At 37.4% G+C, this 72089-nt stretch overlaps 2 protein-coding genes across 7 annotated transcripts; one reads left to right on the forward strand and one right to left on the reverse strand.

The window, feature by feature from the left end:
• The first annotated feature begins 4567 nt into the window (after positions 1 to 4567).
• Positions 4568 to 20791, forward strand: Nox1 (NADPH oxidase 1). Of its 4 annotated transcripts, none has more exons than XM_077107172.1 (13): positions 4568 to 4639; positions 6784 to 6879; positions 11821 to 11931; positions 12348 to 12432; positions 12741 to 12889; positions 12993 to 13174; positions 13259 to 13391; positions 15892 to 15984; positions 16967 to 17202; positions 17416 to 17578; positions 18007 to 18153; positions 18333 to 18457; positions 20665 to 20791. In XM_077107172.1, exons 1-13 carry the CDS (start codon positions 4595 to 4597, stop codon positions 20789 to 20791), a joined length of 1692 nt encoding a protein of 563 aa, XP_076963287.1. In that variant the 5' UTR covers positions 4568 to 4594. The 4 variants fall into 4 exon arrangements, with proteins under 4 accessions (XP_076963287.1, XP_076963284.1, XP_076963286.1 ...); XM_077107169.1 differs by having other exon boundaries at positions 4595 to 4639; positions 6784 to 6883; positions 11825 to 11931; XM_077107171.1 differs by lacking the exon at positions 18007 to 18153 and having other exon boundaries at positions 4595 to 4639; positions 6784 to 6883; positions 11825 to 11931.
• A 484-nt stretch (positions 20792 to 21275) lies between these two features.
• Positions 21276 to 47672, reverse strand: Cstf2 (cleavage stimulation factor subunit 2). Of its 3 annotated transcripts, XM_077106288.1 has the most exons (16): positions 47581 to 47672; positions 46329 to 46407; positions 45812 to 45981; positions 45119 to 45255; positions 44528 to 44647; positions 44095 to 44232; positions 41337 to 41460; positions 36481 to 36540; positions 33827 to 33886; positions 33557 to 33643; positions 33038 to 33179; positions 31516 to 31691; positions 30954 to 31246; positions 27079 to 27174; positions 26160 to 26285; positions 21276 to 23940 (listed from the first exon to the last, which is right to left on the reverse strand). In XM_077106288.1, exons 1-15 carry the CDS (start codon positions 47636 to 47638, stop codon positions 26163 to 26165), a joined length of 1863 nt encoding a protein of 620 aa, XP_076962403.1. In that variant the 5' UTR covers positions 47639 to 47672; the 3' UTR covers positions 21276 to 23940; positions 26160 to 26162. The 3 variants fall into 3 exon arrangements, with proteins under 3 accessions (XP_076962403.1, XP_076962401.1, XP_076962402.1); XM_077106286.1 differs by lacking the exon at positions 33557 to 33643; XM_077106287.1 differs by lacking the exons at positions 33557 to 33643; positions 33827 to 33886.
• Between the last annotated feature and the right edge of the window lie 24417 nt (positions 47673 to 72089).

Below are 72089 nucleotides of genomic sequence, written 5' to 3' on the forward strand. Positions count from 1 at the left end.
AAATCACTATACCATCCTGGTCACCCTCCCACAGAAAAACTTTAGTTTCTTTTAAAAGGTATGGTCTTTGCCATAACATGTGTTTTAATAAAATTTTCAAAAGTAAGATGTTTTCATGACAAGTGGTTAAAATGACTGCCTCTTTCCACTCTAAATTCCCTGTTACACTTCCCTTCACATCTAGTGATCCTGGAATGGTCACAAGCATTTCAGAAGACAGCTGAAGGAAGTTGCGTTGGTGGTACATTTAGTTTGGGTTTAGGAGAATATACCCTGTGTGGTTCTCTGACACTTCTTTGTATAGTTAACTGATTTCTAGCTACTTTAGTGTAAGAATGGCTTCCAGAAATGCTCCTATCACTTGCTGTGTCAATTTCATTCAGGATTGTGTGACACTATGCTGTAGGTGTGTTAGGTAGCTAATGAAATGTTATTTTATAGGGTTTGTGATATTAAAGGGATTTTTCAGCTTTTAAAAATAAATCCAAAATGTGTTGTACATTGAGCTGTACTTTTACAATGAAAGAAATTTATGGAATATAAATTGTACTGTAATAAAATTGTTAAAAATATGCTATGATTTATTTTATTTTTTTGATATTCTCTTTTGTGATTAACACAAAGTAAAGTAAGAATTTGTAGTTGGGTATCTACACAAACCCACACAGTAACATTCTACTTAAAGGTAGAAGAAAGAATCCTCTTTGAGACTGAGAATTAGATAAGGGATCACTATTACTGTCTTTGTTCAACATTGTACTAGACTTTATACTGAATCCAGCAACCCAGTAACCCAAGAAAAACAAATAAAAAGTGGAAGAATAGGGAAGGAAGAAAACCGTGATTAGAGCCAAAACTATGACTGTGGTTATAGAAAATCCTAAAGTTTAAATATAGAAATATTGTTAGAATTGACAAATGAGTTAGAAATGTTGCTGGAAACAAAAATCAATATATAAAAACCAGTTGCATCTTTATATAACAGCCCAATTAAAGTAAAAATATAGGATTTAAAATTGCATAAAAATATACACAGTATTTAGGAATTAAAATTACAGGAAAGAACAAAAAGCCAAGAATATCCAAGGAACTCTCAAAGAGCAAGATGGGAAAATATGTTGATTCAGATGTTAAGACTTTTTTTAAAACCATAGTAATTAATATGAACAAAGGCAGTGGCACGAGAGAACTGAAAAGAGAGCTCAAAAATAAGATTACATGTATGTGGACATTGGATATGTGATAGAAATGACATTTTACATTAATGAAGAAAGTGTACTTTTCAAAAATAGTGCTGAGATGATTAGTTTTTCCATGTGAAAAATAGTACATTGAAACTTTCACATCATACATAAAAAACCCAGGTGAATTCAAAACATAAATGTGAAAAATCAAAAATAAAAAAATTAGAATAAAATATAAGACACTATCTTGATCTCTGGATAGTAATGAATTTCTGAAACAAGACACAAAGTATATGTCATAGATAAAGAAAAATATTGGTAATCAGAGTATATTAAAACTAAGAACTTCCATTTATTACAATAGTATTAAAAGTGAAAAGAAAAGTCATAAAAATAACCACTAAAGGTTATGTTGTCTCTTTTTAAATAAATTTTTTAGTTGTAGATAGACACAATACTTTTATTTATTTTTATGTAGTGCTGAGGATCGAACCCAGTGCCTCACATGTGCTAGGCAAGCGCTCTGCCACTGAGCCATAAACCCAGCCCATGTTTTCTCTTTTAATAAGTCCCTTTTCTAGTTTATGGACTAGACCAATAGAAATAAAGGTCATAAACTAGAAAGGCATTTATTAAAAGAAAAAATTTAAATGGCCAGTAGTTGAAATGAAAGATACCCATTCGTAATCAGGGAAATGCAATTTAAAATAATAATAAAATAGTATTTAGGCTTGCTATAAAACTAATAAGATCTTGGGCTGGGCTTGTAGCTTGGTGGTAGAGCTCTTGCTTAGCATGTGTGAGGCACTGGGTTCTGTCCTCAGCACCAGAGAAAAATAAATAAATAAATAAAGGTATTGTGTATATCTACAACAAAAAAGTAAAAAGTAAATAAAACTAATACAATCTAGAAAATACCAAGTGTTGGTAAACATGTGCAGGAAGTGCAACTCTCATCCAAAACTCATTGTTCATTTATGTGAACACTTTGGAACAGACTTTGGCATTATGTGATAAAGTTGCACATGTGCAAATCTCAGGACCTGAGAATTCCACCCCTAGGTATATACCTTAGACAAACTATATCACAAATGTGTCATTCAATCAACATTATTCCATCGTCATACCTTTCAGTAGTAGAATGAATAAATAAATTAAGGTATATTCATTCAGTGACATTTTAAATAGCATGTAAATGAACTGCAACTGCATGTGCCAACATGTATGAATCTCAAAAAAGGAACGGTGAAAGAAACAAATCACAAACATACAAACATTTTTGTTAAGTGGAATTCCACTTACAAAAAGTTCAAAACAGGAAAAATTAAACAGTATTGTCTAAAGATGTGTTTATAGCTAGTAAAACTATAAAGAAAAGCAAGGGAATGATTAACTCAAAGTTTAGGTTGCTTCTGATGGGGGAGGGAGAGGCAAAGAAGAGGAACACATTGATCTATCTTTCTCTCTCTCTCTCTCATTTTTTCTTTCACAAAGGATTGAACCCAGGGGTGCTTAACCACTGAGAAAACCCCCAGCCCTCTTTATTTTTCTGAGGCAGGGTCTCTCCAAGTTGCTTAGGGCATTGCTAAGTTACTGAGGCTGGCTCCTCCTGCCTCAGCCTTCCTAGTAGCTGGGATAACAGGTGTGCACCACTACACCGAGCTCACACTGGGATCTTTAAAACCCTGGAAAACCTGGTGGTGAGAACATAAATATTCATTCTTTAAAATTATTTTTAAAAATTAATTAATTAATTTTAATTAGGTATATATGACAGCAGAATGCATTTTGATTCATTGTATACAATTGCAGTAAAATTTTCATTTCTCTGGTTGTACACAACGTAGCATCACACCATGTGTGCAGTCATACATGTACCTAGGGTAATAAAAGCATATTCACACCAATTCGTGTCTTCACACATGTACTTTGGATAATAATGACCAAATCATTCCACCATCTTTCCTGACCCCATACTCCTCCCCTCCCCTCCCTCCCCTTTACCAAAGTTCCTCAATTTTCCCATGCCCCCCCCCCATTATGGATCAGCATCCACTTATCAGAGAGAACATTCAGCCTTTGGTGTTTTGGGATTGACTTACTTTGCTTAGCATGATATTCTCCAACTCCATCCATATACCTTCAAATGTCATAATTTTATTCTCTTTTCATGCTGAATAATATTCCAGTGTGTATGTACACCACAGTTTCTTTATCCATTCATATATTGAAAGACATCTAGGTTGGTTCCACAGTTTAGCTATTGTGAATTGAGCTGCTATAAACACTGATGAGGCTGTGTTACTATAGCATGATGATTTTAAGTCCTTTGGGTATGGACCAAGGAGTGGGATAGCTGGGTCAAATGGTGGTTCCATTCCAAGTTTTCTAAGTTCATTCCTTAAAATTATTTTTAAAGTGCATATATATGCTTTATATACACTTCCATGTGTATTTCTTTTTTTTTTTTGAGAGAGAGAGAGAGAGAGAGAATTTTAATATTTATTTTATTTTTTTTTAGTTTTCGGCGGACACAACATCTTAGTTTGTATGTGGTGCTGAGGATCGAACCTGGGCTGCACGCATGCCAGGCGAGCGTGTTACCGCTTGAGCCACATCCCCAGCCCATCATGTGTATTTCACCATTTAAAAAAAAGAAAAAATAAATGCCCAGAGCTGAAAACACAACTCTAGCTAGTCTATCACACTAGAAGACAAATATCTCCCTTGTTTTGAATGCCCTGTCCCTGTTTTGAACCAAGGTGTATATTTATACTGTTATTTTTCTTTTATTCTGTTTGCCCTTTCAGCCAGTCAAGTTTTCCTCAGAGCTATTATCATATCCATCAATCATGGATCATCCTCCATAGAAACTAGTATACTGAAATTTCTAAGCTAGCCAAGCTGAGGCCCAACTGACAGCTGGCAAATAGGAGAATTCTACCAAAAGCTCAACTCAAAGCAGCTTCTTTGAAACACACACTTCCTTCCCTGCTTCTCCTGAGGTAATCTGAGTATAATCCCAGCCTAATTATTTTTTCTCATGAGAAACCATAGCAAATCTCTTATCAAGGAAAGTAATGCTTCACATTAGGTCATGTTGATAAGATGATGAGCAAGAATATTTTCACCCAAGAAGACTGCTATTTCCTGAAGGTGTAAAATCCCTAACAGGGAAAACCCCTGTGGTTCTCCTATGTAGGGCTGGTCTACCTAAGCTGATAACAGTTCCTTCCAAAGGAGGAAGGCAAAATACATTTAGTCATTTCTGGGTAGGTGTGCACTATTCACATCTTAAAGGCTCAAGAGACTCAGAACCGGACAGAGGTCCCAACCCTGAAGAACCTCTTCAGAATCCAGATTTCTGAATCTGCTCTGCACCTAGAGAGACTCCAAACCACTTCTTGACTATGGGGAACTGGGTGGTTAACCACTGGTTGACAGTTTTGTTACTGGTAAGTGATGTTTAACTTCCTATTAGTTCAGAATGTTAGTTAACACAGGAGACATCTAGTTTGTTAATATTTGTAAAATTACTCAAAAGTGAAAGCGTCTATGGCAATTATTTGGCTCATCAAGGCCAGTTATCATTTAGAAACTTGAACTCTAGGCCAGATGAGAGAACAGAGACAAAAAAATATAGGCAATTGTTCATGTTGCCATACTTGGAATTTCAATTTGTTTTCATTCTCTGACTTATTTTTCGCTACCATCCCACTTCTATCTGTTGCCATGGAGCATTTGGTTTCTCTCCTTTTCATATTACTGTCATCAAGATTTCATAAAATAATTAAATGTTTGAGAGGGAAGTTATCTAAGAGATCATCTTGACCCAGAAGTTCCCACTAAAACTATATCGCGACCCCCCACTCATGTAATTGCTAATTTTTCTAATAACTACATATAAAAAAGGTAAATGAGGTGAATTTTTTTTTGATACTGGGGATTGAGCCCAGGTATGCTTTACCACTGAGCTACATCCCCAGCAATTTTTATTTTTTATTTTGAGACAGAATCTCACTAAATTGCTGAGGCTGGCTTTGAACTTGCAATCTTCCTGCTTTGGCCTCCCCAGCTGTTGGGCTTACTGCTGTGCTCCACCATGCCCAGCCCTGTTTTCCTCATTATTTTTTGTACCAGGGATTGAACTCAGGGGCACTCAACCACTGAGCCACATCCCCAGTCCTATTTTGTATTTTATTTAGAGACAGGGTCTCACAGAGTTGCTTAGCGCCTTGTCGTTGCTGAGGCTGGCTTTGAACTTGAGATCTTCCTGTCTCAGTATCCCCAGCTGCTGGGATTACACAGGCATGTGCCACTGTGCCTGACTTATCCTCATTTTTATGGGTGAAGAAATTGATGTTCAGAGAACTTAAATCGCAGAGCTTAAATCATAGAGCTAGTAAGTGGTGGTGTTAGAAATTGGAGTATGATACCAATATCACACTTGGAATCACTATGCTTTTCTGCTAGAGGTCTGCAAGTGGTCCAGATCCAGTGAATCTGAAATAACTATGCTCTAGGCTAAAGGCCTTTTACCTGTAGGCTGAGATGGTTCTTATCCATCCTGATGCCAAGAATATATTCTAGAGGCATCCCAGTACCATAGAGACCTGTTGAATTACAGACCAGCACTTCCAAACCTGGGCTAGAGCTCAATTGGTGGTGTCTAAGGCAATGAGCAGTGGGTTCCAAATTGCCCTCTTAGCCAATGAAGTCAGAGCTTTGGACAGGCAAAAGCAGTATTAAGGGCTAAAATGAGTAGAAGTAACAATAGGTTAATTTTAAAAAAGACTCACAATCTAAAAACAGGAAAATGTGTGTCAGGGTGTAATTAAAGAGGCAGGGCCATCTGGGAATGGATTAGCCCTTTTCAAATGGGTATTCTTATAGATGCTAAATTTATTCTTTGTTTCTTCAGAAATTCACTTATTCACTTATTGCCATTTTTTAGGTTCAATAGTTTGAAAGTTCTAGTCCAAGAATTGGCAAATGTTTCAGTAAAATCTAGATAGTATATATTTTAGGCTTTGTGAGCCATATGGCTTCTGTCCCAGCTACTCAACTTTGCCATCCTATCACAAAAACAGCCATAAACATTACAGAAATGAATAGATGTGGCTTAGTGCCAATGCCACTTTATTTATGGTCACTAAAATTTGAATTTCATAAAATTTTCATGTCATGAAATATTCTTCTTCTTTTTCTATTTTTAACTGTTTAGAACTGTCAAAACAGTCAATGGTAGAGCATTTGCCTGGCATGCACATGGACCTGGATTCAATCCTTAGCAATGCAAAAAATTTAAAAAAAGTAAAAAATGAAAACAAAAAATTTGAGCTTGCAGGTTGTGAAAAACAGGTAACAAACGAGATTTAGTTCATGGACCTTAGATTGCTGACCCTGATCATTAGTGTCTAATGCATGTCTCAAAGTGTTAGCTTACTCTGAAAAGTAGATTAGATACTGGCAGGATTTTATACATTTAAAACAAAAACAGATAAACACAAAGTAATCAAAATGGTGACACTGCTTCCTATACCTTATCTACTTCTTTCCAAATCCCACTGTTTTCCTTGCTTCTTTTTTCTTCCTGTAGGTTGCTTGGTTGGGACTGAATGTTTTCCTGTTTGTACATACCTTCCTGAAATATGAGAAGGACGACAAATACTACTACACAAGAGAAATTCTTGGGGTGAGTATCACAGTTGTGATGTGATAAATCATTATTAGTTTTAGATGGGGGTTTCATAACTTGCCCAGGCTGGCCTTGAACTTGAAATCCTTCTGCCTCAGCCTAAGTAGATGGGATTACAGGCATGTGCCACTACACCTGAAATATGTAGATACAGATGTAAATATACATGGTATATGATTCTGGCTCCTTTGTGACCCAATGCTCTGATTTCTTCTAGGGCTAGGATTGCCAGAAAAAATATAGGATGCCCACCTAAATATGAATTTCAGAAAATCAAGGAATCATTTTTTATATAAGCATGTTCCAAATATCACATGGAGTATAGGTATACAAAAATATTTATTTTTATTTCTGAAATTCAAATTTAGCTGGATAGCCTATAATTTATTTATTTATTTATTTATTTATTTATTTATTTATTTATTGGTGCCAGGTATTGAACCAGGGGCAATTAATCCCTGAGCCACATCTCCAGCTCTTTTTAATATTTTATGTAGAGACAGAGTATTTCTGAGGTGCTTAGGGCCTCACTAAGTTGCTGGGGCTCGCTTATGAACTTGCAATCCTCCTGCCTCAGCCTCCTGAGCTGCTGAGATTATAGGCATGTGTCATCATACCTGGCCTCTAATTTTTATTAGTAAATCTGAAAACCCTATCTAGGGCACACTCCATAGGATGTATAAAGAAAACATGCAATAGAGAAAACTATTAGGCAGTGGTTTTCAACCTGGTTCCAGAAACTCAGGTGCTCCTATAAGGTGTGAGAGGAAGTGTAACTGGGCAATGTTCCTGACTCTTGCCTTTACTTCAGTCAGAGCAGCCTTTACCTGTCTTACAAATGCCTGATTATTATTTTAAGAAAGAGTTTGGAAACAAAAGAAGAAGGTAGAGAAGGAGAGAGAGAGAGAGAGAGAGAGAGAGAGAGAGAGAGAGAGAGAGAGAGAGAGAGAGGGGGAGGGAGGGAGGGAGGGAGGGAGGGGGAGAGGGAGAGAGAGAGGGAGAGAGAGAGAAGAAAGAAAGAAAGAAAGAAAGAAAGAAAGAAAGAAAGAAAGAAAGAAAGAAAGAAAGAAAGAAAGAAAGAAAGAAAGACATTTGAAAACCACTCCTGTGGATTAATGTCACCTTGCTATCCCCAGGATATGGGGCCCGGGAGATGGGTGGTGCAGAACCCTAGGCTTGCAGAAAGGTGGGTCAGGTTAAGGTACCAAATGGAGCAGACTGGGAAAGTAGCATATTAAGTATGGAAGAGGGAGGAGGTAGGTTGGCACTTAGTGTGGAGGTAATATGGAGGTGAGGCTGTTTTTTTCCCAAGCTAATGCACCTGGACCCTACCAGTTTAGAACAACAAATTAGATTGCCATCTCTATTATGCAGTAACAGTTTAGGGATTTGGTTAAATCACTTTCATCCTGACAGTGCTTTTTTTCAATAGCTTTACACAAAGGTCCACTCAATGTACATATTTAAAGACAGCTTGTCCTTTTAAAAAATCCTTTTCTCTCCATAATCAAAGGATCCATGTTGAGATCACAACGGATTTGAATGTTCTGTTCATGGCTTATTTCACCCTGCTGTTTTTAATTTTAAATGTTCATCCCTCATCCCTGTTTAGAAACTAAAACTCCAAAGGAAGTGTTAATTTGTTTTAAAAATAGCTTTTTACTAAGAGAATGATGCAATAAATGTGACTAGTTATTAAGAACTTGATTACTTCATGACAAAAAATCAGCAGCATAAAAATGAATCATACTGATATCCTGTGGACATTTTATTTTGAAAGCCTTTTTAAAAAATAAATTAATTATAAATAATACTACTTTCAATGAGACCAAGCCACACAGAAGTATAAGTAAAATGTGAAAATTCCCCTCCAATCCCTCTCCCCAGAGATAACCACCATTAATAGTTTGGTGTGTGTATAGATATGCTGACATACACTCACAAACGCATCGCATAGGTATTGTTTTTGTTTTTAAGGTAGGTACTATTGCTTTTAATTTCCACAGAATGAAATTCGCTTTTTTGCTGTGCTATAATTTTTTTTCTTTTTTTAAGAGACAGGGTCTCTCTAAGTTATTTAGGGCCTCACTAAATTGCTGAGGCTGGCTTTGACTTTGCAATCCTCCTGCCTCAGCCTCCTAAGCTGCTGGGATTTCAGGCATGTGCCACCACCCCTGGCCATGTTATGAGGTTTTTTTTTTTTTTTTTTTTTTTTTTGGTACCGGGGAATGAACACAGGGGCACTTGACTACGGAGCCACATCCCTAGCCCTATTTTGTATTTTATTTAGAGACAGGATCTCACTGAGTTGCTTAGTTCCTTGCTTTTGCTGAGGCTGGTTTTGAACTCACGATCCTCCTGCCTCAGCCTCCTGAGCCACTGGGATTACAGGTGTGTACCACTGCACTTGACCATGCTATGAGTTTTGAGAAACAAAGATAGGATATTTTTTAAAATCAAAAAAGGGATCATATTGTAGATCTTAACTCAAAATGCTTCCCATGCTTAATGTGTCTCAGATATCTTTCCATGTGAGACTTGGAATCAGCTCATACTAACTTGCAATATTGAGTTGTGTGAATCTCTTCCCAACTCTGCATGCAGTGATATCAAGTTGGTGTCTTGAAATCTGCTCTAGTGGGAGTAGTTACATCATCACAAAAGGCAAATGCTGGAAATTGGGAATCTCCCTGCTACCCTCCAAAAAAGCTGGTTGTTAAAACATTTACTGCCACTATACTACTGAAGGTAGTTCTCAGCCTTTGAAGAGGGTAACAGTTCATCACATTAATGTGTCATAATTGATTTATTCATTCCATAGGGTATTTCTTAAATTCATGCTCACCTTGGGATAACACAGAAAGCAATTTAATTCACTATGAACCAGAGAAAATAAGTAGCAGAGGAAGGAGTCTAAATACACAGTCAATGAGGCATTAATGATAGCAGAATTTCAATTATAACATCAGTGAGAGTTGATATAGAGAAATGAATATACATTGGGATATTTCAATGTGCTGCAATGAAGGGAAAAAACATTTTCTCTAAAAAGAATTCATTCCATATAGATAGCTGCCCCAGAATATGGAGCTGTGAAATTATAGTCCTACATTTTCAATTTACTTGCCAATTTTAGCTGTAAGAAACCTCTGTGACTCAAATAAGCAAGCTACGGGAACCAATGTGGAAATGCAGGATATCTGAGATGAACAGAGAAAATTTACTCTGAAATGGAACAGGCTGTCTCCACCTAAAACAGTCAGAGTGTGACTCAGCAGAGAGAGAAAACACAGGTCATATGGAAGAGCCAGAAGTGGAAAACAGTAGGGCAGCTCTTGTTCATTGCACTGCCTACATTATAAGCCATTATGGACCCTCCTAGGCAAATCTTGACCTCACTTATCAAACTGATGTCACATTGTTCTGGGTTTAGGTTGTATGGAAAGATCGTTTGTACCTTAAATATAATTAGGAAATGACTGAGAAATTTTTAACTCTAACCCATACTTGTATTTTTAGCAAGTCTTTGACAGACATACATGTAAGGCTGGCCAGTCAACTGATGTGCAACAAGAATTGCCTGGCTGCTGCCACCACCTCCACTACTACTACAAGATTGTCACACTCTATAGCCTACAGTCTCAAGTAAACGACACAGACTTAGAAACCAGTGGCACAGAGTTGAGTAGTGAAGCTTAGCTGCCATGAAGTTGAGCATATTCTGTCCAGTCTATATCTAATTAGGCCTGTTGCTGGGCTAAAAACTTCTGTACATCACTGACTTCTTGTCTCCTTTTCCAGAAGCTCCTACTGTTATATCAGGTTGTTCTTGATTTATGACACCTGGCCACCTTAGGAATTCAGCTTGAAATTCTGCTTTTAGAAGTTCTCCCTTCTCAGAATTGAGGTTATAGCTCAGTAGTAGAGTGCTTGCCTAATATGTGCAAGGCCCTGGGTTTAATCCCCAGCACTCTCCCCACCCCCAAAAAGAAAGTTATCCATTCTTAAATCTCTACCTAAGTTTAAGAATTTTACTCCAAGGAGTTTGCTAATCTTGCTTAAGCTTTAATCAATTGTTAAATATATCTTAAATATGTGGTTAAATTTTTAATTATTATTATCAATTATATGCTTATAATGTCAACATTAGAAAATATAGAAAAGAGAATAGTCACCATCTGTAATTATACCTTTAAATATGGGCTTTATTTAAAATGCATATAAAATTATATATGAGCCAGGAGTGGTGGTGTACAGCTATAATCCCAGCAACTTGGGAGGCTGAGGCTGGGAAGATCACAAGTTTGAGGCCAGCCTCAGCAAATTAGTGAGGCCCTAAGCAATTAGTGAGATCCTGACTCAAAATAAAAAAATAAAAGAGGCTCAGTAGTTAAGTACCCCTGGATTCCATCCCAGTACGAAAAATAGTATATATGATCCTCAAGACTCTCTTATGAATGAAAAATAATAAAATCATAATTAAGTGTATTAAACAGAAATACTTATTAAATATTATATCCATGGAATGCATTTGCTAACATGGAATCATTAAATCCTGTTCTCTTTCATGTTAATTCACGTATAGTTAAATATTTCTGGGCTGGGGTTGTGGCTCTGCGGTAGAGTGCTCGCTTAGCATGCGTGAGGCACCACATAAAAATGAAATAATAATTGTTTCCACCTACAACTAACAAAATAAATATTTAAAAATATATTTCTAAACCACTTTCATGGGAATTTCTCAATTCAGTGTTAAGTTCAGCACATTTTCTGCCTTTTACAAATAGAGACTGGCCTGATGGTGCTAGTTACTGAGAGAGAGGGGAAGCAGCTGCACCTCTGTCCATTTGCAGATCTCAGACAAGTGAATTGGGTCATTGCTCACCTGTTAGATGGTAACATGAAGCAGCAGTCTGACTCTTTTCTTCTCTACTCTAGACAGCGTTGGCTGTGGCCCGAGCCTCTGCTTTCTGCTTGAATTTTAACAGCATGCTGATCCTGATTCCTGTGTGTCGCAATTTGCTGTCCTTCTTGAGAGGATCCTGCTCCGTGAGTCCTAGCTACAACTAGGTCAACTTTCACATTAAAGAAAGAGACCCTGGGGCTGGGGATGTGGCTCAAGTGGTAGCGCACTCGCCTGGCATGCGTGCAGCCTGGGTTCGATCCTCAGCACCACATACAAACAAAGATGCTGTGTCTGCCAAAAACTAAAAAAATAAATATTAAAATTCTCTCTCTCTCTTTCTTAAAAAAAAAAGAAAGAAAGAGACCCTGATATACTTGATGTTAGTCCAATACTAAGTCCCTAGGAATGGGAGCTAGTGGTCTCTTTTGGTGACTAAGGGTGTAGGTAAGGATGGGTGGGTATTGATTGGCATGCTATATCTAAGACAAGTTGGCTATAGGTTAGTGAATTTCATAAGGCAGGATAGCGACACCTGACCATGATCACTTTATATTTGTAGTTTTGCAGTCGCACACTGAGAAAGTCATTGGATCACAACCTCACCTTCCATAAGCTGGTGGCATATATGATCTGCATATTCACAGGTAACTCAGTAAAACCATGAAACTGAAAATTCAAGGGTATTCGGAATCTAGTTTCATTTACCCATGCATATAAACATTCAAAAAATATTGAGCACCTGGAACTATTTTTCATGCAGTGTTCTAGGCTTGTATCCCAGGAGCATATATTCTATTCCTTTGAGAAATGTCTAGGTATAAGATCTTTGATCTCCCTGCATTACAGGGCACCTTCTATGGACTCAAAATTCTACTAGCATTATATGTAGGATTCTCCTATTTTAGTGAGTTGTGCCTGCCATAATGTTCCTGAGACATTTCTTTCTTTTTAGCTATCCACATCATTGCACACCTGTTTAACTTTGAACGCTACAGCAGAAGCCAACATGTCACAACTATAACCCTTGCCTCTGTTCTCTCCAGCCTACATCATGACAAAGAGGGGGGTTTTTGGCTAAATCCCATACAGTCACCAGACATGGTGAGTTGACTCAATGGCAAAGCCTCTGGGATCTGGTCATGAGCAGGAAGGCCAAAATATCCTTGTTGGACATCATGTCAGACTGACATTTCTCCGTTCACAGACAGTCTTGTATGTGACATTCACCACTATTGCTGGTCTCTCTGGAGTGATCATCACCATAGCCTTGATTCTCATGGTAACTTCATCTATGGAGTTTATTCGGAGGAACTATTTTGAGCTCTTCTGGTATACACACCACCTATTTATCATCTATATCATCTGTTTATGGATTCATGGCATGGGGTAAGGTCTTCAAACCCTCATTCTCAGGTTCCAGCTCTCAACCTTGCATAATTCTTTACCTTAAACTGTCTTTCTTTGTTTCAGTGGAATTGTCCGGGGTCAAACAGAGAAGAGCATGAATGAGAGTCATCCCCATAAGTGTGCACAGTCTTTTGAAAAGTGGGATGATCGTGACCCTGACTGCAAGGAGCCACAATTTGAGGGACATCCCCCTGAGGTAAGAACCCTTATGGACAAGGACAACCTCTTGTTATGTGTTGTTACTATTATCATTGTTAATATTACTCCTATTATTGTTATTATCATCATCATTAGCTCAGTCATGTGCTGGGTCCTATAAAGGATACCTACAAGATTTCTATCTTCAAGGAACTTCCAGCATCACTGGTAAAATGACAATTAATAGGGAATATTGAAAAAGAAGGACTAAAAATCATTGCATATTGTATGACCCCCTGTAAAGGTAATAATGTTGGTCCACATTATTGATACTTTTTACCATGTCTCAGCCTTGCAGCATAATATTGATTAATCTCATTTATATATAGCAATAATCTCTGGGGTAGGTACTTCTTTTGTCTCCATTTGGGGACAAAAGGACTAGAATTCCAAAAGATTAAATTCAAGACCAGGCTTTACGAGTTTTGACAGTTGTACCATCCAAAAACTCAGCTATGAAATCCCAATCAAATTTTCTTGTGAGGGCTGGGGATGTGGCTCAAGTGGTAGCGCGCTCGCCTGGCATGCATGCAGCCCGGGTTCAATCCTCAGCACCACATACAAACAAAGATGTTGTGTCTGCCGAGAACTAAAAAAATAAATATTAAAATTCTCTCTTCCTCTCTCTCTCTCTCTCTTCTCTCTCTTAAAAAATTTATTGTGAAAAATAAAAGCATTATTGAAGTAGGTTTTCTTTGGTGTTATGCTTGGAAACTGTTAGACAGTGGATGACTAAGAAACTGAGTTCTTGACCAGGGATATAGCTTGGTGGAAGAGTGTTTGCCTAACATGTACAAGGCCCTGAGTTTGATCCCTAGCACAACAAAGGAAGGAAGGAAGGAAGGAAGGAAGGAAGGAAGGAAGGAAGGAAGGAAGGAAGGAAGGAAGGAAAGAAAAAGGAAGGTAGTAAATATTGGGGCCATAAGTGTGCCATGTACTCTGTGCATACCTTAATTATTTCTTTATCTCCATTTCCTAGAAGTGAAATTCCTAGGTCCAAAGAGAAGGAATGCTTCTGAAACTGTTGAGATGTACTGCCATATTGCTTTCTGGGAAGATGCTGCTAATTTGTATCCCCATTAGCTATATGTGGGAGCACGCCCATTTCCCTGAATCCTAGTTAATTCTGGGAATTATTGCTCAAAGTTTGAGAGACTAAAATGCTATCTTGTTAATATTCATTTCTCTATTTCTTTTTTTAAGAGAGAGAGAGAGAGAATTTTTTTAATATTTATTTTTTAGTTTTCGGTGGATACAACATCTTTATTTTATTTTTATGTGGTGCTGAGGATCGAACCCAGCGCCCTGCACATGCTAGGTGAGCACGCTACCACTTGAGCCACATCCCCAGCCTATCATTTCTCTATTTCTGAGGCCAATAGTTTTATCACATTGTTATTACCCATTCCTTAAGTATGTTTTTTTCATGTATTCTGAATACAGCTGGGGATTTTTCTCAAATAACAAATAACACTAAATTGCATAATGTCTACTCTAACACTAGCCAGATCTCTGTTACTTCCTTTCCCAGAGATATCCAAGGAAGTTATTGACCTGCAACAGCATTCTACATAGCTTCGATATATCATACTTGACCAATTGTGCAAGAAGGGACATGACTTAGTATTACTAGGAAATATATTTCTAGTAGATCCTGTGCATATTGAAGTTATCTGCTATCTTGAGAAGACCTTGGGGGATAGAAAGTCTGCTTTAAAAAAATATATATGTAGACAAGATAAAAACAAACTACCAAAAGATGACATGAAAGTAGAAGGGGGATCTTAGGGAAGGGAAAGAGGAAGGGTGGGCATGGGTAAGGCAGGATGATAAGGAAGGTGGATACAAATTACATAATATGTATTATAAAATGTCACAAAGAAAAATATTATTTTAAACAAGTAATATGTGCTAATAATTATAATTTAATTATTAAATTAAATTTATAATTTATAATTTAAATAATTTTAAAAATCATGATTATGCTAAATGTTTTGAACACCTGAGAAAAGAGTGAATTAATATCAAGCTTTATATATTGTTACCAAAACATCAGTCAATATTTTCCCTTTTTTGTTTGTTTTGTTTTAAATCATTTGCTTCTATTTCATATTTACCATTTCTATTGGTTTTTCAGATTGGATAAGTTGTCCTGGAAGATAGTTTTAGATTTTCGAAATCAAATTTTATATTATTTAAGAATATAAATATATATACATATAGTATCATGTATTTTATTATTGTTGCTTTTGCTTCCTATCAGAAATGCAAATTTTCAAAGAATGGACTATTTTATAAGTAAGAGATTAGCAAACAAAACTATTGCAGTATATTCATTTCTACTTCTGTCTTCAGGATTTGGTAAAATTAGTGGCTTAGTAAAGATACACATCAATAGCTTGACAAATATTTACTGAATGAAGCAATGAACTGCTACACAAAGAAAGTTCTAAATGAGAGATTAAAAGGGAATCTCATTCTTTAATCTCCCTGTGCAGTCTTGGAAGTGGACCCTTGCACCAGTTGTTCTATATATCTTTGAAAGGTCTCTCCGATTTTATCGCTCCCAGCAGAAGGTTGTGATCACCAAGGTAAATAAATAAATAAATATGCACATTCATCTTGCTGTGATAAATGTGTATTCTGAGCATAGAACTAAATGGTCATCTCACACTGAAAGGAATAATAAAGAACACATGGAGGCAATATGTGTTTTTCTAGTGCTGCACAGAACTATGGGAAAGAGGGGAAGAGGAATTTGACAGGGGCTGGGGATGTGGCTCAAGCGGTAGCATGCTCGCCTGGCATGCGTGTGGCCCGGGTTCGATCCTCAACACCACATACAAACAAAGATGTTGTGTCTGCTGAAAACTAAAAAATAAATATTAAAAAAATTCTCTCTTTCTCTCTCCCCCTCTCTCACTCTCTCTTAAAAAAAAAAAAAGAGGAATTTGACAGAAACCATCAGGATGGGTCTATGTCAGAGGATGCAAACAGGTGGCCTGGGAGATCTAGTCAGTGGAGATGTGTGTGTGTGTGTGTGTGTGTGTGTGTGTGTGTGTGTCTACTCCTGGGGATTGAAGCCAGGACCTTGAACATGCTAGGCAAGCATTTTACCACTGAGCTACACTCCCTCTCCCATTCAGATATATATTGTTTGGCCTAAAAATGTTTGTTTAAAAATTAACTTGGAGCTAGAGGTGTAGCTCAGAGGTGCACCTCCCTAGCATGTGCACGGCCCTGGGTTTGATCCCTAGCATTGTGAAAAAAGAATCATTGAACTGGTTGCTGTTATTTAAAACTCTGGATGGAGGCTTTAACATTTTAAAAGAGGGGCATTTTTTTTTTTTTTTTTTACTTCTCTTGTGGAATCAGAAAACCCAGTAACACTGAGTCACAGTTCCATGGTGCAAGCATTCTCTGGAGCTAAGTAGCTGCTGCTGCCCCCTTTAGAAAAGACTTGGTCTCAGTTTACCATTGTCATCAGTCCTCCAGCTTTGCTCATCTACTTTAAATGCCTGCCTTTGTCACCATTTGAGTTTGTCTCCTTTGGTCTATGTGCTTCCTTCACAGGTTGTTATGCACCCATCCAAAGTTTTGGAATTGCAGATGAAGAAGCGTGGCTTTAGCATGGAAGTGGGACAGTACATCTTTGTTAATTGCCCCTCAGTCTCTTTCCTGGAGTGGCATCCCTTTACTCTGACTTCTGCTCCAGAAGAAGATTTCTTCTCCATTCATATCCGAGCAGCAGGGGATTGGACAGAAAATCTCATAAGGGCATTTGAACAACAGAATTCACTAATTCCCAGGTAGGTCTGTGAAATCAGCAGGGACTCAGACTAGGATATAGACTGGCAGAAGAGAGGAAACAATTCCTTACTGAAGCTCTGCTCTGGTAAGATGAATTGTGATTGAAACAAATAGGCAGAAGTCAGCTGTGGGAGCTGTTGTTGTGGGAGGATGTTTGAGGTTGGGAGAGGAGGTGAAACTTCACTTGAATTTTGTATTCTCCCTTCTGCTAGGATTGAGGTGGATGGTCCCTTTGGCACAGCCAGTGAGGATGTTTTTCAGTATGAAGTGGCTGTGCTGGTTGGGGCAGGAATTGGGGTCACCCCCTTTGCTTCCATCTTGAAATCCATCTGGTTCAAATTGCAGCATTCGGACCACAAACTCAAAACACAAAAGGTACCCTCCAGCATATCACTTTTTATATAGCCTGTGCCTGACAGTTCTAGTGCCCTCATAGGCTAAGGTCTTCACAGATGATAAGGGAGTAAACTTTCTTTAGAGAGTTTATAAATAGAGTGAGCAATCACTTCTCTCTGCCAAGGCATCTACTTCCAGTTTCAATAGAAAAGCATGGTCTTCTTTTCAATCTGGCGTTTAAAATCATCCCAAATGAAAGATGACCTTGGAGGGCTATTTCCATTAGGGAAATTGTCAGGAGTTTTGACATTCATGATGCCTAAGGTCTTCCACTTTGTATACATGATTTGTCAGATCACCCTTAGACTTAATCAACAAACATAGTGTGTGCATGTGTATAATCCCATCACACAGAATACATTGTAAAGGGCACTTAATAATGCTGTGGTCTCTTTTGCTGATTCCAGATTTATTTCTACTGGATCTGCAGGGAAACAGGTGCTTTTGCCTGGTTCAAGGACCTACTGACTTCCCTGGAACAGGAGATGGAAGAATCAGGCAAAGTGGGTTTTTTAAACTACCGTCTTTTCCTCACTGGATGGAACAGCAACATTGTGAGTTCAAACAATACACTAATTCCCATGTTAAGTGTAGATGAATGTCAGACAAAAGATAGAAATACTGCTGATTAGAAATAATTATTTCCTACCTGCCTTCACCCTCACATTCAAGCTTAAAAGTGACTGAAGGCAGTTATGAGGATTTTTTTTTAACTTCTTATTTCTGACTTTAGGCTGGTCATGCAGCATTAAACTTCGACAAGGCTACTGACATCCTGACAGGATTGAAACAGAAAACCTCCTTTGGGAGACCAATGTGGGACAATGAGTTTTCTACAATAGCTACCACCCACCCCAAGTAGGTATATTTTCCTCTAGTTAATTGAGTTTGTGGAGTTAGAATTTAGGAAAGGTACTACAGCATGTTGAACACTCTTGGGAAAAGATTTCTGGGGTAGAAACTATTTGAACTATCCTAGACTCTTGTTTAAAACTGAGGAAATTTTATCTGGGGTTTTAGCAAAATAAGAGTCGTGATCTTGTAATTGATGAGAAGATGCTGCTGCCCCAGCAAGCCTCCATTCAAACAGTGAGGCAAAGAGGCTCAGTTCTGAGCTATACTACCAAATAAAACAGAAAACTGGAGCAATTTAAATGTATGTTTTTTTTTTTTTTTTTTTTGGTGGTGTTTCTACAGAAACAAGGGTTTGGAATGTATTATCTAGTTCAACTGATCTCAGTCTTTTTGGAGGGTTTTGAATCATGTTAGAACATACAGGAAAATCTAGTGCTATGAAACCAGCCATTTCAATGGGAAGGAGATGAAGTTGGTCATGGTAGGTAAACTCCCTGAACAAGTTGGCAGGTGAGATCAATTCAATTGCACAAACATTATTGGTTACTTTCTATAAACTCAACATTCACTATTACAGGAACTTTGGAAGTTGAAAGAGAAATAGGGTACAGTTCTTGCTCTCAAGGAGCACACATTTGAATAAGAGATGCATACAATCAATTCAAAGTAGAATGATGTATTCCTTGAAACAAGTGCATGGACACCTATGGTTTAAAAACACGAAGTGCTTGGGAAAGACTTTATGAAGGGAGTGGCAAGAGCCCTTAGTTATTTGGATTTGGATGATCCTGGTTCCTAATGTTGGTTTTGATACTTTCCAGCTCTGGGACCTGGAGGTAGAAAACCCTCTGATCTTCAGATTCCTTATCTGTAATATGGGGGTTATATTAATAAATACCTACTGTACTCACTTGCAGGATTGTTGTGAAGATTAAATGAGACAATATATGAAAATTGCTCTGTAAATTGTAAAACAGTAGCATACAAGCAAATGAGATTATGCTAATTATCATGTTGTTTGCGTTGAACATAGTTAAAGCTGTGAGAATGAATAAGATTGTAAGCACTTGGGAAAAACTCTTTGGCAAATCCTCAGAGTGTTAACAGTTTCAATATGACCCAGTAATTCCATTCCTCGGTATATATATCCAAGAGAAATGAAAATGTATGCACACACAAAAACCTATGCATGAGTATACATAGCAACATTATTCACAATAACCTAAAAGTGGAAACTACCTGTGTCCATTAACAAATGTACATCCACATAATGGAAATATAATTTAGCTATAAAAATGAAAGACATATTGACACATGCTACCACATGGATGAAGCTTGAAAACCTTATATTGAATGAAAGAAGACATAAAAAGCCACTTATTATATGATTCTACTTATAGGAAATGTTTAGAATAGGCAGATCTAAATAGAGACTGTAGATTAGGGCAGAGAGGTTGTGATTGGGAAGAAATGGAGAGTGACTAGCTAATGTGGATGGGGTTTCCTTTGGGGATAATGAAAATGTTTTGGAATTAGTTGGTGATGGTTTCACAACTTTGTGGCTATACTAAAAAGCACTAAATGCACACTTCAAAAGGGTGAATTTTATGGTATGTGAATTGCACCATGATTAGATTTAAAAAGAGAGAAGGCAGGTGAGACCCAGAGCACAATTGGAAAAGTTAGCTTTGGCAAGAACATCTCCTCTTTAGTGTGAGAAATTTTGAGGTGGGGATAAGTTCACAGTGGATGGCTTTAATGTCAGCTAACACATATGCACTTGCTGTGTGCTAGGCATTTTTTAAATTTTATGTTTTCATTTAATTCTCAAAACAAACCTATGGGGTATGTATTATTTTTATTCCCATTTTACAGAAGGGAAGCTAAAACAGAGAGAGATGTTAAGGAACTTGCCTTAAGTTATGCAGGTGGGTTAAATGTCAGAGGTGGGATTTGAACTCAGATAGATTGGCTCCAGAGTCTTACTGATGTGTTGTATATTTCCTGGGTGTTGTGTTCTCAATAAAATGGCTCAGTGCTGAGAGTGATCTGGATTGAGAGCACATGAGGGACTTGCAAATTGAAAAGGTTAAAAACACTTACCATGAAGAATGTGGGAGTCAATGATGGAATTTTTGTTCAGTGTTGATGGGAGTAGTAGAGGGCCATTTCTCCATTTTATATCAACAGCCTTTGTTCTATTTGTATAGGTCTGTGGTGGGGGTTTTTCTATGTGGTCCTCTGACTTTGGCAAAGAGCCTGCGCAAATGTTGTCACCGATACTCCAGTCTGGATCCTCGGAAGGTTCAATTCTACTTCAACCAAGAAAATTTCTGAACTATAGGAGTAAACTCAGTAGTTTGCATTTTGTCCCTCTTTTGGATTTTCAGCAACTTACTTCATCGGGTCAGGTTTGTTCAGCCACTTCATGATAATACTGTACCTCTCAAGCTTTGACTTGACTCGCTGTCTTATTAAAAGAAATGCATTTAACTTTGTTAATACTTGAGCTTCACCAATCTAAGAACTTGAGAAGTCAGTAATTGCAAAGCACATGGATCCTTTCATGGGAAATTGTCAATCCTAGAAAGCCAAGACCATGGCAAAGCTTGATGGCAGAGCTTTGGTGGTTGTCAGTTACACTATTTAACTCCAGGTGACTTTGATTCCAAGTATTTCCATCTCCTGGACTTTAGTTCATAATCCCCCCTCCCTCCTACCCTTACAGAAGATTTCTAAGTAGGGTGACTTTTTAAATAAAAATTTATTGAATTAATGACAAAACATAATAACCATAAATAACAATGAACATAAAATTACCAAGAACCCCATCCCCATATAATGCCGACTAGGTACATTGTTACTTTAAATATGATCTTATCCAGTGTGAACAACAACTTACACTTTTATTTTTGCTGGTCAAAAATGAAGGATTTTCTTTTTTGCTTAATGAATGTGTCTGTTACTTTTTCTGGGCTTTCCATTTGGGAAAGAAAATTTTGAAAATGTGAATCATCATTGAAACATAATAGTTGAATTATAATAAATTCATTTAGCTATATTATTATTTTGTATTGTTGTATTTAGGAAATAATTGGGAAAACTTGATCACCATCATGGGATGACTTAGTCAGCAGAAGCTCTTTATCCCCATTTTTATTAAGGGATGTTTATTAACATCTAATGTAAAAATAAAGAATTTATAATTTTGATAAAAATATTTCGGCTCCTACTTACTTTTCACTAAAGAATCATTCACCTAATGACACAAGCAAAATGCCTTTCTTTCTCCTACCAAAATGTTACTTCTCCCATCTACCCAACTTAGTGTACAATGACCACAACTGGCTATGGGATGTTAGTTGTCACAGTGAATAACCAGGAAGAAAGGAGCCCCAGGCTCTCAAAGAGGGGAAAAATACACACTTCATTGTGCTCAAAGACAATTCAACTCATTATAGATTTATAAGAATGTTTCTACTAAATTAGCACTACAGCACCTATTTTTCTACCATTAACTGATCAAGAATGAACAAAAGGTTGTTTTTAACTACCAGGAATCTCCATGGCTTGAATTAATGATTGTTTTTTTCAATCACTAGTCTACATAATAGGTCATAACTCTTGGTAGCTAAATTGTTATTCATCAGTAAAATACACCAATGAATGTTTTTGTAGGGCTAAATTGAAATGCCCCTACTGTTGCCAATTTGTTCATCTGAATTTCAGCTAAGATTAATAAGGATTTGGGAACATGAACAATGGAACGTGAAGATATGCTTCCTGATAACTGCTTACTAAATAATTTCATCTTCAATGACCTTGATTCGAAATCTGAGTTCTTTGAAACCTGAGTTCTTAACAAGAAATGTTTCACTTTTGGTCTCAATGTCTAAATATAATGACACTTCAAGAGATGACAGCTGCCAAAACCAACACATTAAGGACTAAATATTCATGGAAATAGGCAGAAAAGTTAATGAAAACAATAAACTCTATGCACAACTAACATTAAAGCTGAATTTGGGATGAGCAGGTACCCAGAAATCTCCTCGGCTGTATTGTGAGGTTGAAATATGAAATATCCAGCAAATTTTCATTGTAAGTGTTTATATATCAGAGTAGAAAATCCCTCAATTTTAATGTCTCTCATGAAGTTGATTATCTTTGCACTCTTTTGCTTGACCTGTAAGCAATATGCTATTACATTCTTTAAGCCTATGCCAGACTTTTAATTCACCTGACCATAATCCTAACCCAGAGGATAGGATTCTGAGAATATAAATAGGGTCAAAAGTAGTTCCAGTAGAACTTTACTAATTATTAAGGCAACACTTAACCTCTCAAGGTTGGCCTGATGGAGAGAAACCATGTCCCTCCTCATTGCCATTATAAGAGAGAGAATACCAGGCAAGGAGAGACCCATAAGTTAGAGCTAGTGGCACTAATTATGGTCATACTTATCTGCAAAGAAACAAGCAAGGGCAGATCTAAAGGGCAATCTGACCACTTGTGTTATACATTTGGTCCTCTTAAAATCATTGAGAAGAATGTAAAAGTTTTAGGGGTTTCTATGTTTTAAGTTCCCAGAATAATTTGGTTACAGGGTAGGACTGCAGGTCAGTGATTTCCTGGAAAATAGGATGAAATGTATTTTGTTCATTTGTTTTCTGTTCAGTTTTTAATTTATCCTGAACATGTGAAAAGCTATTGACTTTTTAAACTTTAAAGTTGACTACCTAGACTGAAGAGTTTTAGAACACACAAGTAAATGTCAACAATCCCTTGTGTTGCTGACACACACATTCCAGCTAGTGTCAACACAATCTTTGTTGTAACTCCAAACTATGCATGTTCAGAACTGTTACTGACAAAAAAATTGCATTTTTATATTTGCATTCTTCTAAACTAAATATATAGTTGTTGTAGGACCTTTGCTTTGTTGGCCTCCTGATCATTTTATAGCTCCATGCACATGCTATTCTCTCCCAGGAATTTCAGAAGTTCTAGAAAGTTTTCAAAGGGCAAAGCCTTATTCTTGCTGGAAGCAAATGAAACAAAAACTAAGTTCCAGAAAACAATGCTTCTGAGAAATCCTCAAATATCATAAAGAAGAATAAATGGTTATTAATCTAAAGTTAAAAAAAAACAGTTATGACAATATAACATAAAGTACAATGCTGCAGTAAGGGTAGAAAACATATCTAAGGTTTCACCCTTGGTGATCAGCTTTTTAAAAGCAAAAAGGTCATGTATATCAACTTGCAGTGTACTAAAATTGTGTTCAAAGTTTATTTCAAGTCACAGAAAATATACAAACTAAGACAAAATGAACTGATTTTGTTCTGAAAGAAGGTGATGGGAGTCCTCCACCTGGCACCAAATTGAGTCATTCAAGGGTTAGGATGCAGAAGTCACCTTTTTTCAACATTTCAACAAAATCATGGAATTAATTTCCACATTTGTTGCCAGGTATTTTTAAAAACCTGTAAGAAAAAACCGGGAGAAAGCCATTAGAAGTGGAGACAAAGTTCTCTTCCCCAAACATTAGGAAAAAAACAAAAAGGCTAGGGGGAAGAACAATATGCATGAGATCAAATTCCCAGGGCAGAATTTCTGGGTGTTTGTTTCCTGTTTCCCACTTCCCAAAGCAATCATCCTTTTTAGCAGGGTCTCTTAACCTTAGCACTATATTGACATTTTGTGCCAGAGTACTCTGATATTAGCAGGCGAGGAATCTATCCTATGCATTATGGGATGGTCAGGAGCATCTCTGGTCTCTACCCACACTGAATGCCAGTGGCATACAATACTCCCTAAAATTTGACAACCAAAATGTCTAAAGACATTGCTAGAATGCCCATTCAGGGGCAAAACTGTCCCTGATTGAGAACTGCTTATCTCTCACAATAATAATAAAGAAGCCTATTAGTGACAGCACAGAGAGATCACCAAAGCTAGGTATAGGATGAAAGGATAGCTAATGCTCTGGCCACATTTTGCACAGATATCAAAACCTTGCCAACATAAAATTGCACAGCTGCAGTTATACACACATGGGCACAAATTACTGTGGTTTTAAAAAAACTGCATAAGGTTTGTAGTCTAGTTCACAGTAATGTACCAATATCAATTTCTTGGTTTTGACTAAAAGCAAAAAGATAGGATGTTACCATTGGGGGAAGCTGGTACACAAGGCTCTGGCACTCTTTTTCTAACCTCTGTGAATCTATGATTATTTCAAAAGTTAAAAAAACAGACAAAAATTGTCCTGTGTTTAATGTGCAAGGCTTTAAATTAGATATTTCATCAGCAAGAATACATAAAGAAAGAGCTTCCAGAAATATTTCTACCTTGACTAGCCCAAAATGACAATTTTCTCACATTGCAGAGAATACCTTCTTTGTCATAAGTAAATTATAAAAGTAAATTCCTCTGAATATAATAGAGTCTGTTTTCACTGAAGAAAATAGAATGTCTGCAGTATATGTAAAAAAAGTTACAGTGCTGGTCATACCAAAAATTTAGACAGCTATACATGATAGCCTCCTAGTACAGTTCATTTAGATGTTATAAAGATATTACAAATGTGGATTAAAATATATATTTAATAAAACTGTTAATTATTATAAATGGGTTCACTACTGTATGATAATATATGGATAGAAATTACAATACAAATGGGGTAAAAGCAGAAATTCTAAAGGAGATATCCCAGCAGATACTGATACAATGAGATCTTTAAATTATTTTGGAAATAGAATTGTTTATATAAGATACAAAGATATTGGGGAAAATTAAAAAAAAAAAAACACAAAACCAATACTTGTATATCAGGTTAGGTCACATGATCATTTATGAGGCAGTTTACTGAACCTTCTTTACCTAATTGATGAACAGGAAAAATAAGGGTGACAGTGTACAGCAATGTCCAAAATGTATAGAACTGATGGTGCTAGTGGACATTTATTACCTTAAATGTACAGTAATATTTTAATACCAAAATACTCATTAGAAACCAAATGCTAGAAACTAAAATAGTTCAACATTATTTTGAAGGTGTGTGGGGGCGTGTACCAGGGATGGAACTCAGCGGCACTCAACCACTGAGCCACATCCCCAGTCCTATTTTTTTGTATTTTATTTTAGAGACAGGGTCTGAGTTGTTTAGTGCCTCACTTTTTACTAAGGCTGGCTTTGAACTTGTGATCCTCCTGTCTCAGCCTCCTGAGCTGCTGGGATTACAGGCATGTGCCACTGTCCTGGCTAGTTCTATATTTTAATTAACTGTTTTATATTTCCTTCATTTTGAAGGCATAGTTTAAAATGAAATAATACAACTGATTTTGGAAGGATACGCACAAAGCTATATTAAGAGTTTCTGTTTGGGGAATGATATTGAGGAAGCAGGGCTTTGTACCTTTAACTTTCTACACTTCTCGATCTGATTTAATTTTGTTAAACTGATCATATATTACTTTTTTTTCATTTGGAAAGGTTCAAAAATATTCTAAACAATTCAACAACTGAGTAATGTTCAATAATCTTACTCTATCCCCACAGCACTGACTACTAAAGGGTAAGGAGAGTACAGTTAACAGGACTTAGGGCTCCAGAAAGAACAATTTCTGGTTAAGTTTGAAAGTACATACTCTAAATATACAAGGACCTAATCCTACTTGGGTGGGATTAAGTTTTTGCTCACCTTTTAAGGTGCTCCAGTGGATTTCTGTATTTGTTCCTTTAAGATCAGAATACTCTGCCTTTGCTCAGGAGGAAGCATGGCAATCTGGTCTGCAGTAAGTTGAAGAACTTGCATAATTAAAGCAGCCTGTGTAGAGGAAAGAAGGTAGTGAGTTTCAGCCATGGCAACTAAAAAACAACAACAAAAAATCACCACCTTCTGTCCAAAAAGCTACTGTCATGGAATATGAAGCAAAGGGAAAAAGGGAGGATCTTTAACACACAGAAAACAAACAGTAGGCCAAAAAGGAAAAAAAAAATCAGTGATAAAAGGCACAGTGAAAAGAACAAGTACAAATTAAAATACCTAAGATTAGATAATTCAAAAGAGACACCTTCATGAACTCAAAGTTGCTGCATGCTAAGATGGTATCTATGAGCCCCGGGAATTCTTCAGTTTTTAATTCTGTTTTGAAAGTCTCTCCTATTCAAATGTTTTAGCTTTTCCATTAGACATGAGCTTTCCACAATGACCAAATATAAAAAACAAAAAGATACACTTGTGGGGAATCTGCTATTGATTTTAAGGATGAAGTAGAAAGGGGAGGAAGAACAGGGTTTGGATTTCCAGTTCAATGTGGCCTACAAACACACACACACACACACACACACACACACACACACACGTGCGCACACATGCACAATCTGCTATTGGTAGATGAGTCTGAAATGTAAGATAAGCTGCCATTTATATACACTTAAAAACTTTAGAACCAGGTCCACAAATTTTCAGTCAATAAGTCATAAAAGAGTTCTAAGTTAGGGTAAACATCACCTCCAAAGGGACTTTGAAGACCCAGGATCACCACACGGTAACTGTGAAAAGAGGAATCAAAAAGACTAGATTTGTGCATAAGGAGAAGTCAGACTGTGTTGCTTACCTTCTCATGATCCTGTGGTGTGACCTGGTTCTGCCCAGGACTAAAGCCACCAGGCTGGGTTCCACCTTGCATGCTTGCTCCTTGCATGACTGGGACCTATGTGCACAGAGAGAGAGAAGAGATTTGTTTTTAGAATTCCTGCCATATAGGGAACCCAAATACAGAAATGGCAATGTGAAAAATTAGGATATCTCTACTGATAGGAATAAAAACAAGCAAATGACTCTGAATCAGTTCTACTACTAGCAATGGTAGAAGGCAGGGTTTAGCCAGAAATCAACTAGCAAGTTACACATCCTTACTTACAATAGCTCTAGCATCAAAAACAAATATCAGAGAGCACAACTGGATACCATCACACTAAGCAAAATTCAGCCAAATAAGCAGGGGAAAAACTGTTAGTATTCTGCAAACTAGTGCTCAGTGGAAACAAATGAAAGCCAACAGAATCTAGAGATAATGTGTGCTGGTCCACTGGGGAAACTACATTCACAGGGCTACTGCCTACCTCTGGTTCAATCAGACATAGCTAGTTTGTCATAAAGGGCCCTATCCCACAAGTAAGGAAAAGACAATCATGTCAGAGAGGCACAAAGGAGATGGAGAGGTCTCTGGGACAAAGCCTGCTATTAGACCAATAATTGCTTTTTACAGAGTTCCATAGAGAACATGCTGCATATGCTGTCCTGCTTAACAGAGACCAAGAAATATAAGTGACCTGAGTAAAAGAACAAAGTAAAAGATATAGCAAACTTATCAGTAATTAAGATCTTCAGTGAGTTCAACCCTTTGGAAGATTATCAGAACCCAGGGAAAAGGCCTCTGAGGACCTAGTGTAACTATCAGATGGGCCCTATACCAGAATTTATGTTCACATTCAGGCATTCACCCAGAGCCTAAGTAGTCTTATTAAACACAGATTGTTAATAAACTTATTACCTGCTTCCCCAGCATATTAGAAGCAGCAAAACGTAAAAAAATATAGGTAAACAACTGTTAGGAGCAAATTTATGGCATCAATGTGAAGAGCCAGGTGACAGCCTGACAGTGAAGGAGACCAGAAACCACCCAGGCTTAACTATGTAAAATAATGGGTCTATTTAATGATGACGTTGAGTAAACAAATGATTAAAAATAATACTTTATTATACCCTGTTTTTTTATATTTTGTTTAATTAGAAAGAAAGCATGAACTATACCTTATAGTTTTTCATTCAAATAGTTTTAAAATTTAGTGAACAGTTCTAGCATCTGGAACATTCACATACATGCATAACTCATTTGCCAGATAATGGGTGGAAGAAGCACCAGCACAGGTTTGTATAGACTCTTAAAATATTATCATTGTTCTGTTCTTTATTAATACTGAATCCAGAGAATGTAAATGATTTCTATAGATCTAAAACATCTATAAGCATAATCTTTCTAAAACTTAGCAATACTTATTAATAATAATTTGAGGTACTTCAATTTGAAGTAACTACTCAACAATGGCCATTTTAAGTTTATAGGGTTACCCATTTTAGGCAGATAAGTACTAGGCAAGATGACCACACGTCTTCATTTGCGTAAGGCAGTCCCAATTTAAGCTTTCATCTCAGAGCAATTTATTAACAGTTCTCTCTTTAACTCTCAAACATGCCCTTCTTTGGATGGTAACTTATTTAATCACCCCAGTAACAATAAGACTTTTACCCACAGGTTTCCAACTGGATGGACTGGAATTAATTTTTTGAAATCTGATTTAAAATAACAAATTAAGGACATAGGTGAAAAAAAAAGTACAAACAGTGAAAAGAAGAAAATAAAAATCTACATTCATATTTTCTGGAAAGCTACTTAAACATTCTAATAAAAGCAATTATCACAAGCAAGAGAGGCACAGGAAAGGAGATGAGGTTCTTAATGTATATCTTTTATAGATAAATCAATGTATTCCATATATTTATTTATAAGTGAAAATATTTTTTTTAAAGTTTGAAGATGCTTTATAAAAATGTCTCTACCTTGGATCTAAATGGTTTCATTGACTCTGTTAATACAAACTACATTGAGCTGGGGTATATAGCTTAGTGGTAGAACACTGCCTTGTGCACACAAAGCCCTATGTTTGATACCTAGCATTACAAAACATAACAAAAATAAAAACAAAAAAACCCTAGTATTCCAGAATAATGAGTTGAAGCACTAGTGGAAAAGAAAAAGATGTTACTCAAAAATGGTCTTTCAACCCGTTTTTTTCAATATCTTTATAGAATTATCAGCAGAACTACATAAATAAGTACATTATGTAGTTATTTGTTGACTGTCTCCCTAGCTAGTACATAAGCTCTATGGGGGTAGGGACTTTGTTGTTCACACTGCTATATCCTTAGTATCTAACTTTCATACATAGTAGGTGCTCAATAGATAATAGTTGAATGAATGTATAAAAAGAATTCTATTATGAGGCTACTGACCATAGAGTGAACAATAAAAATCAAGACCCATTTAAAAGCAAAACTTGAAAAACAATAGAATACTTTTGTTCTCCATAGATTAGGAAAACAAATTTTATTTCAAATTAAAGAAGTGTAGATAAGATAGCCACACATATACAGATGTACCAATGTGCAGATAACAGAACACAGTAATGGAGTAGAAAAAACAGTGGGCTCAGCTGGGCACAGTGGTGCATGCCTATAACCCCAGGGGCTCGGGAGGCTGAAGCAGGAGGATTGAGAGTTCAAACCCAGCCTCAGCAAAAGCAAGGCACTAACTAACTCAGTGAGACCCTGTCCCTAAATAAAATAGGGCAGGGGATGTGGCTCAGTGGTAGAGTGCCCCTGAGTTCAATCCCTGGTACCAAAAACCAAAACCAAAACCAAAACCAAAAAACCAAAAAACAACAACATCAACAGTAAAAAACCCCAGTAGGCTCTATTCCTTACCATTTTTTAGTTATGTGAATTTGTAAAGTCACCTGAATTTCTGGGTCTCAGTTTTCAAACCTATAAAATGAGAGAACTACATGAAGTTGTGTTTATTCTAGCTCTAATATTTTCCTTCTTTTTCTCTCACACACAGACATGGAGGAAGACATTTAACATATGAAAGAGGAAAGAGAGAAATACAAAGAAAGAAGAAAAAGAAAGGTACAGGTGCTATAGGCAAATAGCATATAAAAACTCAGGGAAGATACACATATACCACTTGCCCACAATCAAATGTGAATGAAAAGGGAGGAAAGAGATAACTGTAGAGTATCATACACACACCTGGAGAGAGTCAAATAAAGAAGAAAGAGACAGATTTCAGTTCTACAGATTTTAAGGTGATCATAAGTGAATTGCCTTTGCTACTGCATTGCCCATTTATTTGGGCTATGTGATGACAATAATTAACACAGGTTTCTGCAAACTGAAGGTAAGTAAATCACCACTGCTCTTCATATGCTTTAACCCAGTGGTTCTTGGTCAGGGCTGCATATCATAATTTGGGGAAGGTTTTTCAAGTCATCCAAGGCCCAGATCCTACTAGTAGACATGCTGAGAGTTAGACCTGGGCTGAGATTCAGGCAAGCATATTTTGGGAAAAGCCTTATATATGATGTTGGTTTGCACCCCCAATGAAGTGTTCTCTGACTCCTAAATTTTCAGGGTCTCTGCTATAAATGAAATAGTTATTGAAATGGTAGGACAAGGTTGTTCTTTTGGATTACAATTCTGGTGGCCAGAAAAACCACTTGCCTAACAGACAAAATAAAGGGAGATCCTAGTCTTCCCTTTCTAACAAGCTAAGGAAAAGTTCAAGCCAGAAGGCAGTAATAATCAGGCTCAATAACCAATTCTGAATAGATCAAGATTTCACACAGATGCTAGAAGTATTATGCATACCTGTCTGGATCCCTGGGGGCCAACCCCTCCCATGTTCATTGGATTGGGACCCTGGATTCCACTAGGCATAGGTCCTCTAGGGCCAGGCACTGGGCCCCTGGTATCCATGCCCCTGGCCTCCATTCCCCGGACTTCCATGGCACGAGCCTCCATGGCGCGGGCCTCCATGGCACGGGCCTCCATGGCACGAGCTTCCATGGCACGGGCCTCCAATCCTCTAGCATCTAATCCTCTTGCTTCCAATGCTCGGGCCTCCATCCCTCGTGCATCTATTCCTCGGGGGTCTCTTCCACCTACAAAGTTGTAAGAAAATCAATGTGCAGTTATTCACCTGTATTGTAGAAACTATTCAAGAAAAGATAGAAATCTATTCCCCTACTCATGTCTCCCCTTAACTGAGACTGCTGTCTCCCTCTAGTTTCTCAGATTTGCTGGTAAGCCTTAAAGATGCTTGCCAACCCTATTGCTCCAGCAATCTTTATCCCAGATTAGAGACAGAGACAGCTGAGTTCTTTATCAATCCATGACCAACAGTTGGCTTTGTGATGTTATCTCCCCTTACCTCTGCCATCCAAGGGTGGACCCCTCTGATCTAGCATGGGTCCTCTTGGCTCTGCCATTAGAGGTCTGGGCTCAGCTAATGGCCCTCCTCTCATCTCATGTGGGGGTGGTCCACGACCTTCATGGCCAGGAACATGGTGCATGGGAGGACCCTGATGAGGAGGTCCCAGGTAACCTCTAGAGATGGAAAGAAATTAACTTCAAAACAAAACATAACAACAACAGTAAAATGTCAACAGAAGACCAATAAGTAAATATTCAACAAAGAACCGATGCAAACCTTAGTGGATATTCATTATAAGAATAACGAATAATGTTAACACAGTGCTTAAGAATTCAGAATTCAGACCTGAATTCAGACCTACAGTTCAAATCTAGGCAATATCATTTATGAGCTGTGTCATATTGGGCACATTTACTTTTCTGTTTAATTTTTTATACTTTATTCCTTATATCAATAGGTTAAGAAAGTAAAATTTTCCCAGGTACTGATGTATAGATACTATTTGTAAGTGGAATCAAAAAGTTCAGTTTCACAAACAGTAACACTCAGTGATCTCTTTAAATGCAATTTTAATCCTTATTTTAAGCTAAGGGCAATTTAATACAATAAGCTAAATTCACACAAAACCTGTATACTCTGAACTACAAAAGTGACTTTTGTAGCTACATATGGTTTTAGTCAACTACACATTTCCACAAGTACTTACAAATGTTAAAAAAAAACACTACCCCAAATGCTTATCCTATCATTAGCTCATTAAACATTCCCATTCCTGCTACTGAAAGCAGATAATCAGGAAAATGAGTTCTAAATCTTCAAAATTTGGGGGAAGTTTTTCAAGTCATCAAGGCCAAGGATGTAAGTCCCAAAAGGTTTTAAATCAAAAATGTCTTTCAACATGGAAGCATCAACATGAAACTTTAACTTTCTAAAAAAATAAAAATAAAAAAAAATACTCTTTGTAGTTTTAAATATCATCTCCTTAAAAGAAAAACCAGTATGCCTTGTTTTCTTCATCTATAAAATGGGACTAAACATATTCATCTTCTAGGGTTATGTGGATTATTTAATTGCAGGGATGAGAAATGAACCCAGGGCCTTGTGCATGCTAAGCACCTGCTCTACCACTAAGCTACACATCCCCAGCTTGGGTTGTGTGGGCTTAATGAGATGACCTAAGTAAAGTAACTCAGAGCAGAGTCATAAGTATGATCCCTATTAACAGCAACTACTATTATTATTGTTATTAATAATATTACTACTACCACCACAAGTTTTCCTTGCTCAGGTATGTGTACTAGAATTTTCAATTTTTGAATATACAATAGTCATGATTAGTTCAAAAAGACATACTCAACTACAGTTTTGCCTGAGGATAGGTGCTTAGACTTGGACAGTGGCCATGAATATTTATCTTTTGAAGTGGGCAAACGAGTACAACTGTTGTGGAAAGAGTTTGTTCTCAAAGCAAGGAGAAATCCTGGCTTCATATTTGGTTTTTTTCTATGTCAACACTTACCGAGGCTCTACTTCTCCAGTTACAGAGAGTAAAGTGCCACCCCGTGGGTCATTTGGAGCATCTCCTAACAAACCTCGAGGAGTTGGGACATTGGCAGGCAAGGATCCCCGCTGCATAGCTGCCCTGGGGTCTTGCATCGGCACTGACAGGGAAACAAATGGGAGTTACTGCTGTGAAAGACACATAAGGAAACAAGAAATGACTCTATATACCACTGACAACATAATTCAGACACCTTAGAGTGGGTGAAACCTCACCACAGCAGAATCCTCTTGCAGTTCAAGAACAGAAGCAGGGTGTAGGCAGAATCTGTGCCATGTCAGAGGTATGGATGGAATTATATAAAGAGCAAACTGGGGAGCAACCTGTCAAGGACTAGCACTGCAACCTGAAGAAACTTATGCTCCTGGTTTTCCTTCTAATCAATCTTAGTTCAAGGACCAGAGTCACAAAAGAGAGGTAGGGTCTTGGCATATGTGAACACTGCCATGGCTCTGCAAGAACCTGCTGTCTCCTTACAGACTGCTATTCCATCCAAGCCTCCTGACACCAGTAGGGAGGGAGTACAGCCTCGGACAGATGCCCATATCATCCATGTTCTCTGCCCTGTGTGAAGAGGTCAATCTTAGGCTTGTGGCCTCAACAGGAAAAAATTAAGAAAAACAAAAACCCAAAAACACTACCCTTTTGGGTTCTGAACGTGAGGATGACTGCGAAGCAGCTCTTTTCCTCTTAACGTCCCACCCTGAACACCACAAGCAAAAGGAAACCCGCAGATACAATGGGTACCTTGAACTCGCTCAATTGATGCAGGCCCGGCGGGTCCCACGGGCGAGTGCTGTAGGGTTCCTACGTGAGCAGTAAGTTCAAAAGGAGAAAGAGCAGACACTTAAAATAGCTTGCGTGCATGCGTGCACACACACACACACGCGTGCACACACACACACACACAAACATACATAAAAGCAGACTAAAGATCTACACATGTAAGTTAAAAAGCCAAGAGTTTATTAACTTGCCTTGCCCCAAGCTACAAAATCTTCCTAAACTACACTAGTTCCTCTGGGTATGTTATACAGTACCATTTTGACCAGATAGCTTCCCAAAGGGAAACCCAAGGGTCACTGTTTTTTTTTTTTTTTTTTTTTTTTTTTTTAAGAGAGAGAGAGAGAGAGAGAGAGAGAGAGAGAGAGAGAGAGAGTGTTTTTTAATATTTTTTTTAGTTTTCGGCAGACATAACATCTTTGTTTGTATGTGGTGCTGAGGATCGAACCTGGGCCGCACGCATGCCAGGCGAGCGTGCTACCACTTGAGGCACATCCCCAGCCCAGGGTCACTGGGTTTTATCTGGTTAGGAATAACCAGTGATTTTCAATTTTTCCTTCCTCCTACTATTCCCTATTTTCCCCCATTCCTTATGGCACTATTACAAAAGAAAAAAATTAAAAAAAGAAAGAAAAAAGATTAACCCAGAACAAAACAAAATATAAAAAGGATAGCTTTGAACCTCTAGTTAAGCAACATAGAACATAAAGAACATAAAGATATTTTCAGAAGTAAAACATGAAAGAATCTGGAAGGCAAGATTTATTCTAGAGAAGCTATAACAGAAGTGGGTAGTACTATTTTTGTCATATCTTCAAGCACAAAACTTTTGCTATTAAAATACTATCAAATGGGGAAATTGCAGTGCATGAATTTTAGATGAGGAATGAGAATACCACCCTATATGATATGATCTGCTACAGCAAGTTTTTGATAATAAACATCATGACAACAGCAAAGACTAATGAGATGAGAAGAGTACCAACCAACACTAAACAAAGATGGTAGGAAAGGAAGAAGTATCAACTCAAATATCTGTTTTTCCTTTCACCACTACAAATGTGTAGAAGCAGCATGGATTACAAAAAATAAGTGAGACAATCTGGACACAAATAAGATTCTTGCTTCCTCTGCTGGGCACTGAAGGAAACTATAAAAGAAAGCTCATCTCACTTTGTCTCTTCATGAAGATATCCTTGAAATCTTTAAAATGTGAGTCATTTCCTTATGTTAATTTTTTACCAGAAAGATGAAGATAACTGTAACAGGACGGCACATCATGTGGAAGTATGTATTAAACAGCTAAAGCTTGATTGATTGATTAATAGCTTGGGGAAAAGTGTAAGTTTGACTGAAGCCCTAATCCCTTCTCATTATTGCAAAAATACCTTGGGGTACATACATGCTCTACAGACAGTGGTGAGGTGGGAAGACACAATAGCACAAAAGCATGAGATGCTTAGAAAAAAGATTTAACATTTGGTTAGGAGTTCATTTGCTGTTAGACATGGCATCTAATAAAAAAAAATTATGAGTTATATCACTTTAACCACCAATCCCAGCAAACAAACCACTGGCTTGAATCTTACCATTTTGTTTTTTAAAAGACCAAGTGCTCAGAAGAAAAAAACTTAAGCTTCTCTATGCCGGAACAAAGCAATCTTTACCCATCACAGTGACCCAATGAATAAGAGTAGAATATAAGTGAAAAATATTTAATATAGGCAGTATAAGATGAAAGAAAAAGGACAGATATTTGAAGTCAGATATTTCTCAATCTTAGCTCTGACACTTACTAATTGGAACAGTGGAAGAGAGTACTAATAATAATACCTAGATATGAACATTTACTTAGCTTGTCCTAAGTTTTAAAACTCTGATTTCCATCCCTTCACCTGTAAAACTCAGATGCTGCTACCCAACTCACAAGGATGTTTATGAAAATCAAAGTACCCGAAATATAGTATGCCCTCAGTTCCTTCTCTTTTCTAAATCCTCTCTCCTCCTAAACTTTGTTTTCAACTGAGCTGCTGCATTTTATTCTTCAAATTCCAGTAACATGGAGAAATAATGTGGATATCAGTGTTCCTGCTGCAGTATAATGGACACTTCTCAAGTAGTCTTTATAGACCTATAACCCCCTTCCAGTTTGCTCTGGGGTTTAAATCTAGTCTTCTACCTACTCAGTCATTTATTATGCTTGCTATTAAAATTCTTTACTAAGTCAACAGGCACCCATAGAGGGAGAGAGAACATGTCAGTGGACTCATTAGATTACTAGGAAACTCATTACACTATTAAGAATTGATGATGTTTGTAGAGTTGGGTTCTGACTTACTGGGTAGAAAGTCCAGATTAGCAATGCTCACTATAAATTTCTATGATAGAAATGTTCTATATCTGCAATGTCCCGTGCAGTATCCACTGGCTACATGCAGCTACTGTGTACTTGGAATGTGACTAGGGTGATTAAGAAACTGAATTTTAAATTTTACTTAATTTCAATTAACTTAATATTTAAATAGCTACTGGTGATTAGCAGTTTCCATATTAGAGAGTGCAGATATGGAACATTTCTAAGGCCAGTCCATATTAATCAGGCATTAATATTTATTTACCTTGTCCCCGTTCTATGGACACAGGTCCACTTCCTGGCATTCCAACCTGGGCCTGCATTCCTGGTAGAAGAAAAAGGGCAGGATAGGAAAGCACATTATTAGCACAGTGGAAAAAAAATAGAATAGTGGCTGAGTTTACAAATTTTCTCATTCTGCCTTACAAGGAAAAATCTACAAAGGAAGAGGAAAACTAACACTCAACAATGCAGCAAGACAGAAGATGGAGTTAGTATACTTCCTGATTCAGTGACAGAAAGGTGAGTTCAGTTAGAATGCTTCATCTCATTAGTTACTAAAACTGTTGCAAGAAGCTCTTCTGTAATACAGGAAAACAGTGCCACTTACCTATAGACCTCCTCACATGGGAGGCAGCATTCTTCCTGGGGCATTCTTTAAATGTGTGGGTATACTATTTCAGTTGTGACAAAGATTTTTTTGGGGACACAGTTGATATTGAGTGAGAAGGGGCCAGGGATACTAGATTTCCTGCAATGTTTGAGATAGTCCCACAAAATGGAGAATTACCCTGTGTCTTATAAATCTTTTAAATGTCTCACTGACCATTCACACAAATTAAAAACTGTTTATAGCCACCTGAACCTAGAGCCATAGAAATATATGTGTGTGAATTTTTCAGAAATGAAATTACTGAGTAAATTATGAGTATGACAATTTATTTTCAGAATTTTATTATAAGTTTTCACTATTTCAGAAAGTTATATTACCAATGTCAATAATCCTTTTGGCATTCTGAGTTGCCACCCCTGCCCAAAAGCAAACCAAAAAAACATGCTTATATCTATCTACATTTTAAGTTTTTACATTCATGGCATAGGTGCAATCATCTGACTACTACATTTTGTTTTCTAGTGTACCTGCCTGAACAGTTGCATGTTAAATTATTATATATTAATGTCCTTTTACTTTTCTTTAATATTATAGAAATCATGTTACATAAGTCACATCATCTGTGCATGTCATTTCAGGATTGCAAAATCATCGCAAAATATGTTATGATAAGAAGACACTGGGTCTAATAGGGTCAAGAACCAAAAACCTACTCTAATTAATTGGGGTATAATGACTCTTACACAAAGAATAATCATGTACCCCAAGTCCTTTTCTGTTCCCTTCAACCTAACAATAATCCTCTTTTTCTCAAAGGAGCATATATGCTGTGAGTGGGGACAAAAGACAAGTTTATGTTTGCAGTTCATTAATACTTCCCTAAAATAGCAAGAACACATCACACACCCCTATTTCATTTAACATGTCAAACACCAAAGAGTTATGGATTAAGAACTTGAAAACCTGGTTGCCAGTCCTGCCCTTGCAATTAAGTTGATTTTGAACAAACAATTTGATAAAATCAACACATTCCTAGGCTTCCTTATCTATAAAATAAATGAGATGGTCCAAACATTGGTTCACAGAATGTGGTACACAGACTAGCATCAGCATTCAGCATCACCAGAAAATTTGTTAGAAGGCAAATTCTGGGTTTTTCACCTCAGAGCTATTGAGTTAGAGTGTGGAGGTGAGGACTAGCAATCTGTGTTTTATAAGTGCAATCAGGTTATTCTAACAGATATCCAAGTTGGTCTAAATGATTTCAAAGCTCCCTTGGAGACATAAAATTCTATACTATTCCTTCTATCCAGACCAATGTCTAAAACAACACAAAGATTTAGCATATGAGAAAAGTGATAGTAGGAGGCATTAAGGACATATTTCTCATATTATACATTATCACATAATGGTGCTTTTTTATATGGGTTTGATTCCCAGAAGTGGAATTGATCGGTCAAAATGTGTATTAATTTTTAATGTTAGACTACTTTCTTAAAAGGCTGAAAAACTTCACCGTTCTACCATCAATGTATAAGTACCGCTTTCTCCACCAAAATTAAGTGTCATCTCTATTTGACATTTGCTAGTCAGATAGGTTTAAGGGCAATCTCATTGTTAACTTGTAATCTTTTTTTTTAAGAGAGAGAGAGAGAATTTTTTAATATTTATTTATTTTTTTTAGTTTTCGGCGGACACAACATCTTTGTTTGTATGTGGTGCTGAGGATTGAACCTGGGCTGCACGCATGCCAGGTGAGCGCGCTACTGCTTGAGCCACATCCCCAGCCCCTAATTTGTAATCTTTTAACTATAAATAAATCTGTTTTTTTTGTTGGCCATTTGTGCTTCTTTTCTATGCATTTTTTTCCTACACATTTACTTTGTCTACTTTTCTACTAGGTTGTAAGTTGTTTCCCCACTTCTCATCAATTACCAAAGAGCTCTGTATAGGGTATCTCAAAAATCTTCACAAAGTTTTAATAAGTTCAAAATTATAAAGGCTACAAATTCATAAAAAACACCATGTGAAATTTTAATTATTTAACATTTACATTCAACTTTTATCTTTATTAATCTCTTCTTGGTGTCTTTTTAAAAAAATTCCTAACTAGTACTTAGAATCTCTGTATTTTTTAATAATATGGGCATTTAAGGATATTAATTTTCCTTTAAGCACTGTGTTTACAATTTCTGTGCTTTTTATATGAAGTATATATAGATAACTTTGTTTTCCTTTAGATGACTTATAAATTTCTTTTTATTTATTCTTTAATTCAGGAATAGTATGTTCCTTAATTTATAAGTTAAGATTTTCCTCAGTAACCTTTTAATTATTTGTTTCTAATTTTATTAACTTATAATTAGAGAATGTGGTCTGTAAATTCTCCACTTCAAATTTGTTAAGGTCTTTCTTTGTGGCTAAATACATGCTCTTTTAAAAAACAAAAAAAGACAAACAAAAGCATTCTTCAAGGTGGGTTGGGTGTGGTGTCACATGCCTGTACTCCCAGTTGCCTGGGAGGCTGAGGCAGGAGGATCACATCCTCAGCAACTTAGTGGGACCTTACCTCAAACTGAAACAAACAAACAAACAAACAAAACCCCATAAAGGGCAGCGGGTGAAGCACTCCTGGATTCAATCCCAAGCACCATAATAAATAAATAAATTTTTAAAAAGAATAAAAAAATGATTCTATGGTCATTTGGAGTAGGAAGTGGATTTTTGTAGTTAAAAGAAATAAGTCTCCCTCTATGTATTAAGAAAAGCTTATTATTAAATTTCTCAATAAGCACTATTTATATTTTTTTTGTCTAATAGAACAATGCTACTCTAAGTGTGGTCCACAAATGGTGCAGATCTATAACACAATGGTAAACCCTTCATGATAAGGTTAACTACAGAAACAGAGAGCAGACATTTAGAAATTTCTAGAGCCATCTGACATTGCTGTGATAACCCAAGAGTGTGATCAATTTACCTGTCTCACTAAACAAAGTATAGATTAGTCTAAGTGTTGTGCAACTCTTGGTAGTGAGATTATTTCTTAGACTGCAAACTTTTTATGTGCAGTAGCACCACATTCCTAAATTTTGGTGATATTTTAAGGTAAGTTAGATACCTATAACTAAAAGATGTGTAAAATACAGATCCCATTACTTTCACAGAAATAAAATCTAACTACAACTGCATTAGGATACAGTGGATAAATAAAAATTTTGAGTTTGCTAAAACTTCTTTAAAAATCTTTTCCCATTCCTTGTCAACTCAGTTCTTAGAAGAACTTAGATTTAAATAGTTCACTAGGAATACTATTGCAGTCAATCAATCCCAGATTAGATAACAAATTTACTTGCCTAAAAAACTTTACTGAGGGCTGGGGTTATGGCTCAGTGGTACAGCACTTGCATAGCACATGTGAGGCACTGGATTCGATCCTCAGTACCACATAAAAATAAATAAAGCAACGTTATTATGTCTATTTACAACAAAAAAATTAATAAAAAACTTTACTGATGAAACATTATGTGTTCATATATGTTTCCATGTGGGGAATCACTATTTCATTCAATGTCTTTAGTTGCAATTGTTAAATAATGAAGTTAAAAGTGTAATAGCCATACTCTATCAACTGCCAATCTTTGTGCTTCATTGAATGAGTCATTTCAAGACTTCTTTCTTTTCCAGTATTGAGGATCAAACCCAGGGCATCACACACTAGGCAAGTGTTCTACCACTGAACTACCTTTCCAGCCCTTATATTTTCTTTCTTCTTTTTGTTATTTGGTTTGAATGTATTTTATGCCTGTTTTCTTTATGAGTTGAACCTAATCTAAAAGTTTTTGGGCTTTAATGAGAGAATTCAGTTCATTTGTATTTGACAGAATAAAGACCATACTACTACACTACTTTTTATTCCTTCGATCTTATTCTACATTCATTATTTACTTTACATTGTCTTTCCTTTTCTCTATTTTCGCCACCTTGAATTTGTTTCCATTCATTCCATTTTCTCCTCCTTACTTTGGATGTTTTAGTGTACTTTCTACTTTTGTAGCCCCTTTCCTGCTCTCATAGTCAAATATAGAATTTGTATATAAGAAATCCCCTAAGGCTGGGAGTGTAGCTTAGAGGTAGAGAGCTTGCCTAGGCATGTGCAAGACTCTGGGTTCAAACCCCAGTGTGTGTGTGTGTGTGGGGGGTTGTGGGGGGGTGAGTGGGGGGGTATGGGGGGTTTGGGGTGTGTGTGTGTGTGTGATATCATGATTCTGTTATCAAATAATCGGCTATATTGCAGCACTTAGTAAGACAAAACTTTTTTATAAAAGTATTTATTTTTTAGGTGTTGTTGGACATAATACCTTAATTTTATTTATTTACTTTTATGTGGTGCTGAGGATTAAACCCAGGGCCTCACACGTGCTAGGCAAGCACTCTATCACTGAACCCCAGCCCCAGTAAGACAAAACTTTAGCAAGGTAACAAGATGGTGAAGTCTAGAGACTTACCTCCAGGAGCTAAGGAACCAGGGCCAGGTCCTGTTACAGCAGTTGGCATCTGTCCTGGTGCTGGAACTCCACCTTGCATAGAAGCTTGCATCAGAGGAGGTGCACCATTGACATGCATTCCACCCTGAACAAGAGAGAAATCAAAGTAGGTACATGCCTCTATGGAGATTCAATACTTTTAAGTCTACAATCTTAAAGACCTCTTCAAATTGGTGGCCTAAATAGTCTATCAAACATCCTTTTTGTATAGCATGTCTTATGTGACATTATATTTTTTGTATACTTTCAATTCCATAGAAGCAAGTTATGATATGTGCCATGAGTTTTGTTATGTGAATACAGTTAAAATGGAAATACCCTCGATGTAGAGATTGACAAGTTATCTGTGTGGTAAGGAGGCATATAGCAACTATTCTGATTTCATCACTGGGGCCTACCAGTAAGAGTTACAATAAAAAAGTGTCTTAAACCCATGAAGACAAAGAAGGGGCTGGGACTTTTTTAAAAAGCAACTGCTGGTAGTCCACGTTTTAAAAGTGAAAATAGGCCTGGGGCTATAGCTCAGTGGTAGAGCGCTTGCCTAGCACATGGGAAGCACTGGGCTTGATCCTCAGCACCACATAAAAATAAATAATTAAAATAAAGGTATCATGTCAATCTACAGCTAAAAATATTTTTAAAAAAGTGAAAATAATTTTCATTTGACCAAGTTTACTCTTGTCCTTAAACAAAATTCTTGTTTGGGGGCAGAGGGGAGGAATATGAATTTTTCGCCATGAATTCCCTAGAGAACAGAGTCCTCCTTTGAAACAGAAAGAACTCAGTAAGAATAAAAGTGAAGTTATAAAAAACAAAATCACATACGCAATTAGAAAACAAAAGTCTAAAACAGAAGATAGGAAACCATATAGGGAGGTAGTAGGAGAAAACAGGCTATGAGGTCAGAAAGGACCAAGTATAGAACCTGCATTTGCCACATACAATTCTATTTTTTGACCATTTAACCTCTCTGAGTCTTAGTTCATTTCCTTCCCATCTCTGAAAAAATATTTATTTATTTAGAGAAGGGGCTGGTCAACTATGACTCACGGGCCATATATGGCTAACTGGTTTTATAAATAAAGTTTTACTGAAACACAACAACATACACTTGTTTACATACTGTCTTTGGCTGATTTCACACTATTATGGTAGTTGTGACAGAAAAGTCTATGGCCTATAAAGTCAAACATGTTTGCTATCTAGTCATTTACATTAATTCTTTGCCATCCCCTGCACTGTAACTTTGAAAGACACATCTAGGTTGTTTACCACTGTCAATCTGATAGGTGAAAAATAGTACCTTTCTGTAGTTTCTATTTACATTTACCTTATTTTTAGATTAGACACTTTTATGTATTTAGATTTCCGTTTTGTGAACTGTTTATGTCCACTGCCCATTTTCTTACTGATTTATTTGCAATTTTCTCACTAATTATGAGTCCTTTTTGGTTTACTATGAAAAATTATAGCTATAACCACTCATCTTAGGAAATAAATTATATATACTAAGAAAATCTATATGATCTTCCCCAAATATACCCAAGATCCCATCTCATTAGATAATCACTAAGAATTCTCATATATTTTTAAAAACTTTATATGAATCGTTATATTCTGAATATGTTCTTTGAATCTCACTCAATGTATTTTTGGGATTTATGCAGACACACATATTCCACATGTTGGAAGTGTTTCCACATTCCACATTAACTTAGTTTCATTTTTATACTGTTATGTTTTTAAGTTATGTATGTTAATACCATATATTCTAGTTAATTTTTTTTGGTAACAGGGATTGAACCCAGGGGCTCTTAACCACTGAGCCACATCCCCAGGCATTTTTTGTATTTTATTTAGAGATAGGGTCTTGCCGAAGTGCTTAGTGCCTTGCTAAGTTGCTGAGGCTGGCTTTGATTGGCAATCCTCCTGCCTCAGCCTCCCGAGCCACTGGGATTATAGGTGTACATCACCATGCCCAGCTCTAGTTCATCTTAATGCCACATGGATTTAAGTTCTTGAAAGTCATTCATGTTATAATATGTAGTTTAACTGCTTAAAGTATTCCATGGGATAAATATACCACATATTTTTCATTCTTCCAGAGATGTACATTTAGGATATTACCAATTTTCACTAGTATAATGTGGCAATGAACATTTTTGAACACAACTATGGACTTTAATCAAGTAATCTGCCTCTTGTCCATTATGTTTGGCAAATTCTTCCTCTATTTTGTCATTTGTATTTGATGTTTACTTCTCTTCCTCAATACAGAATTTTTTCAGTTTTTAAACGTTATCAATTTCGTTTGGGTTCAGGGTTTTGTATCATGGTTAGAAAGTTTACTTTTTTCATCAGTAAAAAGAAAGATTTAAATTTGAGTGCCTACCTTATGCAACTGTTATGAGGACTAATTGAGACAATGCATATGGAACATCAAAGTGCCAACCACAAAGCCAGGCATGCATATACACATTTCTTGTAAGTTAGCTTATAAGAAAAGGGCATACAGGAAAAATCACTTTGTTTTACAAACTTGGAACCAAATCTATATTCAGTCAGATGCCATGTGCTTCTGCAACCTGGAAACTGCTTTTATGTCTGGAAGTTAAAATTATCATCTCTGTTTTCTGACCATTCTTCTTTCAATGTATTCTCCTAAAAAAAAATGAGATTCTAAGACAGATAAAATAAAGGGACAGGGACAAAGCCCTACCAAAGTCTGGGCCTGTGGGGCCTGAGGATTCTGCTGGTTCATTGACACATTGGATCCTGAGCCAGGACCAGCACCATGGACTGGCTGAGGGTTGCCTGTAATCAGCGTTGGGATATTTGTCTGGCGATGCAGAATTTTCTAAAAATGAAAAGACAAACCTATGAGCTGTCTGTTTAATAAAGCAATCAGGCAAGTCCCTACCCCACTCAAGGATTATCATGCCATTGATTTTTCTTTCTTTTTTTCTTTTTGGTACCAGGGATTGAACCCAGGGCTGCTTAAGCACTGAGCCACATCCCCAGCCTTCTTTCTTTCTTTTGCAGTGCTGGGGATCAAATCCAGGGCCTCATGCATGCTAAACTCACCCTCTACCACTAAGCTACATTCCCCAGACCTACCCTACCATTTCTATAAAAGAATCAGAAGCACTCACCAAGGCAATCTCTGGGTCCACAATTCTCATCACTACCTGTGCTTGTAGCAAAGCATAAGCCAGCTGTGGGTTCTGAAGCAACATGTTCCGTGCTTCCTGGGGACTATTCTGGACACAGAGCTGAGAAGATAAGCAGATTCATTATCAAGTTCAATACTTAATTACTTAGAAATCGATGTTGATTTAGAGCTTGTGTATTACATCTGACAAATGTAATACTCAAGGGGCTCTTTAAGTTATCATTCGTTTTTACATGGCACACAAAAATCTTAGCAATGGCAGGAAGAGGCATTTCAAATACCATAATACTATCATTTAGGATAAAGCTGTATTTTTAATATCTATATCTGATATCTACAGGGGCTACAAAAAACAAGCTGGATTGTTTGAGTAGGTGTGTTTTTGTATAAATAGAAAGCTCTCTGAACAAAATGTAAAGTATATTGTTCACACATGGCATATTGAAGATGCATAAAATTGTATCTACATACAAATTGTATTTGAGCTCCGAAACTATTTCATTAAATTTCAATTAACTCCTTAAAAATCTGAGGTGAACTGCTTTATTCATAACCTAATCTTTCTTCCCACCTTCATTTGTTTCATCAGCTCAAACATCTGCTCTGGTGGAAGACTGGCAACTGCTTTGCTGATAGACTCAGGGGCATCCTCAGGACTAATGGTCTCTCCATAAGGTGATTCAATGACAGGGGCACCAGTGCCAAGGCCTGATCAGGAAGAAAGTACAAGAAAGTTAGGGGAAAAACAGCTAAATCATTTTAAGTATCTATTTTTATTTTCCATGGTTGCTATAAGAACCAATAGATAAATTCTCTGGAGCTGAGAAATAAATTATATTCTCTATGTTCTCAGAGGACAGACAGCTGGGACCATGATCACTTAGATGGTCAATGTTAAGGAATCAGGCATACTGACCTCTTTCAAAAGAAAAAAGGTTTAAAGAGATTTAAAAAAAAAAAAAAGCCTTAGTACCCCTACCAGTTACAGATCTGACAACATGGTCACAGGAGTAATGACACAGCACAATTATTATCTTGGTGGACCTGAATTCATCTTTAACTGGAAATTAACAGAAGGATTTCTAAAGTCAACTTTACCTTGTTTCTCAAAGATATGTACTTTCCTAATTCAAGTACCTCAGGCTGGCCAAACAAAGCTGTGTGGCTAACCATTTTAGCATATTCTAAAACATCATAAGTGGAAAAAATTTCATTGCTACATATGTATTAATTCATAATGCATACATCCTGGGATTATACTCACTCTTCAGCTCTTCTTTGTTCTTTTCACTGGCAGCATTGTCCACTCGAAGTGCTCTCCCACTGAATTCACGCCCATTCAGGTTCCGCATGGCACTAAGTGCCGTCTCTTGGTCTTGGTATTCACAGAAGCCATAACCCTTTGGTTTTCCTGTCTCTCTATCATATACCAATCTGGAGAGCAAAACCAAGTATCAGGCACAAATGCTACACACATACAGGGTTCTTGTTAATACTGCCATGCTTTAATTTGGCCCTTTGTAAGATACAGATTTATAACAAACTGCGTCATTGAAGTATATTTAAAACAGTTGAAATAAAAAAAGAAAATCCATATCTTTTAGGTAAGAATGAATGTGGATTATATGGTACCTAAATTATGTCTCAATAAAGTTGCTAACAAAAATAAAATGCATGTGAAAATTACCAGTAAAAAGAAAAACAAAACCTTGCCATTATTACTAAAGGCCAAATTTGTGGTGGTTTATAAAACTCTCCCACCAAGAAGAAGAGGATCTCACCTGAAACTAACAACAGGTCCAACCTCAGAAAAGATGTCCTTCAATTGCTCTTCAGTAGCTTCATAAGGAATGTTACCCACTAAGGAACAGATAGCATATTAAAATTCTGAGTTTTAGCCTAGATATTTAATGAGAAAGTAAACAGTAGAGTTTCTACTTTCACTGAATATAAAACAACTGGCTCAAAATAGTGTTCTCCAAAAATGCACTTCCATGTGTTTCTTCAGACCTCTTAACAAGGGAAATAAACCACTGAAACTAAATACAAAAAGTGTAGATACTCCCAAGGAGTTCTCCAACAGATCTAACAGTGTTAGATATTCCTTAACTTTGACAAAAATAAATACTTAAGGACTGGTATGTATCTGAAGGTCTTCAACTTTTACCAGTGACTACTAAAAACACATTATGTTAAAACAGGTACATAATGTCCATATTTCTACATGTACACACACTTACAGGAGAATAATCATGAATAGAGTGGAGGAAATAATTCTGAACTGTTTTGTCATGAACTTTTCAAAAGGTGCTTTAAAAATCACCACACGTATTTAAAAAAATTTTGCAGTTGTAGATGGATAGAATGCCTTTATTTTATTTATTTTTATGTGGTGCTGAGGATTGAACCCAGTACCTCACACATGCTAGGCAAGCACTCTACCACTGAGCCACAGCACCAGCCCACCACAAGTATTTTTAAAAATTAACTTATTCCAGCAGAAAATATTGCTCAGAATAGTTTTAATCCTCTTTAAGGTTCCTCAAAGTCTTAATCATTCATTCATTCATTTGTAATCCACCTCAAGATGCCTGGTGGCTGTTAGAACTATGGATGAACTAAAATGTTATCGGTAAAAAGCAAAGGATTTAAGTCCTTATTAAAGGGCGGGAAGTGGGCTCAGTAATCTATACTCTCCGCATATACTCTATTTTCTGGTATCTCCATTCTAGAATACAGAATACTGAGGCGCTTTTGCCATGTGCCTGCTTCTAAAAAATAATTGATAATGAAAAGGGAAAAACATAGAAGATGATATTGTGGAAAATCTACAAGACCGTAAAGAAAGGGAAGCATCTTTTTGCTCACGGGTCCATCAGGTTGACCCCCCACTGGATAGGCAGAGAGCCCTGCAAGCCCGACCCAACGCCGGCTTCCGTGGCGATCCAGGAGGTGGGAGGTGCAGGGTTCTTTGCTGCTCCCCTGCCTCTTTCTGTCCCTCCCAGATGCTTGGTTCCACCGAATTCCTCTCACCGAATACAGAACGTAGAGAACGATCCACCGCAGGGTCTCTCACAGTCAAACCCGCCATCGCTCTCTTCCGGTAGCTTCCGGTGCGCCTAAACACACTTCCGTACAGCTTGTGAGCCGAGCGCCGACCACGCTTCCGTACCACGCGTGAACCGGAAGCGCCTGAATGAAGCGGACGCAGAGCCACGCCCCTGACGTCATTTTGTCAGCCTCAGGCTGGCGTAATTGCTCGAAAGGACTAACCTTCTGTAGTGCTTGGCTGCGTTCTGTGAATAACTCCGTCCCAAACGGGATTTGGGCGGGTCTAGGCGAATTTGAAGGCTTTCAGTCTGCAGAATTTTGTTATTATTCGTTTTTTGTTTGGCTGACGCAAGTATTAGTCGGCCATAATAAATAGAGAGGCAGCAGCTTTGCCTTGGTAACAGAGAAGTCATTTTTATCCTTGACACTTTCATCTTGGTTTCGTCCTATTGGTGGAGGGTAATGCTCGGTCCGCCCAGAGGCGTGTGCCCTAGAGGCGCTCATCCTATTATTTTGCAGAAGTTGTGACTACGGAGTGAGATGAACATTGCGCCAGCCAAGAGAATTTTGAGAATGAGCGTGGCACAAATGTCTGTGCGCCAACATTAGTGAGGAGATGGAGATGCTAAGAGAGAACAGACCCCTGTATTTCTCATGTGGCCTGTGGGTTCCTGGGGTTTGTAGTGGTGGAGCGCTGCAGGAGACCACATTAGAAGGCAGGGTTTGGAAATAGAACAGAAAACATCATTGACTGGTGTTATCACACTCTGGTGCCCATCCATCTTTTTGGGATATGGCATACTGCTGTGTTACCAATTTGGGTAAAGACAACCCTGCCGGGGTTGGAGGAAATCCAGAGTAGAATACCTAATGAGAACCGGGTTAGATAGAGGAGGAAAAAAGAGTTTAGAGAGTTATATTTTGCTCTCCAAAAAGAGAAAGCCAGAGATAGTAAAATAGGTACAGAATTTGAGGCACTGACGTTTTTATCGCACACGTATTAAAAGAGTGTATATAAGCTCTTGCTTCAAATGTGAGAAATATTTTGAAAAACCTAAGTGCTGCTTTACACCATGGAGCATATCATTTCAAGGAGTAATTCTGGCAAAGAAAGTTTTGGAAGAGGACTCCCATTTTCATGACTTGAGTACCATTTACAATTGCTGTGGGACCTAGAGAACATCTTGTATAATAGAGTTGTCCAGTATGAGATTTACATTTCTATAAAAGGCATGACTTCAAAGAGTTTTGGTGTGAGTCACTGTTTCAATGTGTGTGTGTGTGTGTGTGTGTGTGTGTGTTTTGCTAAACGTATGTATGACTAAGTATATTTCTAACTTAGTATTTTCTAAGCTTGGATGAACAGAAGGTTCACCTGAGGTGTTTAAGTAAAATTAAAGATTTCTGCATGATTCCACCTGAGTTTTGTGGAATGATTCCAGGCAAGAAACTTGGGAGTCCTTGTTTTAAATAGGTGCCCCTGGTGATTCTTAGAGTCAAGCAATTTGGTAGCATTGCAATTACTGAGATATCTTTATGGTAAAATTTAGGACAACTACATTTTTATGGTAAAATTTTTAGGACAACCATAGTTATTTTTTAGTTATAGGTGGGCATAATATCTTTATTTTATTTTATGTGGTGCTGAGGATTGAACACAGTGCTTCACACATGCTAGGCTAGTGCTCTACCTCTGAGCCAAAACCCCAGCCCAAGGACAACCACATTTAAGGAAACTTCCCTTACAGCAATTCTCAATGTTCTCAGTCCAGATCTATCCCTTGTTTGGAAGGGTGTTTTGGGTTGTTGCAATGAATTGATGAGCACTCTTACTGGGAACTCTTCTCCAAAGATGGTAAGTGGACTGGAAGATCCAGGGCAGATCCTACTTAATGAGCCTCTTAACCCCATCAAATGCAAATAATGTTCTCTCCCCTTGAAAAACACTGTTAATATCAAGCCACACTAGATCAAATGGACCTTGGATCTGAAGGGAAAAGTGTAAAGTATATGATTTTGTTCTGCTTCAGAACCAGAACTCTGGGATATTGTTACCTAGGACATAGCATCCAGGGTTTAGCAAAATGAAGGTAAATATCACCAGAGAGCACTCAAACTCCAACAGTATGCTGCTTGTTAAGCATGGCTAGGTAGAGCATGTGGATAATGTTATCAGGTTGGGGAAAAGAGAGTGATAATGACTAAGAGCTAACATTTGTGACAGGATGTATAGATTAAGTCTTATCTACATGATCGAATTTGATTCTTGCAAAACCCTTGAGATAGTTTTAGTAGGATTATCTTTTTTATTGTAGTAAAATGCACCCACAAACTTAAAATTTACAGTTTTAACCATTTTTAGGAATGAGGTACATTCACAAGGTTGTGCACCTGTCACCATCATCCATCTCTAAAACTTTTAAAAAAATTGTCCCCAAATGAAACTCTATACCCATTAAATACTAACTCTCCATTCTTTCTTCCTACCTCCTGGAAACCAACATTCTTCTGTTTCTGTGAATGTGACTACTCTAGGTACCTCATATAAGAGGAATCATACAATATTTGTCCTTTTATGGTTGACTTATTTCACTGAGCATGTCTTCAAAGTTTGTCTATGTTGTAGTATGTGTCCAAATTTATTTATTTTTAAAGACTGAATAATATTTCATTATATGTATGTACCATATATTTTATCCATTGTTTGTTTAACTTCTACCTATTGTGATTAAAGCTGCTGTGAACATGGGTGTACTTTGAGATTCTACTTTGAATTCTTTTGTGTTTATATCCAGAAGTAGAACTGCTGGATCATATGGTAATTTTATGTTTTAATTTTTGAGGAATTGTCATACCATATTTGGTCTTTTCATGTTATCCCATAATTCCTGGATATTTGGTTCATGGTTTCTTACCATCTTCACTGTGTGGTCACCTATATTTTCAAGATTATATATTTTGTCTTTGTTGTCTGAGGCTCTGTCTTCCAAGTGATCTAGTCTTTTGATGATGCTGTCTATTAAATTTTTAATTTGGTTTACTGTTTCCTTCATTTCAAGGATTTCTGTTTTTTTTTTCAGAATCTCTCTTTATTGAATTGATATTTTGCTACCTGTATTTGTTCCCTTACATAATTCTTTACTTTGCAGATCAGTTTAAGTATGCACATTCTGAAGTCCTTCTCTGACATTTCTTCTACGGTCAATGTATTATTGTAGCATCTTGGTTTGTTTGGGACACTTTATTCTCTTGTTTTTTCATGTTGTTGTGTGTCTTCCCATCTAGCATTGTGGATCTGAGGTATTACTGTTTCTGCCCTATAGACTTATAGCGCCCCTGTAGGTTTCCAATACCTCACCTTTAAGGGGGAGATCAATATTAACAGCACCCAGTGCAAACAATATGCAGCCTTAAACCAAATAGCACCTATTAAGACATTTACAGTTTTGTCACAATAAACAGAAATTATGTGCTCAATTATTGTCTACAATATAAACAGTAGGTTTGCAAAAGGATCTACCATTTCTAATGGTAGACAAAGAATAGGGGTGGTGTAGGATGTGATGTTCATGAGGTATGAGGTGAGAATATAGTGGTATTAGATCATAAGAAGTGTGAAAGAGAAATCAAAAGAATTTGACTCTTAGCAGGAGAAAAGAGAGAAAGAGACCCTGGGGAAACAGATAAGTGAGAGGAAAATATATATACAGAGAGTTAAAAAAAAGAAAAAAGAAAAAAAATAAAAGAAGAAAAAAAGGAAAAACTTAAAAAGAAAACAAAAATGAAAAAGTAAAATAATACGTAACAAAACTATAACGTACTATTCAGACATCATTGGGAGTTCTTTCAGTTTGGCTTCTATGTTCCTATGTCCTGCCCTCATAATTTTGGTTGTTAGAGCAATTCCTTATTTTTTTGTTACTATAAGATGCTAATTGTATATATTCCTCACCACAGCCCTAGAATGTGCCCTGTAACTTAAAAAACAGAAACTAACTCAACATAATACAAGAAAAAATGGGGCATATTTTGAGGTGGATTTCCTCTCTCCTTTCTATGGATTCCTTTCCCTCTCTTCTCTATATATTTTTTCTGTTCCTTCACCATCTTGCTTTTTCCTGACCCCTACTTGACTTCATGGCATCCTTTTACTTTCAGCTCTAGTGCTGACAAGCTCTGTCTCTCTTCCTTAACTCCTGATTGTTACCTTATGGTGGTGAAGGGGTGAGGAGTTGTTCTTCTGTCCAGGAGAGAGAGAGGGAAGTAATTCATCAACCCATTCTTATATTTTCATACAGCACATGTCCAGAGAGAAAGGAAGCTAGGAGAGGTCAATTTGAAGGTGAGGCAAAACCATAAAGATCTGTAACAGATGCATCTGGCAAAAAAGGTAGTTAGAATAGGGTGCTGCAGCAGAGCACTCTGAAAAACAGCAGAAGAAGAGTGAGTTGGGTATTGGGAAATGGACTGGAGTCAAAGTAAGTGCCTAAAGGGGGAAGAGTAAAGACCCATTTGATTCACCCCAGTTCTCTCCCCAGAACCACTGACTTAGAATTGTCATTTCAACAGGATCACCAGGTGATTTATGTGCATTGCTCTAAGGGGTCCACAACCCACAAGGACTTAAAACCACTGACTTAAACAGGTTGGGGTAGACTCAGTGGAAGAAAGTTGGGAACTGATCTCAAAAAATGGTTTAAGTTCCTTTTTCCCTTTATTTAGAAGATTTGTCTTTTTTATATTTTGGTACTGGGGATTGAACCCAACAATATTCTACAACTGCACTACATCCCAAGCCTTTTTATTTTTTGAGACATTTTTTGCTAAGCAGCCAAGGCTGACATTGAACTTGTTATCCACCTGCCTCAGCCTCCCAAGTAGCTGGGATAACAGGCATGCTCCACTGTATCCAGCTAAGAAGATTTGCCTTTGAAGGGAAGTAGCTTTTAAACATCAAACTTCCTCCCTACCTTCAAAGGGAGGGATTTTTTAAAATCAACTTTCCTCCCTACCTTGCTTGAATCTTCACAAACAATCCCTCCGATTTTATTACAGGAAAGGCCCGATTTTAGTTAGATAAACATCAAAGATGTCGGTTAGAAGCCTCTTTTGATTGTAAAGGAGATGGGAAAACAAACACCAATGAAAAAATGCCAAGAGATTTTGTAAAGATAAATTTAGGGCTGGAGTTGTGGCTCAGAGGCAGAGTGCTTGCCTAGTACATGTGAGGCACTGGGTTTGATACTCAGCACCACATATAAATAAACAAAATAAAGGTCCATTGACAACTAAAAAAATGTTTAAAAAAGATATCAATTTATCTTAGCACCTGTCATAGGTCCTACAGTCTGGAGCTGGGAGGTCTTTAGGTTTCACCCCTCTACTTTCAGGCAGGCTAGAACTCAAAGTGGACAATTCTTTAAAAGCAAAAAAACTTATGAGGGACAAAATATAACCATTGCTTTATTTCAAGGTCTTACATTTTAAAATCTTAGATGGAAGTCCTCTTAGTTCCTTGGCCTTTTCTGAGTCCGTTGATTCAATGGAAGGGATTCTCTTTTTTCCTAATAGGTAGTCGAGTCAGGCCCACTGATGTGTGCCCCCTGGATCTGTAAAGAACTAGCAAGGCAGAAGAGACAGCAGGTGATGGACAATCTTTGAGTAAAGCCTGAAAACATATCTCTTCTTGGAACTGATCTCTCTCCCGTTGATCCTATTTCTGCTACTGCCAGGTGGTTTCCTGGTAGTACAAGTAGAGTGAAAGCAGGTAAGTTTTGGAGAAAGGAGTAAAATTATTTTATTGTTTTATAATTGGTCCCTTAGATAAGATTGATTTATTCAAAGAGGGAGAGAAATGGGTATCTTCAGGAGTTTTAGATAAGCACCATTTCCCTCAGGGAAAACTTGATTCTATTGTACTTTCCAGAGACTCAATCAGAAAAAAAAGTGAGCATTCAATCACTGTTCATCCAAGAAATGTTTATTCTTTAACTTTTCATGGAATTTAAATTTTATTGAAGTAACAGTATTATAAAATCAATAAATTTATATACATAGTATATGTATATATATCTACAGGAGTATATCATATAAGTATTTACAAAGCTTGTATGGTCTGCGTTCATTTATCTTCTTTGGTTAATACATAATTGTACATGTAATAAACATTTATTAAATATTTGAACTGAAACAGACACTGGTTATGGACTGACACAGAAGTAAATAAGATGGAAAAGATTCTTGTCACCATGAAACTTACATTCTGAGTAAATGGTGTGATCAGGGAAGGCCTTATATGAGATGTGTTATAGATTGGATCTGGATGCTCCGAAGCTCATGTGTTGGAAGCATGGCCCCCAATACAGCAAGGTCTGGAGGTGGAGCTTGTAGACAATAATTAGAGCTCTGACCTCATCAGTGAATTAATCCATTTGTTGGATTAATCCATTAGTAGCTGAATGGACTATTTGGAGGTGAGACTTAGTTGGAGGAAGTAGGTCACTTGGGCATGTCAGGGAAAGGTTTATTTAGTCCCCAGCCCCTTCCTCCCCTGGCTGCAGTGATCTGGACAGCTTTCCTCTACCATGCCCTTCTACCATGTTGTTCTGCCTCATCTCAGAAGGTCCAGAGCAATGGAATCAGCCATCCATAAACTGAGATCTCTGAAACCATGATCCTAAGATAAACTTTTCCTCTCTAAGTTGTTTTTCTCATCTGACTCAGGTCCAGAGCAATGGAGTCAGCCATCCATAAACTGAAACCTCTGAATCCATGATCCTAAAATAAACTTTTCCTCCCTAAGTTGTTTTTCTCAGGTGTTTTAGTCACAGCAATGCAAAGCTGACTGACACAAAATTGATGCTGGGTGAGGTGGCATATGCCTGCAATCCCAGCAGCTCAGGAGACTGAGGCAGAAGGATTGCAAGTTCAAGGTCAGACTCAGCAAGTTAGTGAGGCCCTAAGCAACTTAGTGAGACCCTACCTCAAAATAAAAAAAAAAAATAGCTCAGTGCTAAAGCTCTTCTGGGTTCAATACCTGGTACAAAAAAACAAAAACAAAAACAAAACAAAACAAACAAAAACCCCCCAAAAAACGATACTGAGAAGGGGAGTTTTGCTGTGTGTATACTATAGTAGTTGTTCAAGGGGGCCAAGCTACTGCTTGAGCTGGTGGCAGACCCTGACATTTTCTATGTCGTGCTGATTATGCCAGAATGCAGAATGCTGTGGTTAGGGTGTCACTGAAGCTTTCACTGAGATTTGAAAGAAAGGCCTGAGAAGTCAGGTGAAATGTATAAGGATTAGTTTCCCTACAGCAGCCCCTGAAGGGGTGATGTGTGAAATTTTGAGAATAAAAGTGAAGCTGCAATGCAGATTACACAAGAGATGCCAGGAATGTGAACTGTCAGCCAGGGAAAGCTACAAGAAGTGAGCAGAGCCAGGGTAAAGAAGAAGCCATGGGGGCTACAGCCAGCAAAGCCAAAGGGGAAGGGCTGCCAAAGCCCACACCTCATTTGATCACCTTGTGTCCTGGATGCTGGACCAATAGCTACAGGGCACGCCTGCCTGGTGATTTTCTGTCTTGCTTTGGTCCCATTTTTTCTTTGCCCCAATTCCTCCCTTTTGGAATGGCAGTGCTTACTCTGTGCCATTGTATTTTGGAAGCATGTAACTTTTGATTTATACTGGAGGTTACAACTAGGACTTTGTTGAGTCTTGTAGGAGACTTTGGACTTGGACTTTTGAGCAATGCTGGAACTGTGAAAATATGGGAACTCTTGGCTACGGACTGATGTAGTTTTCAGTTTGAGATTGCCGTGACATTTGAGGGTCCAGGGCAAAGTTTGGATCTGGAATGCCCCCAAAAGCTTATGTTTGCAGCATGATTCCCAATATAACAAGGTTCAGAGGTGGGACTTTTAGGCTATGATGACAGCAATAACCTCCTCAGTGGGTTAATCCATTTGATGGATTAGTAATTTGAATGCTTTACTGGGTGGTGACTGTGTGGGAAGGTGGAAATGGCTGAGGAAGGTATATCACTGGGGGTATAGCATTGGACTATATATTGTCCCAGGATTCTCTGCTGGGTATTCTTATAAAAGGGGAACATTTGAATACAGACATGCACACTGGGAGAGCACCATGCAAAAATGAAGACAGAGACTTCTACAAGCCAAGGGAATGCGAAAGATTGACAGCAAACCACCAAAAGCTAGGAGATGGATCTAGAACAGATTCTTTCTCACATCCCTCAGGATGTTTGAGGGATATATGAGTCAACACATTTTAGTTGTTTAAACTACTTAGTCTGTGGTACTTTGTTGTTTGGATATCTAGTAAAGGAATAATACCAGTTTTGTTGTAGAGAAGTGAGGGTAGGTTGTTAGGAAGGAGTTCAAAGAGTTATATAGGTCAGGTTATCTAGTGCCTTGCAAGCCTTCACAAATGCCTTTATCAAAACTCAGTTTTGATAAATTTGGGTAGATTCTGAAGATTAGAAGTTGGTGAGGGTTATTCATTACTTCTTCCACAACCTTCTTACTATTTAGAATATTGAAATTAAAGTAATTACCTTCATTATTTTATCAAACTAAATTTTATGATGCATACAATTAATAGCAATCAGGGACAAAAACAGTCATATAGATTCTTCTTATGAACCGGGTCAAGTACATGCTCCCTGATTTTTATGAACTCCTATAAGTTCTTTTAATGAAAGTTTCACCTGAAATAACTTAATTTTATGGTAACAGATCATCCTAACTTCTGGTTGGGTCAAGAAAATCCTCCACATATTAGTTATTTTTGCTGTCTTACAAATTGCCCCAACTTATTCTGGCTAAACACAACATTTATTATTATGGGTGACCATTTGGCAGGTGAAAACCACATGGTTGAGCATCTGAGATCTAGATGGCACTCCAAAGGAAGCTGAGACATGGGTTGACTTGTCAAATTTTTATATGCTATTCAGGCAAGGGTGGAGGCACCTGTATAATATTTCTAGCCATTTTACTTTGTTTTGGTGGAGTGATGGGGACTGAGCCCAGGGCCTTGTTCATGTTAAGCACAGTTCTTCCACTCAGTTACACCACCAGCCCCTTATTCCACATAGTTGGAACATGATTTCACCAATTAAATATTTTTTCCTACACACCTTTTACTAATTTTTAAAAATATTTTTTTTAGTTGTTGATGGACCTTTATTTTATTCATTTGCTTATATGTGGTGCTGGGAATTGAACCCAGTGCCTCACACATATGAGGCAAGCACTCTACCACTGAGCCACAACCCCAACCCCCTTTTACTTATTAATGAACTCTCTGTTGTAATGTTTTTTAACCTTGAGTTTTATGTATATAATTCAGGTTAACTTATGGACTTTAGTGGGGAAAATACATCTTTATTTTGATCAATTTCCAACTAAATATAGTCAACATGTCACAGTCTTTTTAACAAAAACAGCAACTTTGTCACTAACAGAGCAAAGATATTTTCACATCACATTATAGCTGTTGATAGTATCTCAAAAGATCAATTATACTTATCCCTACTTCAAATTATGGTGGTTATTTGGCCTGTCCCTAGATTTTTTTTTCCTGGATTAGTAAGAACATGCATATTAAATTGATAGAATGTCCACATTGAGCTGAGGGTGTGGCCCAGTGGTGAAACACTTACAGAACATTTATGAGGCCCTGTGTTCAATATCTTGCACCACAAAAATGTATCCATATTAACCAGTGAATTTACAGTCTCAATGTGACCCCTACCAAATTCTAATGACTTTTTCCACAGAAATAGAAAAAAATCCTAAAATCCAAAGGAACCACAAAAAACTCTGAATATTTAAGTCAATATTGGCCCAAAAGCACAAAGGTGGAAGCATTAAACCAAGTGCTTTTATAACATATTGCAAGGGTATATGGTATGGTTTAGATATGAGGTGTCCCCCCAAATCTTGTGTGTGAGATAATGCAAGAAAGCTTAGAGGTGAAATGATCAGGTTATGAGAATTAATCCACTGATGTGGATTAACTGAGTGATAACTGTAGGCAGGTGGGGTATGACTGGAGGTGGTGGGTCATTGGGGGCATGCTTTGGAGGTATATATTTTGTCAGTGGTGAGAGGAGTCTCTGTCTCTACTTCCTGGTTTCATGTTATGAGCTTCTTTCTTCTGCTACACTCTTCCACCATGATATTTTGTCTCACCTCTGGCCTAGAGTAATGGAATCACCCATCTATGGACTGAGAACTCTGAAACCATCAGTCCCCAAATAAATTTTCCTCCTTCAATTGTTCTTGTCAGGTCTTTTGGTCACAGCTATGAACAGCTGCCTAAAACACTAAGCATTTCTTTAGTTATTTTGGATCTTTTATTCTTCCATATGAATTTTAGGACTTTTTTTCCTAGTTCTACCTGCCTACAGTTACCACCTTATCATGGGATGAATTTGCTGCTTGGATTAAGGCTCTCAGAAACCAATCATTTCACCTCTAAGCTTGCATTATTTCACAAGTGAGCTTTTATGGGATACTTCAAACCTAAATCATAACATTCTTCCCTTGAACACCAAAAGCTCATGATTATCTCATAATGCAAAATACTTTTGGTCCATTTTCAATAGTCCCCATAATCTCAACAGTTCCAAGAAACCTAAAAGTCCACATTCAAAGTCTCCTCTGAGACTCAAAGCAAACACTCAGAGTGAGCTCCTGTAAAAATAAAAAAAACAAGGTACATGTATTCAATATATAAAGGTACATAGTAAACATTTCCAGTCTAAAAGAGAGAAATTGGGGCATAGAAAGAAGGGATGGGACCAAAGCAAGATCAAAATCCACCTGGGCTAACAAGTCCTGTAGTTTCATATCCAGTGCCGCAGTCTGGCTGGGCACAAATCACGAGCCACTCAAGCAGGAACAAACTTTATTTCCGAACTCCCACAGCATTCCATGCACACTCCCTGGGAACTCTCCCGAACACCACCCATGCTGCTCCTCCAGGAACACACCACACACCAACCGGAACTCCCACCACCGGAACTTCACCAACCAACGCGAACTCTCCAGGAATCCCCGTGAGAGCTCAACCGGAACTCAACGGGAACTCCGCGAGAACTCAAAAGTACTGGCAAAATGCTAGGCGCCATCCCAACTTGACTGTGGCTTTCAACATCTCCCCCTCTCTGTTTAAACACTAAGCATGTGGCTTAGGGACCGTTCCTGCCTTAGGTTGTCCAATACTACATATGGTTCTTACCCGTCATCGGATGAGCTGACCTCAAGGCGTCAGCCTCCTGACTTAGATTGGTACCATTGCAATTGGATCTTACCTGTCATTGACTACCAGTCCAGCATACAGCCATACTTCTGGATAGGCCTTTGCACCAGTGTGTGTGGGGGGTGAGGTTCTTTGCCTCACCTCTGTTGGCTCCCAAATTTGGCCTTTGCACCAGTGTGGGGGGGTGAGGTTCTTTGCCTCACCTCTGTTGGCCCCCAAATTTGGCCTTGGTGCCAGTGGGGGGTGAGGTTCTTTGCCTCACCTCTGTTGGCCCCCAAATTTGGCCTTGGTGCCAGTGGGGGGGGATGCAAAATGCGACACCAAGCCAAATGACAGTTCCTTTTATAAATTGTACCACCGATGACACCATCAGCAAAGATACCCCAGCACTACCACAATTCGCTGCACCAACAGATAGTTCACAATGCATACAAGTGATACATAGTCCAGGCAAGTTCTGCAAGCAGTTCAAAGCAGAGGAATCTATTAATATGTCCATTTCCTCCCAAAGTAAATCAACTCCTTGATTGAGTATCACTTATTGAGTTATTATTCATTGATGTATCAGTTTATATAGTTTACTGTGATAGCTATCAAAGAAGCTGTAGTTTGGTTTTATCTTTGTCTTCACCGGCACTGGGATGAAGATAGGAATTCTGGCAATGATGGCTAAAAAGAAATTATGTAATATTCCAGCAGGCACTAAGAAAACAATTTTCTAAACAATTTACATTATCCTGAACAGAATTATTAAATATAATGAAAAGGAAAGGTGAAAGTAAACAAACAGATCTGTTAACCTCCTTTTTTGTTCACATATTAAAACAATCCTCAACAGCTGATTACCCAGTTTAGATTAAACCATTTAAATCATGTGAATAAAAAAAATATTTGGATCCATTTTTTCATGAGCGCTGCTCATATGATATATGGACATATGCACATACAGACATACAACACAAAACAGAAGTGTGCCCACATAACACAATACATACAGCACATAACACAATAGTAAAGGCCTTGTAGCTTTTCACAGGTGAAATCTCCATTGCAATATTTAAAAACTCCACAGTCAAAAAATAGAACTGATCAGAAAAATATTAACCTAGGTCTATATGAGCTCAAAAAATAAAATAGAACTTTATGATGTGGGAAAGGGCAATAATAAAATAGATATTGAAAAAAAGCATCCTGGTTACCACCTAGGTTTGACTCTTCTTTTGATATCCCATCCTTCCTGTAACTTGCATATGGGTCTGAAGGTATTCCCACAAGCAAGCCTCAAGATTTTTTACATTTGAAATAGGCCTTAATGGTGTTCATTATTCATTAGCCTCCAGGTGTGGGAGAATCACTGTCGCAGATATAAGAATAGCCAAATTGGAGCTCTGGATATCAGCTGTTATGGATTTGAGCCAAGTCATCTTCTTTTTGATCTGTAGAAATCGCTTTAGTTAATCTCTCTGGAATCCAAATCAGCTGCTATTCGCCCTGTGGAAACACACAAATAGACCCCCGACTCCAGACAATCACTGGGTCAGGACCTTTCCATTGTCCTGTTAGAATATCCTTCCAAAGTACCTTGGGCTTATGTACATTTTTTGGACACATGTGCCTTTCTGCAGCACTAAGCCCAAATTTAAAAAGTTTAGAGTAAAAAGGGTTATTTTAAGTTTATCTTTGGGGGATATATACCACTTTCCAATTCCCTCTTTTTGCTTTAATAAGTACATTTTAATAGTTTGATGAGCTCTTTCAACTATGCCTTGTCCCTGTGGATTGTATGGGATTCCTGTTATATGAGTAATGCCAAATGATGAGCAAAATTGTTTAAAAGAGGTAGAGGTATAGCCAGGGGCATTATCTGTTTTTAACTGTTTTGAAACGCCCACAGTAGCAATGAGCTATAATATCTTTAGTTTTTTCTCCGGTATGAAGGGAGCCCATCAAAAATTCAGAAGAAGTATCAACTGTAACATGCAAATATTTTAATTTTCCAAATTCTGGCAAGTATGTAACATCCATCTGCCAAACATGGTTAGGTATCAGTCCTCTAGGATTGACTCCAAGATTAACCTGTGGCAAAAAGGTCACACAATTTTGACATTGTTTTATTATTTGTGTAGCTTGTTCCTTAGTTATTTTAAAATGCTTTTGTAAAGTATTAGCATTGACATGGAACCTTTTATGAAAATTTGTAGCTTCTTCTAATGTAGAGAAAATATGTATGTCATGTGTAGTTTTATCTGCTAAATCATTGCCCAAACTAAGGGCTCCAGGCAATCCTGTATGTGCTCTGATATGTCCTATAAAGAATGGATCTTTTCTGTCCCAGATTAGACTTTGTATAGTGGAAAGCAAAGAGAAAACAGTAGAGGATGGTGAAATCCTACCAGCATCTTCAAGGGATACTATAGCATTAACTACATACTGACTATCGGAAAATAAATTAAATACAGAATCTTTAAACCTCACAAAAGCTTGTAATACTGCATTAAGCTCTACCTTTTGAGCTGATTGTTTGGGTACTAAAAATGTAAAAGTTTGATCAGGGATAACTACTGCTGCTGTACCATTATTTACCATTATTTGACCCATCGGTGAATATATTTGGAGCATTCCCGATAGGTGTTTTTCTTGTCATTTTTGGAAAAACTACAGGATGCGAAGACCAAAATGACAATAAAGGATTAGACGGTAAGTGATTATCAAATGAAACATTAGATTTACACATGATTATTGCCCAAGTATTTAACTCATCAATTTGATCCATAGTATATGGAGTAATAATTTTATTGGGAGAAATTCCAAACACTCCCTTTACTGCTTTTATTCCTTTGAGTATTCATTGTCCTACAGCCTCAGGATACCTAGTAAGAATAGTGTTAGGAGAATAAGATAAATGTATCCATAATAATGGACCTTCTTGCCAAAATACTCCTGTAGGAATATTTTTTGTTGGTAGTACAATAAATAATAAAGGCAAACTTATATCAATTCTATCCAAATGCATATTTTCCATATATGTTTCAATAATTTTTAATGCCTTTCTTGCTTCAGGCGTTAACATTTGGGGTGAATTTGGATCTGATGGACCTTTTAGGATGTCAAATAAAGGTCCCAACTCTCCTGTTGGTATGCCTAGATAAGGCCTTATCCAATTTATGTCTCCTAATAACTTTTGAAAGTCATTAAGTGATTTGAGTTGATCTACTCGTATTTGAATTTTTGGTGGACGGACCATGGTTGAGGATAATAGAACTCCTAAATAATTAATTGGAAAATTTAATTGTACTTTATCTATTGCTATCTTTAGATTATAATTTTTTTAATAAGTTTGTAAGTATGGCATAACATTCTTGCAATGTGTTTTTATCTTTGTGTCCTAATAATACATCATCCATATAGTGAAATATTTGTAGTTCAGGATTTTGATTTCTAAGTGGCTGGATTGCTTTGTTAACATAAATTTGACACATAGTTGGGCTGTTAGCCATCCCTTGAGGGAGTACTTTCCATTCATATCTCTGTTCAGGACCTTCATGATTCAGTGCAGGGATAGTAAATGCAAAATGTGGACTATCATCAGGATGAATTGAAATTAAAAAAAAACCCAATCTTTAATATATCTAGATTTCTCTGAGGATAACCGGCTGCTGCATATCGCCTCCGTGCAAAATTCCTCATTGGCAACCTTCCATAACAAATATTGCCCTCCATTTAGCACAGCTTTACACATACTATCCCAATCTGCTGGCGTCATGCCCAAGTTGGTAATGGATTCGACCATGCTTACAGTGAAGGGTGCTTGGGGACCATAGGTTGTTACAGCCTCCTTTAACTGCTTCACTGTTTTGAAATCAAAAGCACAGTGAATTCGCTGCCCTCCTGCCTGCTCAAGTACAGGGCATGCCAATGTTTGAGGTCCTGTCTCAGGATCCCATCTATCAACTACGGGAGTTGGGGGCCCCATAGGTGGAGCTGTTTGTTGGACACTTACGCCCTCTGGTGATAGAAAGGTGTTAGTAGCAGCCTCCTGTTGTAACTTTTTCCCTGATAGCCCCTTTTCCTTTAAATTTTCTTCCTCTGTCTGACTAGCTGAAGAGACCTTCTCTTTTGCTTGATCTAAAATGTCTTCTACCATAGTCTGAATCTCTAACAATTTACTTAACACTCTTTCAGTTTGTTTTTTACTAATTTCTGATCTACTATAACACAAAACAAAACTAAAACAGAATGAAACAAAAACGGAACAAAAAAATCATTGTATCAATTTTCCTATTTTCTTGACATGTGCATTTGTTGTCTATTTCTATCTCTTCCTCAGGGGTGAACAACTTCAAACCTTGAGCCAACCATTTTTTCCCAGTTTGCCTGAGAAAGTTCTAGGGATAGGCAGCTTGAAACAAAAACAAAACAAATCAAAACAAGAACACATTGTTTTTTAAAATGGTCACCCATTCTCTTGCCTTCCCTCAGGGGTGAGCAATTTCACTTACCTTCGAGCTTCAGGCATTCCCCGTAGGGGCCACCAAATGCCACAGTCTGGCTGGGCACAAATCACGAGCCACTCAAGCAGGAACAAACTTTATTTCTGAACTCCCACAGCATTCCACGCACACTCCCCGGGAACTTTCCTGAACGCCACCCACGTGGCTCCTCCAGCCACACCACACACCAACCGGAACTCCCACCACCAGAACTTCACCAACCAACGCGAACTCTCCAGGAATCCCAGCGAGAGCTCAACAGGAACTCTGCGAGAACTCAAAAGTACTGGCAAAATGCTAGTGCCATCCCAACTCAGCTGTGGCTCTCAACAATCCAGCATCTCGTGCACATGACAATGTGATGTACTCTCCAAAGGGCTTATAGATCCACACCTTTGCCTTGCTGGTTGCAGTCCACATGGCCTCTCAGTTTTTGCAGCTTTCCTTGGCAGATGCTCCACGGTACTGGCTTTTTAAAATCTAAGGTATCTCCACTGTAGTTTCAGCTACCTCCTCACATCCTCTATCAGGGCCTGCTCACAAGGCTTCTGATCCTGTTACACTTTGTCTGGCCTCCTAGGTCTTCCTTTGAAATCCCAGTGTAAGCCTCCATGACCCCCTAACTCAAGCATCCTGAAATCCTGCAGAAACAGCACCACATGGTTGCCTCCAAGGTTTGCACTGCCACCTTGAGCAGTAGCCAAGCCTTCAGGGACTCGGCTGTGGCAACTCCAAGTGTCTGGTTGGCTGAGTATGGTGAAACAACTTCCTAAGCCCCTATGTGCAAATATGGCGCCCCATTGGTTTCTAATCAGAGGAATTTTTCTAATTGGTTCCCTTGAAACTGAGATAAGTATGGTCTTGCCAATTCCATCCATGGAGGATGCCCTCCATCCATCTTTCTTATTGTCTCTGGGTAAAACCTTTAGTGTTTCTTTAGTGATTGCAATGTTTTTAACAACCACACTTTCTTTAGCCACAGTTTCACTCTAATTAAATTGCAAGTTTTCCAAATCTTTCTGCTCCTGATTATCACAATAAACTTGGCTAGAAACAACCAGCAATATCTATGCCACTGCCTGAATGCTGTACACCTAGAAATTTTTTTACCAGATTAATTAGTTCATCATCTTTAAATTCAATCTCACAGAAAGTCTCAGAATATGGGAAAAATGCAAACAACTTCTTAGCCAGAACATAACAGGAATAGCTTCTAGTTCAATTTCCAATAGAGTCTTTCTTCTCCTCTGAAACCTCATGAGTCCCATCTTCACTGTCGACTGTCTCATTGGCATTCTGGTCTTCTGAGCTCCCTCTAGAATTACCCATTAACCTCTGCTTACAACAATCTAAAGCTCTTCCAGCTTGCATCACTAAATTTAAAAAATTCCTCCCACAAATTCCAAAAAGCTCCAAAAGTTTCTAAACTACATGGTCAGATTAGTCACAGAAATGACCCACTTCTTGGTACCAATTTCTCTTTTAGTCAGCATTTTTGCTGCTGGGACCAAAAGAACTGATAGAGAATAATTAGAGAAGGAAAAGATTATTTGGGGGCTAACGTTTCAGAGGTATCAGTCCATAAATGGCTAACTCCAGTCCTCAAGGTCTGAGATGAGGCAGAACATCATGGTGGAAGAGTGTGGTGGAGGAAAGCAGTTGGGAAGATGGCACGGGGGTGGGGGAGACTTCACTCACCGGGGACAAATGGTGGAATGGTGCTCCAAAGGCATGCCCCCACTGCCTTACATCCTCCAGCTACAACCTACCTGCCTATAGTTACCACTCAGTTAATCATTCTCAGGGGGATTAGTTCACTGATTGGGTAAGGCTCTCATAACCCAATCATTTCACCTCTAAGCTTCTTGCATTTTCTCACACATGAGCTTTTGGGGAACACCTCAAATATAAATATGACTCTTGCATGAAGAGCAATGTAGGAGGCATCCCAATACCTGATCTCAAATTATACTACAGAACTATAGTAACAAAAACAGCACAGTATTTGCATCAAAATAGATATGAAGAATAATGTAATGGAATAGAAAATGCAGAGACAAGACCCACATAGATACTGTCATCTGATACTTGATGAAGGTGTGAAAAACACATATTGGGGAAAATTATCCTTTTTCACAAGTGGTGCTGGGAGAAATAAATATTCGTAGGTAGAAAAATGAAACTATATCCCTATTTCCTTGCACAAAAAGTCAAATCAAAGTAGATCAAAGATCTAGAAATTAGGCCAGAAACACTGCAACTACTCGAAGAAAACATAGGGTCAATACTTTAACATATTGGCATAGGCACCAACTTCCTTAGCAAGACTACCAAAGTACAAGAAATAAAACCAAGAATCAGTAAGTGGGATGGCATCAAATTAAAAAGCATCTGTACAGAAAATAAAAAAAATGTGAAGAGAAAGCCTACTGAATGGCAGAAAATATTTGCCAGCTACTCCTTCCACAGAGAATTAATATCTAGAATATATAAAGAACTCAAAGAACACTCCCCAAGAAAAATAAAGACAAATAGTCCAACTGATAAATGGGCAAAAGAACTAAACAGACATTTCTCAAAAAAAGAATTACAAATGGCAAATAAATATAAGATAAAAATATTCAACACCCATAGTAGTCAGAGAAATGCAAATCAAAACTACACTGAGATTTTATTTCACTCTAGATTAACCATCAAGAATACAAATACTAACATATGCTGGTGAGGATGTGAAAAAGGCACACTTTTACACTGTTGGTGGGACTGCAAATTAGAACAACCACTTTGGAAAGCAATATGGAGGTTTCTCAAAAGACTAGGAATGGAACCATCATACAACCCAACTATACCACTCCTTGGCATTTATCCAAAGGAACTGAACTCAGCATACTATAATGATAAGGCTTATTAATATTTATAACAGCATATTTCACGATAACCAGGTTATGGGACCAGCTGAGTTGCCTTTGAACAGATGAATGAATAAAGAAACCGTATTATATAGGAACAATGAAGTTCACTCATCCATAAAGAAGAATAAAATTATGGCATTTTCTGGTAAATTGATGGAACTGAAGAACATTATGCTAAGTGAAATATTTAAGACTCAGAAAGTCAAGAGTCAAATGTTTTCTTTCATACGTGGAAGCTAGAACAAAATAAGGGAAAAAGGAAGGTGACAGCATGAAAATAGAGGAGAGATCAATGGAGTAGAGGAAGGAAATGGAAAGAGAGGGAGAAGAGACAGGAAAAGGGAAGAATGATGGAATAAAATTGACCAAATTATGCTGTGTACATATATGAATATATCATTGTGATTATTCACCTTTATGTATATCTACAAAATATCCACTTAAAAGTAAACACAAAGAAGGAAGATCAGTAGAGGAATGGGAACATGGGGAGGGAACAGAGGAGGGAAAGTGGAAATACTGGATATTGAAGTGGAGCAAATTAAACTCCATGCCTGCATGAATATACCAAAATGAATCCTGCTATTATGTATAACTATAATGCATTAATAAAAACATTAAAATCTACAGACCATATTCATTATGAATATAAATACAAAATTCCTCAACAAGGTAACAGTTCTATTCTTACCTTGCTAAGACTTTTTTTCCTGAGACTTTAAAAACAGATTTACTAAGATTTATACATGGGTATTGAATCATCAAGTGTTTTCAGAATGAATTGATATCATATGATTTTTTTCTTCAGGCTGTTAACATAATGAATTACAAAGACTGGTTTTCAAATATTGGATCAGCTCTACATACTTTGAAGAAATTGGTTTTGGTATACATTTCTTTTTATACAGTACTGGTTTAAATTTGTTAATATTTTTATTTATTTATTTATTATTTTAATTTTTTTAGTTGTCAGTGGACCTTTATTTTACTTATTTATATGCAGTGATGAGAATTAAACCTAGCATCTCACACATGCCAGACAAGCTCTCTACCACTGAGCCACAACCCCAGCCTCTCAATTTGTTAATATTTTGCATCTAATTACATAAGAGACATTTATGTATTTGCTTTCTGTATATGTGGTATAATCATAGAATGTATTATTTGGCCATAAACAATATATATATATATATATATATATATATATATATATATATATATATATATATACACACATACACATACATACATACATACACATACACACACACACATAAATATATTACAACATGAATGATTCTTGAAAACATATGCTAAGTAACATAAGACAGTAAAAAAGACAATGTCTTATATAATTCCATTTATATTAAATGTCCTGGATAGAAAAAGCATTTGACAAAATACAGCATCCATTCATGTTCAAAACACTAGAAAAACGAGGGATAGTAGGAGCATACCTCAACATTGTAAAAGCTATATTCACTAAACCCATGGCCAACATCATTCTAAATGGAAAAAAAATTGGAAGGATTCCCCTAAAAACTGTAACAAGTCAGGGATGACCTCTATCACCACTTCTATTCAACATAGTCTTTGAAACTCTAGCCAGAGCAATTAGACAGATGAAAGGAATTAAAGGGATATGAATTGGAAAAGAACTCAAACTGTCACTATTTGCCAACAACATAATTCTTTATTTAGAAGACTCAAAAAACTCCACCAGAAAACTTCTAGAACTCATAAATAAATTCAGCAAAGTAGCAGGATATAAAATTAACACCCATAAATCAATTGCATTCTTATACATAAGTGATGAATCCTCTGAAAGAGAAATTAAGAAAGCTATTCCATTCACAATAGCCTCAAAGAAAATAAAACAAAATCTAACAAAAGAGATGAAAGACCTCTACAATGAAATCTACAGAACATTAAAGAAAGAAATTGTAGAAGACCTTAGAAGATGGAAATGTCTCCTATGTTCCTGGATAGGCAGAATTAATATCATCAAAATGGCCATACTACAAAAGCACTATACAGATTTAATGCAAATCCTATTAAGGTTTCGATGATGTTCTTCACAGAAATAGAAAAAGCAGTCACGAAATTCATTTGAAAAATCAAGAGGCCCAGAATAGCCAAAGCAATCCTCAACAAGAAAAGTGAAGCAGGAGGTATCATAATTCCACAACTTAAATTATACTACAGAACTATTGTAACAAAAACAGCATGCTTTGGCACCAAAACAGAAACATAGACCAATGGTACAGAATAGAAGACACAGAGAAACCCATATAAATATGGTTATCTCATACTAGACAAAGGCTCCATAAACATTCATTGGTGAAAAGATAGTTAGCCTTTTCAACAAATGGTGCTGGGAAAACTAGAAATCCATATGTAACAAAATGAAATTAGACCCCTTTCTCTCACCCTGCACAAAACTCAACTCAAAGTGGATCAATGACCTAGGTCTTAGACCAGAGACAGTGCACTTATCAGAAGATAAAATAGGCCCAACTCTCCATCATGCCAGCTTAGGAATTGAATTCCTCAACAAGACTCCTAAAGCATAAGAAGTAAATAAAGAATCAATAAATGGGATAGTATCAAAATAAAAAGCTTCTTCATAGCAAAGGAAGCAATCAAGAATGTAAACAGGCTACAGAATGGGAGAAAATCTTTGCCACTTGTACCTCAGATAGAGCATTAATCTCCAGGATATATAAAGAACTCAAAAAACTTAACACCAAAAACAAACAATCAATAAATGGGTAAAGGAACTGAACAGACACTTATTAGGAGAAGAAATACAAATTATCAATAAATATATAAAAAATGTTCAATATCACTAGCACTTAGAGAAATGCAAATCAAAACTACAAAGTGAGATTTCATCTTACTCCAATCAGAATGGCAATTTTCAAGAATACAAACAACAATAAATGTTGGTGAGGATGTGGGGGAAATGGTGCACTCATATATTGCTGATGGGACTGAAAATTGGTCAACCACTCTGGAAAGCAATATAGAGATTCCTCAGAAATTTTGGAATGGAACCACCATTTGACCCAGCTATACCACTCCTTGGTTTGTACCCAAAGGACTTAAATTCAGCATACTACGCTGACACAGCCACATCAATGTTCATAGCAGCTCAATTCACAATAGCTAAGTTATGGAATCAACCTAGGTGCCCTTCAATAGATGAATGGATAAAGAAAATATATATACACAATGGAATATTACTCAGCCATATAGAAGAATGAGATTGTGGCATTTGCAGGTAAATGGATGGAACTGGAAGCTATCATGCTAAGTCAAATAAGCCCATCCCCACAAACCAAAGGGCAAATGTTCTCTGTGATGCTGATTCACAATAGGTGTGTGCGTGGGGGTGGAGGAGTGGAGGTTCAGTGGGTTGGACAGGGGGAAACACGGGAGAGAGGGGACGGGAATGGGAAAGACAGTAGAATGAATTGAACATAACTCTCCTTTGTTCATATATGAATTCATGACCTGTGTAACTCCACAAAAATGGGAATTTATACTCCATGTATGTATGATATGTCAAAATACAGTCTACTGTCATGTATAACTAAAAAGAACAAATTAAAAAAAAGAAATGTCCTGGATAGAGAAATCTGTAGAAACAGAAGGTGAATTAATGGTTGTTTAGGGATAGGGATGAAAAGGGAATGATAATTAAATGGTATAGTTTCTGTTTGAAGTGAAGAAAATGTCCTAAAATTTACTGTGATGGTAGTTGCACATATCTATGAATATTTGAAAAACTATTTAATTGTATACCTTAAAGGATGAATTGCATGATATTTGAATTTTTTAATGTATTAATTGTAGTTGGACACAATACCTTTATTTTATTTTTATGTGGTGCTGAGGATCCATCCCAGTGCCCCACACTTGCTAGGTGAGCACAATATGGCTGAGCCACAACCCCAGCCCCAGATATTTGAATTATAACTCAAGAAATCCATTAAAAAAGAGAAAGTTGAATTCAGAGGTGTGACAGCAAGATGGCAGAATAGGAAGCATCAGATCTCACTTCTCCCAAAATAATAATACATGGATCAATTACCTTTAAAAAGCCAGTTAACAGGTCCCTGCATCCCAGGCCAACAGAGAGCCAAACACATTGAAACCTGAGAGAAAATTGTGACACTCACGGGAGCCCCTTCTAGATAAGCAGGTGCAACTGGGAGAAAACACTCAACTCTCTAGTTCTTCCTAAGTAGGGAAGTGATACCGCTGTTGACCGGTGACGAGTTCTTGCTTCCCCAATGTTGAAGAATAACACCAGAAAGCACACGCCGAGACAAGGTCAGAGTAGAAATTAGAAATTTATTAAAGGACAGCAGAAAAGACTTCTCCCGGAGGAAGAAGGGGACCCAAGAGGTGGAATCCGTGGAAGGGCTGTTCTTTCCCCTTTTTATAGTTCTTTCAGTGATGGAATGTAGGTTGGAGGCCTACAGGTGGGCTTAATTATCACCTTTTGGGATGGGCTATCTCCAAGTCTGTTGGGGCTGTTTTCCTGGGCTCCATTAACATTTCTTTGAGGTGGACTTTGGCCTAGGGCCTTTTCAGGACTTCATTAACATTCCATGAGTTGTCCTGCGTTTTCCCTGAGTCATTCCCAGCATGGCCTCCATTTTCGATTTCACTCGATATTAGACCCGATTTACCTAACTACACTGACTACCTAATTTTAAATCTGGCTTCAGAAGGAGAAAAATGGAACATACATCCAACATTCTGACCTTTTCAGGGGTTGCCAGAGATACTAGTTTCTGTCTTACCTAAAGCTGAGTGCTGGCAAAAATGATAAGTCATGTTGGGGGCTGCTATAAACAAGGATCAATATGAACCTGGGTTATGCAGTACCAAACATAGACACTAGGTGGAGCTGCAGCGCTGCAGTTTATTAGGCCAGCAGAGAGGCTGCAGAACTAAAGATGGACACCAGGTGAGCATGTGAGTACAAAACGGCAAATCTCTTGAATTAGATTACATGCAAATCAGAGACAATGGATCCCTTGGAAAAGCTTGAGAAGTTTCCAGAATCTCCAGACAGACTGGAGAAAATCCTCCCTGCATGAGATCAGACTCCAAAGACTGAGAAGTGACTGATTTTTGAATGCTGAAGTCCCAACAGAAGATAATGAGGCATAAAAAAGAAGAGCGAGATAGGACCATTAAAAGAACAAACTAAGTATCTGGAAACTGACTCCAAAGGAACAGAGATATATGAATTAACAGATAAATAATTTAAAATGACCATCATAAGGACGCTCAATATGAATTAAAAGAGAGCACAGACAGCCAGCAAAACAGTATCAGGGCAATGATTCATGATAACAGAAACTATTCATCAGAACCAGACGGAAATTTGAGAACTGAATAATACAATAATTAAATATGTTGTCTTTCCCCTTCTTGAAGCACAATTAAAATTTGATGGATTCTAATTTATGCATTATTTTTTGTTGCTTGTGCTTTGGTGTCATGTATAGAAACCATGACCTGATCTAGAGGTAAGATTTATCTTTTATGTTGCCTTTGAAGCGTTTAAGTGTTTCAGCATTTATATATATATGACTAATTTGACTAAATTTTATTAATGTGTGGGGTTTCATTTAATGTTTTTCATACAGATATGCAATTGTACTAGCATCATTTGTCAGAAGGATTGTTGTTTTTCCATTGAATTTTTTTGGCCTCTATTAATCTATATGCTTGTCTTTACGCCAGTACCATACTGTCTTGATTCTGTAGGTTTGTAGTG

Source organism: Callospermophilus lateralis, chromosome X, assembly GCF_048772815.1.
Source record: "Callospermophilus lateralis isolate mCalLat2 chromosome X, mCalLat2.hap1, whole genome shotgun sequence".
Classification (NCBI taxonomy): domain Eukaryota; kingdom Metazoa; phylum Chordata; class Mammalia; order Rodentia; family Sciuridae; genus Callospermophilus; species Callospermophilus lateralis.

Coding starts and splice junctions, on each gene's coding strand:
- Nox1 (XM_077107172.1), top strand. CDS start 4,595: ATGGGGAACTGGGTGGTTAACCACTGGTTGACAGTTTTGTTACTG. Junction 11,932..12,347: donor TCTTGAGAGGATCCTGCTCC/GTGAGTCCTAGC, acceptor TTATATTTGTAG/TTTTGCAGTCGCACACTGAG. Junction 15,985..16,966: donor AGAAGGTTGTGATCACCAAG/GTAAATAAATAA, acceptor CTTCCTTCACAG/GTTGTTATGCACCCATCCAA.
- Cstf2 (XM_077106288.1), bottom strand. CDS start 47,638: ATGGCGGGTTTGACTGTGAGAGACCCTGCGGTGGATCGTTCTCTACGT. Junction 36,541..41,336: donor TGGTTCCTTAGCTCCTGGAG/GTAAGTCTCTAG, acceptor TTCTTCTACCAG/GAATGCAGGCCCAGGTTGGA. Junction 33,644..33,826: donor ATCAATTGAGCGAGTTCAAG/GTACCCATTGTA, acceptor CTCTTCACACAG/GGCAGAGAACATGGATGATA.